Source organism: Patagioenas fasciata, chromosome 3 (genome assembly GCF_037038585.1).
Source record: "Patagioenas fasciata isolate bPatFas1 chromosome 3, bPatFas1.hap1, whole genome shotgun sequence".
Lineage (NCBI taxonomy): Eukaryota > Metazoa > Chordata > Aves > Columbiformes > Columbidae > Patagioenas > Patagioenas fasciata.
The window spans coordinates 25184323-25255244 of NC_092522.1; the positions used below are offsets into that span (position 1 = coordinate 25184323).

The 70922-nt window shown below is 46.1% G+C and overlaps 1 protein-coding gene across 2 annotated transcripts; it reads left to right on the forward strand.

Moving 5' to 3' along the window:
* Positions 1-4400: 4400 nt before the first annotated feature.
* Positions 4401-49089, forward strand: DUSP10 (dual specificity phosphatase 10). Of its 2 annotated transcripts, none has more exons than XM_065835625.2 (4): positions 4401-4494; positions 22823-23662; positions 43469-43846; positions 46797-49089. In XM_065835625.2, exons 2-4 carry the CDS (start codon positions 22867-22869, stop codon positions 47060-47062), a joined length of 1440 nt encoding a protein of 479 aa, XP_065691697.1. In that variant the 5' UTR covers positions 4401-4494; positions 22823-22866; the 3' UTR covers positions 47063-49089. The 2 variants fall into 2 exon arrangements, with proteins under 2 accessions (XP_065691697.1, XP_065691695.1); XM_065835623.2 differs by lacking the exon at positions 4401-4494 and adding an exon at positions 20907-21018.
* The last annotated feature ends 21833 nt before the right edge of the window (positions 49090-70922 follow it).

Consider the following 70922-nt stretch of genomic DNA (forward strand, 5'->3'; position numbering starts at 1 on the left):
CTGCCTCCTTCAGAGTTTATCCCTTTTACCTGCATCTTAATTAGTTGCTAAATGGGTAATAAGCAACTGCTGCTTAATCTTAGTGTTTCCCCAGCATCAGTCACATAAAACTGTCAGTATTATTTCATGCATGATAGAGTTCTGTTAAAGGAAATGGTGCTATTCAGGGACGCATATGATGCAGAATTTGGTCAGACTTAGAACTTCTTTAATAAAAGCTTTGTCTGTTGAGTGTTAGCTTCCTCTTTCTGCTTGAGTTACAGGGCCACAACCTCCTTTCATTTTTGCTTGCCTTCAGACATCCAAGCTCAGACCTGTAGGAAGCACCAGAGAAGAGAGGAAGGCTGGACTTGCTGCTAAGGCAAGTCTAAGGTCTAACTCAGGCCTGCCGAGACCCATTTCTGCTCTCATGGACTAGTGTTCCCCTTTTTTGTCCTTTTTTCTCCCCCTTGAAGGTGGGAATGGTTGTACTAGCCTATCTTATCAAAATATTAGATAGCTCAAGGAGTTGAGGCTTAGAAAGAGCTTGGAGAGTGGCAGACGAAGTACAAATTGTGGCAGCATCCTGTAGTCCTTGAGGAGGCTACATTTGCTTCATCACACAGCAAGGCCACTGGGAAGGTCCCAGCAATTTGGGTTCTTGCTCAGCCTTTCTCCCCAGGATTTGGAGGGAGACTCTTAGCCTGACCTCAGCAGTTTGTGAGCCCTTGGGTCTGTGGATGTGACTGCACATGGCTGTGAGGCAACAATTGTTGGGATATTTCAAGTTTTTTTCAGTTTCCAGTTCTGATGAGATACCAAGAGAAGAGCCTGTGGTACAGCTCCTCGTAGTGGACCGCAGAAATGTCACTGCTCTTCCAGTTTTGGCAAATGAGTCATGGCCATTGTTGTCCTAAGTGAAAATTGCTCTCCTTATATCCTGCTAGGAGCTGTGATGGAAAGCTTCCTGTGGATCTACTTCTGTAGCAACTTGGCCAAGGAGGAGTTGAGTCCCTCATGTGGGGCAACTTCAGGCTGGTGATGGGGACCTGCTTTTTGACATCATGCCGGGCCTCCCCTCCATGCATGAGATCACATCACTTTAACCCTTTGTGAGAGGGGGAGGCAGCTCTCCTTGCTGCTGAAGGCCAGCACATCAGTGCTGCGTGGTGCCAGCCACGTGTCTGCCCTCAAACACGCTCGTTGTGGCCGCCAGCATTGATTTAGTTGAAGGGAAGCCCTCAGTTTATCGGGCCAAACTCTTTTTTTTGTGCCAAGATCTGCTTGGCACAGGGGAGAGGGGCATTTGTCAGAGTCTGCAGCTGTCCCTGAGGTTTGCTACTAGTTTTTAAAACTGGTGCAGTCTGTGAATGGCCATGGCATTCACTTGGTGGCCACAGCTACCAGGTCACCCAGGAGGGACTTGGTCATCCCAGGCCTGCTGGGCTGCTCCTTCCAGCAAATCCCATGGAATGAGGGAATGATCCCACCAGCACTGTGCTGGTTAAGGCCTCCTCTCCATAGCAGAGCACTTAGTGTGGTCCCCATGGGCAGGATACATCCCCATGCCCGACTCAGGTGGCAGGTGGGTTGGGAGCATGGGAAGAGCTGGGTCTGATGCATGCCATGTTCCCGCCTGCTTCTTCTTCCATCTGATCTTCTCCCTGCCCCTGGTAGGACAAGCACATGCCAACTCAGGCATGTCTAATTCTTCCCTATCTTCCTCAGCCTGTGCTTCTTTCTTTAGCTGAGTAGCCAAAAATAACCTCGGTCTCCTCTCCTTTCCAAACGTTGCTCATGCAAGACTGGCCTCACAGTAGCCATGTGGGAGAGTAAAGCACAGTTTGGGTTTTGTCCACAGACAAAAGGAATTGAGCCACAACAAGCAGGGGGCTTCCAGAGGTGAAGTTCATCTGCAAGTACCAGGGATTTTCCAAGCAGGATGGTCCCAAGCGGACCATGCGTTGCCTGACCCGTGTATCACAAGGCATTGCAGGAAAAAGCGAGCATTTTGGATTCAGAGGTGTGTTGATTGCATAAAGCCACACGCGTAGTATGTGGGGAATGTTTTTTTCTTATTTCTCCTTTGTGATTTATTCCTTTATTGCCCTCTTGTTTGGTGTGCTTGCTCATGACTGCTGAGTGCTGGCATGAAGATGGTGAGTGAAGTGCTGGTGTAGAAATGCTGTGTGTGAAAACAAAGACCTTGATGTGGACAAATAGAAAGGTGTCAGATCCTCACCAGAAGGTAAATGGGTGCGGAGCCTTTGCCTGCAAATGCAGCCACCCCTGTTTATGCTGCTCCAAAGACCTGCCTTGGAGACGGTCAGCTGAGCTAGGGAGCTAACAAACTTGCTACGGAAAGCATAATGAGAGATGTGTCTGTGTGTCCCTCCCACCTCCCACTTGCTTTCTTGACTAACTGGACTCCTTCTCTAGCGTGGAGTACGTGTGATGGCCTGGAAGGTTGTTCCTCTCCAAAGGTGAACCTTCCCTGAGGTGACCGTTCAGGCCAGGGCAGCTCAGGCACGAGGTGTCCCATGACCGTGAGCCATCACAAGGTGTTGCGGGAGTGGCAGGAGTTTTGCTCCAGACGGGGCTCGGAATAGAAGGAGGACAATGTGGCAAGAGCCTGCCTGATGCAAGTGCCGCACATCTCTTGCACGTCTGGTGTGTGAGGTATGAGGAAGAACGAGAAAAATTCTTCTTTGTAGGCAGTTTTATTTGTATCTCCCAGATAAGGATTTACTGTGGCAGTGGTTGCAGGTAAAGCTCACTTCTTTGGGTGACTGGGAGCCCTTGTCACGCTTTCAGATTCACGTTAGCTGTAGCTGAAAGCTTAGGTGGGACAGAGGAACCACGTAGACCTTGCACTGGGTCTCGGCACAACAGGGACCTCCATGAGTCTGAAAAGTCTGTATTGGCCAGCTGCGTGTGGGAGGTGGAGGGAGATTTGGTGGAAAATGTGAGATGAGTGTTTGTCCATTTTGAGCTTCAAGCACTCAAGGAAACTTTGCAATTAAAAAAAGAAAAAAAGAACAAAAGCCTCAGCCATCCACCCCGTTAGTTTATGTGCATCCATGCGGTGTATCTGTGTACAAAGAGTGATTTTAGAAGGTTTTTCAGTCATTTTCCATCCTCCATCTCCCAGTAGGGCACTGCTTCTCCTGACATACCGGTAAATGGGAGAACAGTCATGCAGGCCACACTTCAGGGCCAACAAAAGTATCATTTGAAAGTCAGGATTGTAGCCAGGGTTTTGACATAGCACTCTTCCAGCATGACACTTAGTAAAATTTTCTTCTTGCCTTCCTCCTGCATGATGTTCAGTTCTTCCATTCAGTTGGAGAGTGGTGGCAGATCTGTGGGATCTTCAGTAGGGCCAGGATGTTTATTGCTTTGCCAAACCTGGAATACAGATTCTTGAACGCTGTGCACCACTAATGCACCATTGAATAATCCTTGTCATTATTCTCCAGGTCTTTTTTGGTCAGGATACGCATCTCCTGAGCATATATTAACAGCACACATAAGCTGAAGGCAATGGCTTTGTCGTCAGCTTCAGCAGGCGAGCCTGGATCAGCAGAAGGACTGAAGCAACAAAATGTTAAACATTTGGTCCATCAGAAATCCTTGAAGCATGCACTTCAAGCCTTTGATCAGTAGAGGTAGTTACTACTGGGTTTGGTAGTAATGGCAGAATATCTGTCCTTCTGTGGGATTAGTGAAGAGATTTCTCTATAGCTTCCACTACCCCTTGGTAATTAAGGGCATGAGTCCCAAGTGGCATAAAAAGGCAAAACTCTCTTCTTGTTATTTGAGCTGTTCTGTGACAGAGGACATTGGCCTCATTACCGTTGGCCTCGGTTACTCATTTTTTTCAGGTTTCCACTCAGAATTACTCATACCAGTTTTTCAAAATGGGATATGTGTGATGACTAAGCTGGCTTGGATGAGTCTAACATAGTTCATTATATCTTGAGTTGTTGTAATTTTTAGTGTACTGATTTATGAAAAGTATATATATTAGGGGAGAATGAGTATTTTACTATATATGGGTATCTCTTGTAATATCATGTAATCTTGTAATATCATGTCAACTTTCAGGCAGCCAGTGATGCTTACTATTTTGCGTGTGGCTATATAGAACTGGATTTAATGCTCCACGGGGCTATGCAAAATGACGCACCAAGGGAACTGGGAGGCAAAAAGGCTTTTAAATGTAAATATTTATTATTTTAACTGTAATATTTAGCTCCTGATATCTGTGCAGAAAGGAGCAGCCTGAGACATTTGGCAATGCTTGCCTATAGCTGTCCCAAGAAATGCTGTCCATTGTCTTCCTGCTGTATGGTAGGTGTGCAATACTGCATTACTGATGGGTTATTGTGCTCCTCTGACTCTGCAGGACCTGGAACACCAGTGCCTGGCTTTACACCCTCAGTGGTCACTGTTCTCTGGTATCAGTTCGACTCCTAGAGCCTGCAAGCCTGGAGAAATGTCCACTGGCACAGAGTAAGTGTATGAATCCTTTGTTTTTCTGCCAACAAAGAGGTGTTTTAAGAGGAAAACATAAATCAACTGACTGATTTAATCACATAGGTCTCAGCTGAAAAGTTGAGAGACCCATATGCTGCCTGAGAATGTATGTTTATGCAGACCGTGTGCTCAGATCCTTTCTCTAAGCAGCAGGCTCAAGGGGTTATGGAGCTGCGGTGCTGCACCACCAGGAACGTGTTTTCCAGCCCAAAGAATCTTGTTCTCTATATCTCTCAAGTCCCAGAGGAGACTGCAGCATCCATAGGGTATGGCCGTGTTTTATAGCACATCCACCTGACTGCTGTTAAACTGCGGCACCCTGAGACCCTTGGGTAGGTGCTATATCCTCCTTTGGTGGTGGCATTTCAGCAGAACCTCTCTTCTCCCACCCCGCGAGGGTTATGTGTGATTTTCTTGGAAAAGAAAATCCTTTCCCTATGGCCTGGCTGGCTGTGAGCTACATGCAGGCTGGAGGTGGTCACTCAAAGTATTCACTTACTTTTTTTATGCGCTGCGCCACCTTTCCGGTGCAGTTGCGACCTTGGTGTCAGTTTAGATTTCTAAATGATTAAAACTCCTGAATCACCTTTTGTTTCGCTTTTCCATAGCTTGATAATGACTGTTTTTTCTGTAAAGTGTTTCCTGTACTGCGAACGTGTGACCATGACTGATCCACTCCACTCACGACCGTTGTGAACATTTGCAAATTGCATAACGTTGTCCCTTGATAAAGATGAGTGAGCTCATTGTTCAAACCCGAACGTGACTCTTCTCCTGGGCATTTTTTTCATTAGCAACGGAATAAAATCTCAGAGGAGCAGGAAGGCTCCCATGATGGGAAAGATCAGGCCAAAAGATTAGCGAACAGCTCACTGAAACCACCTGAGATTATCACGGCTCTTTTCGCTCAGCTAACTAGCACGTGAATTGAGGAAGTTACATCACCAAATTTTTACGGTGCTCCTCACAGTGTGGGAGCATCCCAGAGAAATTAGGAGGCAGCAAATGTGTGAGGAGTAATAACGCTCTGTTTTACACAAGGCGTAATTAACACGTGGAAATTCCTTTCAGAGAGAGTGTCGAGGTCAAGAGTCAAGTGGGATTAAGAAAGTGAATGAAACGCTTAGAGGTCTAATGAGGCTGATCCTAACAACTCTGCTAGAAGAAATGGAAAGCACTAATGAGTCTCGACTTCAGGAGAATTTGCCAAGGCTTGGATATCGTGGCTGTTCCTAAGTTGTCCACTGAGGGGTTCATTCCGTCTTTTGCTGAATCTCTTTGCTCTCGGAGGGTCAATAATCACAGTAGGTGGGTCACTGGGATCACCTGCAATGCCAATTTGTTTGTTTAGCATGGAAGGAAATCACCAAAAGCATTTTGTGTGTGTAAATATACCTATGCACACTATGTACAATTGAAACTATTTAATATACATAGTTGTTAAGACCTCACTAAGTTTTATGGCTGAAAAGTCTGAAGTCATGACATTTTCAAGGAGAAAAGTTATGTTTTATCACCTTTTTGCTTGCAGGCTTCATTTTATATACTGACCTCAGCAAATGTAGCAATGAAGACAGCAATATCAAGGAAAAAAATCAAAACAAAGCCTCCCAGCTGCTTACCCATGCATGTTCCTGAATCCCACACTGAGCTAGGTTTGAGTTTTGCAAAACCTTTTCTTTGTAATGGGCTGAACAAGCAATCTGGTTAGAACAACCTCCTTTTCCCTTCCTTTCCTGTCTCCCTCCCCAACTGTGCACGGTGTGAGATCCTCACACCAGAGTTCACAGTTTAAACTAAAATTTCTGAGCGCTTCCTGATATACATATTTCTTTGGAATACCGTAGTGGAATGTACATATCCCAGGCCCCTGAGCGCTGGCTCGAGGTCCCTGCTGTTCCCCGGCAGGCCAGGCTGCAGGACATCGATCCAGCCAGGAGGACAGAATGCTTGGAAGCCCCCATCGCACTCCTGAGCCCAAGCTGACGTTTTATTTATGGAAAGTTTGGCAGAAGAACTTTAGTCGTGAATGAAATATCTGTAAGATCATACAACTGTCCTCCTAAGCTTTTATTTCTTCTCTTTTGAAAGGATGTATAATTCTATAATACAATGCAGTCTTTTAAGAAAGGCTGTGGATGAGAGATGACTTACATTTGCAGTGACGAATGGAACAGATGAAGAGTCCTGTTGTTTATCATCCGTCATGGCCGTTGCATACATCCTTTGCCTGGTGAAGCAATTCCTTATTTGTGTATTGAGCGTTAACTGTTTGTGTTTGCGCTCTGTATAGGACATTGCTCACTCCTGTGGCATTTACAATTAGTACTGATCACATGCGGCACAGTCAGACGTGGGTTGTATCTAAATCAAAAGCCAAAGGGGTGCTGATTTTGTTACAAACCTATAGGTGGGAACATCGCTATTTCCTTCACCAGGAATAGAGTTTGTCTCTGCCACAGGCACCCTATCTCAGCCTCTCCTGGGAATGAAGGTGAGATCCAAGAGTCAGGAGGGGGCCAGTCAGTGGACAGGACAAAAAATAGGATACCTGAGAACTGCAGGACCCCTCTTCTCTTCTTGTCCTGATGCCCTGGCCAGGGAGTGGTGGGAGGACGAGGGCAGAAGAGAGGCAGTGCTGAGGGTGTGCTTGGCATTGGAAATGTATTCCCTGGCAGGGAAGAAGCTTTGATGATTCGTTATCAGAGCCTCCATGGGTCTGAAACAATTTTGCTGCGCATTTCTCAGTTCCTGTTCTGCTCATCCTGCAGATAACCAGGCGACAGGCAAAGACTCTTTTGAGAAAAAAAAGGTTAGAAGTGAGGAACAGCATCCCAGCAGCAGCTGGCAGAGCTGCTGCAGATAAAGGCTTGTGGTGATTTCCATTACCCTCTTGTTTGAGCGCTTATGGTTCAGCCATTGAAATTAGTTTGGGGCTAAAAACTAACATTGAGTTGCCCGTCTCTTAACACTGAACACACACACACACACACACACACACACACACACACACACACACACACACACACACACACACAAGGTATGATTTTTATAGCGTAGGTTCACTGTTTTGGGCAAAATTTATAGTGAATGGATTTCCCCCCATCTGTTAGCAGCAGGCACAGACTTACACATGCAGTTTGCAGGTACGGGGCACAGAGCTAAAAGGGAAATTATCCAGGTGTGGACCCAGAGCATGTTCTCTGTCCTCAAAATGGGCAGGCTGCTGTATGGCTAGGGGTATAACACCCCCAGAACTTCTCCACGTGTGCCAGTGAGAACAGCACACAAGCTCACTGCAGTTTTCAGCTGTTCCCACTGCTGCTGGACATGCAGCCAGGCTGAGCTGTGACATGAGCTGGCCCCTGTTTGGCCATGATGCTTGAAATAATTTTTAGGGCTTGTTTGTTTGTTTGGTTTTGTTTTGTTTTAATAGTGCAAACCATAGGTTACAATCCTTCACATTTTCATTTCCAGAACCTCTTCAGTTGATGATCTGTGCCCTTAAAAGGGTAATGAAAGTCCAGTTCCCACCCCTCTCTGTCCTCCAGCAGCCCCTGGGCAGTGCTGCTCCTGCTAATAGTTGCTGAGTTGTGGTGTAAGGCTGCCTATGTGGCCAGGGAAGTACGTCTTCAGTAACAGAATGGGAAAAGTCCCTTTGGAGTGCTTATTTCTGAAGAGGCCGTTCTGCACTGTAGGAAGTAAAGAAACAGAGAAAATAAATCTTCCTGAAGATGTGTTGTGCCTGTAGAGACGCACAGGGATCTGGTAGCCACTGTTGTCAACGCGTACGTCTCCTGCAATGCCTCTGGAAATACCTACTGGAAAAAGCGTTCTTCCTTAGTGATTTTCTGTGGTGTTTCCTAAACACCATGCGTGCCTGACCACAGCTTTTCCCCAGCCAAGCAGTGAAGTAGAACAGGGTTGGGATGCAGAGGGGAACCAGGATATCTTACACCAGATGAAGGGTGTAATCCCCTCTTTGGGAAGGGGGAGAGCCAAAAGGGATCAGGGAGATGGTGAGAGAGGGTTTTCTCTCGCACAATGAGTGCAGGGATAGTAGCTGCCCCTTGCTGAACATTAATCCCATAATGGCCACAAGCCCAGCAGACCCATGTCTGTTGTCCCACCTGAAGACCATGATCTACTCACAGCTCCCACAGGGGCTGTGTGACCCTGACTTAATTAACACTCATCAAGAAAGAATCTTGCACTTCATTATATCATCACTTTTTTATTTCTTACACTCCTTCGATTAAAAGTGAGTAATTACTCACACTGTTGACCTTGGCATCTCCTCTTAGATCTCCAGTGATAAGTGGTGAACAGTGGGGTGACTCAGAGCACGGGAGTGATGCGGGGGCAGTGTTTAATTTAGGCAGCAATGGTCAGGTGCCTCATCCGGGTGGTTTGGGTGCCTCATCTGGATGGCATGGCTGCCTAGAAAGGAAGAGGACTGAAATCCTGAATGAAAGTCCCTTGACAGGACTCAGAGCAGACCCATGTGGTATCTGGAGTGACAGTGTTTGCTGTAGTACTGCTTCATTTGATGGGGAAAAAAAGCTGTTGTTTCTTGCTGGCCAGATGGGATTAGTCATATTTGAAAAGTACTTTAATCAGACTAATAGTAAATGCACTCGCTCAGCTAGGAAAAGTCCTTTTTGTTTTTGAGGAAATCTGCTTGATTTGTCTGATGCAGCACAAATGATTGGCACAGCTTGGAGGTATTTGCACAGTGCTCTGTCCTGATGTACAGGTGATTCTTTTACTCAATTTGCCATTGAGTCCTTTCTCTTCTGCTAGGTTACAGCTGCTTACAGTGGCTTCTGCACCTTCTTTAGGCTGAGTCACCACCTCATAAATAACAAAGTCCTGCAAGTTTACTGTATCTTTATTATTAGATCTGTGTAATTAATGGCCTTATTTTGAAGGAGAAGGAGGGGAAGCAGTGTTCTTTGAGCATGTTTATAAAAGCAAAATTTAGCAGGGCTCTAGGAAAAAAAAAGCAGAACTTGGAAACAATGGTGATAAACACATAGGTATTGTTACTGCCATCAGCCCATCTCAGTGTGTTGCTGCTGATGCAGGCTTCATATAAAGCTGAAATTCTGCCGCATGTCCTAGCATGCTCTCACTGGTTTGATCTTGGGGCTGAGAGACATATGCCCTGGATTCTTCCTTCTGCGTCTGCTCCTCACCCTTTTATGTCCTAAACAATCTGTTTTCTAGTTACCTGGGATGTGTAAGCCACTATTCCTCCTCACTGCTTGGACAGGATCTTACCACTCAGATGGTCACTTTGGAGGGTCACTTCTGGATGTGGCACCATCTTACTGGCTTGCAAAGTGCCCAGTCCTCATACAGGTGGCATGTCAATGTGCCGACAAGGTTCTGAGGGCGCACAAGGTCCCATTACTATGAGGTCACTCTAAATGTTCTCTGGGGTGAGGAAGGAGGCCCAGCTGGTGCAGTTGTTGCCATGTGGGTGGGTGGTATGAGCAGCACTGACTTGGCTGTGCAGGACTGGCACTACGACCGTTCTCATCTGTAGTGATTCTATCCAGCCAGAGCTAAAAGGATTACCCATGAATTACAGATACCACCTGCAAAAGGTAGAGTAATGGAGCAATACAGTGTTGCATGCCAATGACTTTTACAGTAGTGACAGCCAGTCCCACACCTCCTGAACACCACCGCATGTACCAGTTCATGTGCTGCTTTGAGAAAGCGAAGGGGGCTGTGATTAGCGCTTGCCCATCCAATTCCTGATATCTGCAGTTTGCTGCTGAATAGAGAAACAAGGGCTGAGCTGACCAAAACCACCAGCAGACCCTGAAGTGTAGCTACAGCTGTGCTCCTTGTGACACTACCACAGGCAGAGCAAAACTGTGTAACCCAAAGCAATGATGTGAACGTCTTACTAGGAGATGTCTTTCCCATGCATTGCACCTGCTGCAGGGCGAAGTGCCCCAGGGATCTGGAGCCAGGCCTGCTTCTTGCTGGTAGGGATTGTATAGCCAGCTCAGGAGTAGCCACATGGCTGCCTAATGAGAATGGGATACTTAAAAAGACTGAAGGAGCTCAGTAGATGTCAGGACAACTGCAGGAATTGGGCTGGAGTAAGAAAAAGGACAGGTCAGCTGCTGGCTGCACACCAAACTGCTTTCAGTGGGTAGCAGGGGGAAAAATGATGATTGATGCAATCAAGAAATTAATCTCTTGAGGAGGTACACAAGTAGATGGTAGGTGTGGTGATAATCCTCAGTGGGCTGGGGAACCAAGCCTGTAGTGTGTAATCTCGACTGCTGACATCTGCTGTGTGAGGTTTCACAATCCATCAGCTGCAGGATCATCAGTGTGGGAAAGGAGAAGTTGTAACACATGCCTGGGACATTAATATTAACCCCAAACAAACTTGGTTTTATTTTTTGTACTTTGCTATATAAGAGAAGGGCACTTTGATTAAGGGCAGCCAGCCTAATCCAAGCATGGGTAACCTACCTTCTAAGAAATAATTAGCATTTTGCACAAGATCTGTATTTACAGCCAAATACTGCTTGCTGTAGTCTCACAAGCGCGCAGGAGGGAGCCAGCTTCCCCTTCTCCCTCGATTACATCATGTTGTTTTCCTTCTACCAAGAGTGGTAGAAGTCCTTTAGGAGGTCCCTCAATCCCATGAGTCAACTGAGCAGGATTTGCTTTAAAGTTTTTCAGTTGCAAGCATCGATTATACTGATGAGCTGATTATACTATCTCACTTCCCTGTTACCTGGATGACCTGCACTGATTTATGTGACGAGACCAAAGTCTGCCTGCTCAAAGTTTGGTCACAAGCATGAAGCACAGAGGCAGGCTCCCTCGGTAAGAGCCAAATTGATCTGTAGTTCTCTTCTACCATCTTTAACCCTCAGTGTCCTTCTCTCATCTCCTGGTGGCTTTAGTATAGTTACCACACAAAGGAAGAGGGAGCACCTGAACCATGGCAAGAGAACATGCTGTTCCCATTGGAACAGTGTCCTTCTTGGAGGCTCATCAAGGGCAGCACATCACGCTAAACTAAAAGCATGGGTGACCTCCCAAGGAAAGAACATGGCACCAGCTGGTGTCCCACATCACCTCACCTGCAGGGATTAGAGGAGGCTTGGCCTTTTGTACCCACCCTGGGAAGCCCCGGTGGCCCTGGCATCGTGATCAAAATCAAGGGGGATTGCAGGTGTGTGTTGTAGGACTCATCGGGCAGCTGTGAGAGCAGAAGGAAGCAACTAGTGTTTCTCTGGTGGAAGGGTGGCTCTGTGGAGGGAGGAGATGCTTTTCATTAAACTGTCATCCTTTTCAAAGGGAAAATCTCTTCAAAGGAAGCTGCATAAAGCTGTATGGAGCTCACTGGCCTTTGGTACATTAGACTGACAAGGGAAGAACCCTCTGTAGTTAAACTGGCTTGTCATATCAGCGTGAGGAAGAAGGTGAGTGTAATTATTGCTCACCACCTCAGGGAAGTGGAGGAGGAGGGAGACAAGCTCGTCCTGTGACCCAGAGCACTTTGCTTGTTGACTAGCGAGATGAAAATTCGGAGTCCATTCATATGAATTCCACTTTCCCTGTCTTTGGTTGCACAGGGGTGACCCCTGGTCACTCCACCATGGTGGGAGGCAGGATTTGTGAAGCAGGTGGAGGATGCTGGGGAGCCCCTGCTGTACTTGCTCACCCCATGCTGGTGATAAAGCGAACTGTGGTTTGCTCTGTGGTTGTCGTAAGTAGAACACGGCCAACTGCCTATTTCAGTCAACATGACAGAAATGGAGTTGTCTCAGTAAGATCCCAGCTCTTTCTTCCTGTTAACTTCTCAGTTCCAATTTTAGGATTGCTGTAATCAAGCTGAGGAAGAGGCCGTTTATCCCATGGAGGGGAAGTAGCTTGAAGGCCAGTCAGGAGGAGAGGAGTTGCTTGAAAATGTACTTCAAAAAACTAGGTTTTGCTCTCCAGTCATTGGTGTGGACAACTAGAAGGTACATGGGTCAGAAGAGGACCTGTTCTCCTTCCCTTCTGGCAGCGGCAGGGAGGTGGTTGAGATTAACCATCTAGTCTGGCTGAGCAAAAGTTTCCAGGTTTGCAAGTCTAAACATCCATTAAACTGTTAAAACTGTAGCTTTGTGCAGAGCTTCCCCTGCCTGCTGCCAAGGAATATTGATGCTCTTTTCATTGGAGGCGAGATGCTGACAGCTCCATCTAATACAGACGGAAATGGGGTGGAAACTGGCACTGAATGCTAATCTGAAGGAGCAGCAACTTACAATACAAAGCCTCTGCCATAAAGAAATTAGTTAGTATGTTCTCTTAGGACAAACATTCAGAGTGGTTTTATGATAGTTCAATTAGTTTTCCCCGAAACACCTGTGAATGCCAAAGTGCAGCGCTGCTGACGACTGACTGATGCACTGTACCTTGCAGCTTGCCTGTGCGCATCCTCTATCCACCTTGTCCCCCACAGGGAGAGCCAAAGATCCTTGGCGAAGCAGGTGAGTGAGCCATGTGATTCACACACCTGAGAAAGGCTGATGCAGGCTCAGGCAGTCTTTGAGCAAAGGAGCAGAGCAGTGGTTGCCCCGCATGGGTGGTGCTTTGTGGGTGACGCTTTTCTGCTCTGTGCCCCTGGGCAGGGGTGTCCACCCTAGCAGCTGCTCACTGCTGCCACTGCTGTTTTCATAGAACCAGAGAATGATAGAAGAGTTTGGGTTGGAAGGGACCTTCAGATCTCATCTAGTCCAACCCCTCTGCCATAAGCAGGGACATCTTCAACCAGATCAGGTTGCTCAGAGCCCCATCCAGTCTGGCCTTGAATGTCTCCAGATATGGGGCATCTACCACTTCTCTGGGCAACCTGGGCCAGTGTTTCAGCACCCTCATCGTAAAACATTTCTTCCTCACATCCAGCCTGAATCTCCCCTCTTTTAGTTTAAAATCATTACACCTTTTCCTGTCGCAACAGACCCTGCTAAAAAGTCTGTCCCATCTTTCTCGTAGCCCCTTTTTAAGTACTGAAAGGCTGCAATAAGGTGTCCCCAGGGCCTTCTCCAGGCTGAGCAACCCCAACTCAGCCTGTCCTCGTAGGGGAGGACTTCCAGCTCTCTGATCATCTTGGTGACCTCCTCTGGCCCCTTTCTAACAGGTCCATGTCTTTCATGTACTGGGGTCTCCAGAGCTGGATGCAGGACTCCAGGTGGGGTCTCACCAGAGCAGAGCAGAGGGACAGAGTCACCTCCCTCTACCTACTGGCCACGCTCCTTTTGATGCAGCCCAAGGTATGATTTGCCTTCTGGGCTACAAGTGCACATTGCTGGCTCATGTCCAATGTGTCATGCACCAGTACTCCCAAGTCTTTCTCGGCAGGGCTGCTCTCAATCCCTTCATCCCCAACCCAGGTTCAGGACCTTGCACTTGGCCTTGTTGAACCTCAGGTGCTTTGCATGGGCCCACTTTTGGCAAAAGTGCTGGTGCAAATGCAAGAGCTGAGCTGGTGCGAGAAGAAGTGGAGGAAGTGGGATCTGTGCTGGTTCCTGTTTTGGTCGGATAAGCTCCCCATGCCACATACCTGCACACATGGATGGGCCAGCACAGAGCGGGCAGTGAGGCAGGAGCAGTGACAAGAGGTGATACATGCACAAAATGCTGGGTAAAATAGTTGCTTGTAGACCAGGAGTGTTAGTGCCAGTTATCTGGGCTGTGATTTTCCCCCTGCAGTACTTAGGTCGTTCATGGCAGTGAGTGGGGCTGATCAGAGCTCAGCTCTGCTCTGGACACATATCTGCTGTCTAGCAGGGTTTCATCCGGCTGTGCACCAGATAAGGCATCACATCCCTGACCTTCAGAGTCTGGCTGGTGTTTGCAGCCAAGCAGGATCGAAACTGCAGTCTGGGTGGAAGGTCCGATGTGAAAGCTTGTTCTGGAAGACAAGAACCTTCTCATGTAAGACACGAGCTGCCCTTCCTGAAGAGGTGTTGTACATGGGTCGCTGCTGAAGCAGCTACAGCAGCAGTTGAAACAAGCATCTCTGAAGATCTGTTCTGGTGTGCTTCCAAGTGTGCATAAGCCGTAAAGGTCATATTACCGTCCTGCTTCCCCTTTTGTTTATGGGGCTGGAGGGAAGAATATGCAAGACAAAGTATTCTCAGTCTTGCAGCTCAGGATAGTGGGGCTACACTGGCCCAAGAAAGGAAAAAACAGGAGGGTGAGCACACAAAAGGCAAGATCTGTCACTTCTGGCGGGCAGCTGTCCTCCCTGGCATGACTAGGAAAGGACTTGGTCATACCTGGCCTTGCAAAGGGGGAACCAGGGCTCAGGTTTGCCAGGAGCACACCTACAGCATCTCCCATCTGGGGGGCCTGGAAGGATCCTCAAAGGACCCTGTCTCACAGTGTCAGCTGCAGTGTGCCCTCACCTACCCCGTGCACGTCCCTCTGCAGTTCCCAGGCTGCCGGGACAGGACAATTGGATATTTGCCTCTGGGAAGGAGACCTTGTGCCAGTGCACCAAGAGGCAGAATTTGCTCTCACTGAATCGATAAAGTGTTTTGGGTGTGATGGAGAGCAGGATTTGGCCTGGCTGGCTGTCAATAGCACTACAGCTTTCCCAGCTCACAGTTATTGTCAGGGCAGCAATTATTCACGCGCTTATTTTCCAATACAGCTGATCTGAATAATTCACCTTCCCTGATCTATTTTTGGAGCCAGGAGGGACTAGCCTTTATGACCCCGCACTGCTGAACAGAGCTGTAGGAGTGACTCCAGCTGCACTTTCTCCAGCCTTCTTGTGTCCCAGCTCTGCTCCCTGTCACCAGTGTCTTCCCCTTTGGCTTTCCTAAGGAGAGGTGGAGTGAGGGACCTGACCCAGTCTCTAAGAAAATGAAGATTGTGTCTGGCCTGAAAACAGTTTGTAAGCAAACACCTTCAGAAAGCTGTTCCCTTCTTTTCACACTCTCTTACTCCATCCCTCCGTGGCCCTCATGTCCCCTCCTGTGTGGCGCAGATGTGCTGCCTGTCCCTTCCTGTTGACGTGCTCCTGGTGTTGCTGTGTGCTGGTGTTGTTGGGGCACCAGGAGCACACCTGAAGACTTCTTGTGACCTGACTCTGTTCTGCTCCCTATGTGGGGAGGTCATTAACTGCATGCTCACCCAAACAGCCACTGCTTAAACAGGGAAATAGGATAATGACAAAAGGACTGTAAAAAATACATAGATATGTGTCTGTCTTGCTGAAGTTCCTGACCAGGATGGTTGGAGGAGCTTAAATACATCTTTATGCTTAACTACTGGATCTCATTTTCTGTATAAACTTAATTTGTGCACAATTTTAAGCCCACCCCATTCGTTAGAAGATGAACTCTTTGTCTAACAAGGGGTCACATTTCCTCTCATACTAGAGGATCGGTTAAGAGAGAAGTTTGTATTTTACATTTTGCTGTGGAAGGTGCCTTGAAAACAATCTTTTAAAAAATAAGAAAGAAAAAAGGGGTATCCTTTTCTTGCAAAAGGCTAACAGAAACTAAATCAGGTGTTTTCTCAACTTTGTCTATGTAGTGAACTGACATTCCTAATGAGTAGAAATGAAGGCATGATGTGATACATTAAAACCTATCAAGAATCAAAGAGTGCTTAAACAAAAATAGGCAAACTTAACTAGTGAACACATGGAAGTTCAGTCTGGCCCTGGGGAGATCTGTGTTTAGCCAGTTCATGTGATACCTGCTGAAGTACAAGATACTGGTTTGCAATTCAAACACACTGTGCTACTTCTCACCTTTGCTTTCACCAGGTTTCCCTGTTTTCTGCTACACAGTGTAAGTTTTTGTGTAGCTTTGGGAAGGTCGCTCAGCCATTTCTGCTGGTAAATTGGGAGCTGGACACGGCTGTGTTGGCAAAGATAATTATTTTGTCTTTCAATCCCAAGCAAGAGAAGAGTTTCCTGATTGTAGAGCAGAAGATAAGAATGGTCATAGAAGAAACCTTTCAATAACAAGGGACTCTTTAGTTTGAGAGCACTTAAGGGATGTCTGTGTTATTGGTGAGAATTTTGGTGGCTTCCTTTTCTCATCTGTTCGATATTCAGCATGTGTTTTTAGCAATCTTTACCCTTTTTGTGAGGTTGAACGGGTTTGATTGGATTTTATGCAGTTAGTATACTGTGAGAGTTTGTGAGGATTTGCTTCAATTCTGAGATGATTTCTCTTTGTCTGCTTGTGGTTTTCTACAAATCTATGAATGAGTGCACTATGATGGCAAAAGGATTTGAGGAAAATGAATGTCAAAATCCTGTGTGCTGCTACTGCTGGAAGTGGGAATTTAACTAAGATCTGCCAGCTTTCATAGTAAGAATTCTTGTGTGTTTTTCAGAAAATAGAACTTTAGTTGTTAGGGGATAGATAAGTCATGTCTCTTATGGGTGTTGAATTACAGAAAACAAAAGTATGTAGAAAGCTTTTAATTGAATATGCTTAGGGAAAAAAAAATCACAGTGGGTTGTGGTTTCTGAGAGCAGGAGAAAGGCCAATCTTATGTCATAGGCTAATAAAATATACTAAGGATGAAGTAGGTAAAAGTTCTGTAGGAAATCCTCTGAAACCGGAGATGAATAGCAACTTACAGTCAACATTCTTAGAAAAATAGAAAGTTAAGTCAAATATGAGACAAAATTACATTTGGCCTGCCTTTGTATTTTAAAGAAACTTGTCAAAGGCTGTGTATCCTTCAGAAGGGAGCATTGCTTACCACGAGTAAGCTCTGCATGGCTCTTCTGCAAGGTGAGCTCCTCCATAAAGAAGTAACGAAAATTTTCCTCAGCACACATTGTTAGCACTGAGAAATTGGGTCAGAAAGTAAAAGAAGCTAAATCAGTGATTGGAAGTGTTTTTTAGGAAGTATTTGCTTTAGGACACATCAAGCTCCTCTGGTCGGAAGGGACATTTTGGGCAGTGAATTGAGCACCAGCCCACAGAGAGCTCCTTCCCTGAGCCCAAGGCTGCAGAAGGGCTCTGCCAGCGGCAGCAATGGCTCTTGCAACATCCTTGTGCTTGAACAGTGAGCAGGCAAGTGATGCAGCAGATTTCAAACTTGCCAGCAAGATTCAGCTGTTTCTTCTTCAGCGTTCGGGTCAGCAGGCTGAGGGTAAGTGGGGTGCAAGTACCTGAGTGTGCTTGAGAATTGTGGGGCTGTTTCTGAGTTGCGTGGCCACACCTGGCCTGGCTGGAGTGGTTCTGTGTGCCAGAGTGGGTGGCAAAGCCAATGTGGGAAGTGTTGGAGAAGAATCTGGGCCAGGCTGTCAAGAATCCTGCGAGCACAAGCATGACAAGCAGTTGGGTGAAGGGGAACGGCCCGTAGGAGCTTGCCATGCGTCTGCTTTCCAATGTTGTCTGCAGAGAAAAGAATGACCCCAGGGGCAGCACGAGTCAGCGTGATAGCAATTTGGGAGAGCTGCTCTTGATGGGATGACAGGGTCCTCATCCTGTAGATCTTCAACTCAAAAAAGCCACAAATAAGAAAAAAAAAAGGAAAAATTAGGAAACACACACCCAGCGAGACTGCTGTCATCAGCAAGTACCACAGATCCTGGTGAAATGCCAAAGCAGGAGTATCCCCTGAGCTAGATTATAGGACCTCCCCCAACTCAGAACTCACCCCCGCTCCAGAGCTGTATGCTGACCTGGAGCCTGATCTAGAACCATAAGGCAAGCTGGAACTCAATCTAGAACACACCCCAGACCATTAAATTGATCTAGAACCTAAAAAAAAAATTTAGAACTCAATCTAGAACCAGCTGGTAGTCTAGAACCGGACCCCACCGCTCCACCCTTCCCCCAACCAAACAGCTCCAGAATTCGTAGTTGTGCTATAAACCACTGCACCAACACCTCCCAACCTCTACAACCACCAAACCCCAAGTTTTGGAACAGACACAGACCGTTTTGGGTGGTGAATCAAGCACAAGCCCATGGAGAGCTCCTGCCTTAAGCCCAAGTGTGGCCTGAAAGGGTGGTTTTGAGGGAAGCCCAGGCTAACCCTCTTCTCCGCGGTGAGCCCGGTGCCAGCCGCAGCAAAACATGGGCAAAGAGGAACAGCATAAAACAATTACCATGTTATTTCATGTCTCCGAGGAGCCCAACCATGTTTGTGGAGAGACTCTGAGACTGGTGCATTTCTCCATTGATCTTTTAGCTGTCGTGTTGGGGTGGGCAACTGTTAATGCAGCAATTCCACGCGGGTTATTAGAAGCCCGACTTACATTTTATAAGCCTTCAGAAGGTGATACCTCTAGGCTGCAGTTTTTGCCAGTGTGAAGATGAAGTCACTACATGACTGACTTGCTCCAAGTCTTTGCCCACGTTTTCTCTCAGTGGGAACAGATTTCTGGAGGTGAAGCATCCCCTCGGCTCCCCTTTCCTCTCCGGCATGTGTGCCCTACTGTGGCATCACGAGATGGTTGGTGCTGGATGAGTCACTGTCCTGTGAGGAACATTTAAGGGATTTGTTTAAGGGATGGTGGTGAGGAGGACAATTCGACTTGCTGTTTAATTTAGAACTATTCATAAAAAAAACCCCAAGTGTTTAGTGTTTCTGAAATCTTGTTATGTGTTTTCATGAGATTTTTTTTTTTTACTCTGAATTGCTGAATGCTGATGCTGCTGCATCTTACACTGTTTTTTGGTAATAGTCCAGGTTGTATTGGTAGTCACAGCTTGAAAATCCCAGTTGAAAAATGAATTCTGCATGTACGCCCCACAACCAAAGTCTTTGGGGGCTATTTAGGTTCAGTGTTAATCCTATTGACAACATCTAATCTGCTCTGACTTCACCCTTCCTCCTCTAGCTCAAAGAGTTTGTGTTCCCGTTTGTAGGTGAAACTCTCTGGCACTCCCTCTGTTAGGGAGGACCTGGTGGGATGCATTGTTCTGGCCATGCCACTTTCCCTGTCTCTGGCTTGGTGGACTGATGCGTGATGAATTGATGTATGTGTTGAGTTGTGGTTGCTGAATGAGGAAATGCTAAAATGAATGTCACAGCGGGGAAAGAAGGGGTGCAAAAAGTTTGTGCTGCTGCCAGGTACCCTTCTAGCATTCGATGAGTAAATCCATAAATCCAAAAATCAATTTTCACCCTTTGCCTTGCAGTGCGCCTATAGCAAGGGTGAGAGCTCGTTATTTCAACTGTGTCCAGGTCTGACATAGAGAATGAAAGGGATTTATACTTGTCCTCGTAACTGGTCCCAAGAATCTTCTCCTCAAGCCAGTATTTTGCTTTCCTTTTTACACTGGGAGAGTCCAGTCTAATCCGAATGCTTGTGGTCTTTGCTGGACCAGGGTGGACTGGCAGCATGCCAAGAGATGGATTTAATCTGAATTTGCATTAACACAGAGCAACTGGATCCATCATTAACATGGAGGCCAGGTGGGCAGAGACCTCCAAGCCTGGCCACCTCCGAGCTGCACCTCCTGTCCTCCCTGTGCTTTATAGCTGCCATGCAGGGAATTGATGGTTTTTCTCTTCAAAGTACCTTGTGCGGGTTTGTTTTTGTTAGAGGAGGGTTGATTGGAAAAGCACCTGAGCAGCAGCATCCTTGATTTGATGCCATCATTGAGCTACTTGTTGGGGCTGGGGAGGATGTGCAGGACCACCTTGCTGCCCCCAAACTCCAGGAGCATTGGTCTCCCTGCTCTACTTCAAAGATGGGTTGGTCATCACACTGGCACTTTCCTATAGATTGTGTAAATAGCTCTGCTTGTGGAAATGATGCATCTGGGCCATAGGCACCTGCAATCGCTCCCGGTCAGCTCACTGTCTTCGGCAGGCAGTTTGGGGGACAGTGGTGCTGGGGAGGTGATGTGCCCCCGCTCTGAGGTGCAGCCCCCTGATGCGGTGGTGTGGCAGGTCAGGGGTTACTGATGTGCTTGTGGCTTTCCCTGATGAAGGGACCGATTCGGGACGTTCAGCTATTTCGTTGCTGTTTTTTTGCAGGCAGTTTCGCGCAGCGGCTGCGCGGCCGGGCAGCCCCACAAGCCGGATCACCGCCCGGGGCGCTCCGGGCCGCTCCAGCAGCGCCGGCACCGGGGCCGCCTGCGCGCAGCCCGTCCTGCGGGGGGCGCTGCCGCGGGGGGCGCGCGGCCCGGCCGCCTCCGCCTGTCACCGCGGCGCAGCTGCTGCCCCCGGGGCGCGCGCCGGCGCCGCTCCCTCCCGATTGGCTGCCGATGACATCACCGCCCCGGAGCCCCGCGGGCCGGCCACGCCTCCTTCCCCGCCCCGCCGCCCGGCGTCGCGCGGCCATTGGCCAGCGGGGCCGCCCGTCGCCGCCCGCCCCGCCCCCGCCGAGCCGTACATTTACGTGGTAGCAAAAGAGAAAGTAACGAGGATGGTGCGGGCGGCACGCGGGGTGCGGGGTGGGCGGCTGCGGGGCAGCGGGCGCGAGACGCAGCGGCGGCCGCGCGGGGCCGCGACGCACCGGGCCGGAGCGCGCCGGTGAGTGAGTGAGTGAGTGAGTGAGTGAGTGCGGGCGGGGCGGGGAGCGAAGTGAAGCGGCGCCTTGCGGGGGCCGGGGGCTGCGGGAGCCCGGGCACGGTTGCCGCCGCAGGGGGTACCGGCTCGGCCCGGAGCATCGGCTCGGCCCGGCCCGCCGCGAGGGTGGCGGCGGCGGCGGCCCCGGGTGCCTGCGCTCGGGGGTAAAACTTCAGTTTTCCCACTTCTCTGCTGCTTTTCTGTTTTTCCCGTCCCTGGCTGGGGGAGCTGCGTTATTCGTCTCGTTTACTTAATTTTTTTAAAATTGCATCAGGCGACGGCGCTCAGGGCTTGTTTATCCTTATTTTTCCTAAACAGCCGAAAAGAGCGAAGGGAGGTTCGGAAAGACAAGAGGGGGCTGGAAAACCTCCCGGGTGAGCTGCCGCCGGCGCCGCTCCGCCCGGCCCCCGGCGCTCCGCCGCCACCGGGCGGGTGGGTGGTGGCACCTTCCCTCGCTCCGGAGGTGCCCGCGGATCTGCCCCGCTGGCTGTTGTGTATGGGGAGAAAGCATCTTGCGGGCCGCCCCGGGAGGAGGTCTGAGTACTCGGATGGGGCATCTCCGTGCCTGTTGTCGGCGGGCCCGGTGCAAAGCTGAATGGGGAGGAGAATGGGCGTTGCAAGCGCTCGTTCGGTTTTGGGGGTTTGATGGAGTTGGTGAAGTTACTGTTAGGATGTGTTTTCCAGCGAAAGCCTCAGCGGCTCCGAAAGTTGCTGTAGAAGAGGAGGTGCTGTCTGGGCTTTCTGAGGTTCTTCTGCTTTTGTTGTTTTCCTTTTCTCCCGAGTGGAAAGAGGGATTTTTCCAATCCTGTGTGCTGTCTCCTAGCAAATGGCAAGTTGGACAGGCAGTGACCTTGGCCAGGGTGGAGGGGGCCCGTCTTTCTAGAAGGTGTGAAATGCGCTGGACAGGAGACAACTACTGCTCTGGGACTGCTGGAGAGCAGCAGCCTTCCTGGGCCTGGAGCTGGGGGCTTAACAGGGGCTGGATTAACCTCTCCAGCGGGGGGGATGGCAGCGCAAGAGCAAACGTAATTTTTGTAAAGATCTACAGAACATAATTTTCCTGGTTTCTGTTTAGCTTTGTGGTGGTGTTGTGTTTTTGTTTATGTTTTTGGTTGAATTTTTTTTGGTGTGTGTGTGTGTTATTTGTTGTTTGGGGTTTGTTTGTTTGGGTTTGTTTTGTCTTTTTTGTTGTTGTTGTTGAGTTGTGGGATTTGTTTTAGTTTTGTTTTGTTTTAGCTTTAAGTGTTTAACTGTGTAACTGTTTTGGAGAACTTATTCATAAGCTAGTTTTATTCCAGCTTGCTGGAAAAGTTGCATGTCACCACTGACACATTCAGCTCCTGCATGTTCCTCCCAGTAGCAGAGTCAACCCAGTACTTGCTCCCCATGCCGTGAGCAACGGGAACAAGAGAACGTGCCTCTCTGTCATTATCAGTTGCGTGCCTGGGGTTTCGGAATAGCTCAGCACCATCTGCATGTAGACAAATGCCTTCTCCTGGGTAGCGCTGCACGGTCCAGGCTGGTCGCGTGTATTCCGTCTGCCATGTGCACAAATGCAGATTGCTGAAGTATTTGCTGCAGGACTCAAAATGGTTTTTTAGCAACTACTGTGAGCTGACAACTGTCAGGAGGAGTTGTTAGTTTCTTACCTGTGGGTAATGCGTGTTGGCAAAGTAAGTTGCTGTGTCTGTAGGCTTGTGTGATTTCATGATCTGTTTTCATCACCTATTTCTTCTTCCTGTTCCCCCTCCCTTTTTCTCTTTTGCAGGGTGATCTTGAGTTCTTCTTAACTTGCTAGTGCTCAGCCTCCTCATGCCTCCATCTCCTTTAGACGACAGGGTAGTAGTGGCACTTTCGAGGCCGGTGAGACCTCAGGATCTTAACCTTTGTTTAGACTCTAGCTATCTTGAATCTGCCTCTTCTGCTGGTGAGAGCCACTCCAGTCTGCTTGGCGCAGCTGTCGTGTCCCTAAAGACTGCTAATCTCACGTATATGCCCTCATCCAACGGCTCTGCACGCTCCCTGAGTTGTGGATGCAGCAGTGCCAGTTGCTGCACTGTGGCAACGTACGACAAGGACACTCAGGCCCAAACTCAAGCGAGCACCAGCAGCACCAGAGCCTCCACCGCCTGCCCTGCCAGCCAAATGGTCAACAGCAATGAGAATGCCGGCAGCTTGAGCCCGCTGGGCGGAGTGGGGAGCCCAGTCTCAGGCACCACCAAGCAACTCGCCAGCATCAAAATAATTTACCCCAATGATCTAGCGAAGAAAATGACCAAATGCAGCAAGAGCCACCAACAGAACCAAGGGCCTGTCATCATTGACTGCAGGCCATTCATGGAGTATAATAAGAGCCACATTCAAGGGGCTGTCCACATTAACTGTTCCGACAAAATTAGCCGGAGAAGGCTCCAGCAGGGCAAGATCACTGTCTTGGACTTGATCTCCTGCCGGGAAGGCAAGGACTCCTTCAAGAGGATCTTTTCCAAAGAAATAATAGTTTATGATGAAAATACCAATGAGCCAAGCAGAGTAATGCCTTCCCAGCCACTTCACATAGTGCTGGAGTCACTCAAGAGAGAAGGCAAGGAACCCCTAGTCCTAAAAGGTAATCTTCCTCTTTGCCTGTGTGTAACCTCATGGTCTGCTTTGCAGTCTGTGGATTCTGCTGTCAGCTTTGCTGATGGTTGAATTTTCAAAGCATTTGTTTGTTTCTAGGCAGGCCTGTGTGCCTCGAGTTATTGATGGCAAAGCAAGTGTTTTCCACGAACGTGGTGGGGAGATGCTTGTTTTTCTCTGACTGTTGTCCTTGAGTAGCGGAGAGGGTGGGAACTGGAAGAAGGAGGAAATGCACTTCCTGGTGTCTGTCTGTGCAGACAAAGAATTTCCCCCAGTGCCTTCTCTGAGTATTTATAGTCCAAGGGGCAGAGGTCCAGGAGGGTATACTTCACTTTTAGCTCATCAGACTGACCTTTACTTAGCAGCCTTATTTTAGTCTGTATAAAACTGAACTTGGAGGTGCTGGAGATGGGCAGTGGGAAAGTAGAAGGGAGGAGGAAGGATGAGAGAGGCCACTTGGTCTGAGGCATTGCATCATGGACCAGTCAGCAAAACCTGAGGAGCAGTCAAGCCTTGTTTAGGTGTTCTGAGATCAGAATAATGGAGAGAGGGAGATAATTTGTCTGAAAAGTGATCTGAAAGTGTTACGTTTACATGCATGCATACTTACATATGTATATGGTTTTCCTGTAAAGGCTTCTGTTTTAGTGTGGTGGTTGATCTATCCCTCAGTGCTCTGGGGGAAATGAGCTCCACCAATTGAGGCAGCATCCAAGCACTCTTCCCTTTCTTCACTTGATTCTGCAGCCCGTTTGTAACAGTGTTGCCCTCTAGATTGAATCTCTTTTCCCTTGGGTGTTTATGCCATTGGCAGACACCGTCTGTGGCACGGGGAAACTACAGAAAGATTTGTTGCTTGTCTCATACTGTATGTATTTAATTCACTTTATTTTTCTGTACAGCTTACTACTTCTAACCTGTACATGGCAGATGGATGGATTGGGTCAATAGTTTGTCCCCTTTCTTTTATGTAGTCTCAGAGCTTTACAGGAGCTAAGGGTCCTGTGAGATGCTCCTCTGGGTTTATCTTGTGGAAGCTTAAAATTGCACGGAACTTTCTTCTTGCTCTCAGCAAGTGTATGGTCATGCTGGGTTTACTTTGGCACTTGCTTCAGGCTCCCAGTGTGCTCTTATTGATTCTCTCAGGTTGTGGTGGTACCCTTCATGTGTTAAAAACAAAAACCAACCAAACAAAAAAAACCCCATGAGATTCTTCGGAAGATGAGGTTACAACCGAAGTTCTGTGTTTCTTGCTGTAGTCATTCTGTCGTACAGCCCTTACGACTGGATATGTGGCTGTAGTCTGCAAGACTTCCTGTCCTTAGAGAAGTGGGATACTGAAGGTGTCTTCCCTCTGTGTTTCTCTGAACACATTGAAGTGCCTGTGGACCTCAGACTGGCAGTTTTTCAGTGCCTGAAGCAAGAGGCCCTGGCCGAGGTGGAGCCACAGAGCTGTAGTTGGGCAGCACAGAGATGTTGGGTCCTGTGGACAGCCCCTTCTCCCACCCTCCAGCGCCGGTTGCCACCCCTGGCTGCTGTGCTGGGTTTAACTGAGCGCTTGTGGGGTTCCTTGGACCATTTTTAGCTTTCAACCACTGAGGAGCTGTTAGCATCTTCCTCAAAGATGCTTAGCAGAAATCACGTTCCTCAGACCGTTCTACCAACAGATCCAGAAGGGTGCTAGAAAACAGAGGAGGCACAAATCCTTTTGCTTTTTGGATGTAGTGATCAGCTGGGCCAGAGCAGACTTCACCTGGGGCATGTGTAAGCAGGAGCTTCCCATCACCCTAACTCCCCTCCATTGAAGTGGAGCTCGAACAGGGGTCGAATGGCATCGAGCATGGAATAAAGCAGCATTTTAGGAAGGCTCTGGTTAAGTTTCCGAGCCAGAGGAGCGGTGCTGGTGCTTGTTATTTAGTTTCACTTGTCAGATAGCGTTTTTTCCATCATGCTTCAGCAGCCCAGGAGCTGGTGCACACACACCCCTGGGTTCAGGCACTGAAATGAAACCGGGGGGTAGCTGGAGAGCTCTGTTAGCCTCCACTTGTTATTTCGGGCCATTTCTCTCGCTCACTGCAATCTGGCCCTAAGTTATTGCCGGCCCATCTGATCCCCTGTGTTGTGTTTGCAAACACTGGTTGCTAGCCTGGCCGTCCAAGTTTATGTCCCCCTGATCCGGTGCCACCTTCTCCATGTTTGGTGCTGCCTGTCAGCCCGCGGCCCCGTTGCTGTTTTCGTGGCAGGGTGTCGTGTTGTGGGGCGAATCCGATCGGCAAAGCCAAGGGTTGAGTTACGGCTTTGGCTTACAGCGCACTGGGGCAGTGACGTGGCCCCATGTGCATTTAGGTTTTAGGTACTTGAGTCTTTTCAAGCAGCAGAGAAACTTTGTGTGGTTTCCAAAGGCCAGACTGTGATCTATAGATAAATCTATGTATGGGACACCTTATTAGGCTCAAGTTAAAACGAGATGGCCTGATTTATTTTTAATGTAGCAGACTAATATATAAACTAGCACTGTGACAAGGCAGTGTTGGGGGTTTTGTATGCTGTGGTACAGGGAGATTTTAAGACCTCTGTTCTTCCCTTCCTGTGACTATTTGCTGCTTCCTTTAATATATTTTTTTGGTCATAAATACAACATTTGCATAATTTTGATTTAAGCTCCTTAGAAGAAACTGTTTGCTTATTTCTTTGTTCACAAGGCACGACACCACTTGAGGCAGGCATGACTCCCCTATTTTTACAAAATGAAGAGAGGGGGGGAAAAAATAATCATGTACCTCACAGCACTGCCACACAGCCTCTAGCAGCCTAATCTGTCAGGGCTGAAGCTGCTGCTCAGCCTGCTTGTATACATAATAGGAAGATGTCATGTTTCCTCCCTGCACCCACAAACCTCTGTGCTAGACCATGGTGTTGCATGCTTACTGAAACCTAAAGGCCTTCCTTTTTGTGGATGCTGCTTGGTTGTTGTTGGTTTTGCTTAGTTTTGGGAGGAGAGGAGGAAGAACCAGTGATGTGAGTCCGGTGTCCCTTCTGCTTGAGGTGAGTGCAAAGCTGTTGCGTGGCGGTGCAGCCCTGGGTGGCTCAGCAGCTCTGCTCCTCCTCGGCTGGCTTGTGCCCCTTTTTTTTCCCCTGCAAACCTATCTCTGCCTTCCCAGAGCGCCTCAGCTCACAGCAAGAGTGGCCTGGAGCCTTGGGGATTTGTGTGCTTGCGTTTGCTGCTGGGACCTAAAAATAGGAAGTGGGAAATTGATTTGCATTCAGATTAAAAGTATTATTTTTACCCAGAATGCAATGTTTAGGTGTGGAGTTGAGCATTTCTTTTCCAAGTCAAACTGAATCTACAAATGTAACAAAAATGAGAAATGGAAGCTTCTGCGTCAAGAAACTTTGACAGCTTTTAAGGCACGAAGAGTTGCCTTTGTCTGCCTTGCTGGTGCGTAGTGGTGTTGTCTTCATCCTGCCCATCCACCTCTGCCTTTGAGCCCCAGCAGCAGGAGCCTTGTGAACCCCCCTAAATCTCATGTTTAGTTTTTAAAGGCTCCTGTTTTTGACTACAGGGAAACACCAAATACAAAATCAGAGGTGCAAAATGTAATTTGGCAAATAATCTTTTTTTCCTATCTGTAAAGCAATAGCTGGACTGCTACAAGGGGGGATGGGGAGGAACAGGCTGGTGGCGATAACAACTGGTTGCTTCTCTGTTCTTGTTCCTGGTCTGAGAAGCTTATTTATGTTCTGGCTTTCAGTCTTCTCATTGCTCATATAACAGGGAAATAAACGAAGTGGCTTGCTCTTGTTATAGCAGGGAGTATAAGACCTGCCAGCAAACCACTTCATGCTTTCTGCCATGGTCTAAGAATAGCTTCAGATCTCTTACCACACCGAAGTCACATATCAGCAAAGTTGAAACAACTACAGAGGGACCGAGATGCCTATAAAAGGAGTAAGTGCCTGATTTATGTTGTCCCATGTTTGTGCAAAATGCTATGATCTGCTGCCTTTGGAATACTTGACCTGGTCATAATCTGTCGCTAAGAAATTATTTTTTATTATTAATTATATAACTTAACTGTGTAGGTGTTATTTTAAGTACCAATGGGATTACACTGCACAAGTGTGTTTGGGAGTGAAACTTGACGCAATAGTCAACAAAACACGTGCCTGGCACTTATTTCCACGAGAGATCTCCACTGAATAATGATTAGGTCATGGTTGTAATAGGGAAATGTGTATTTTTAAGTGTTAAGTAATGCATGTGAAACCTCCAGTGTGTTTAAAACTGTGTTCCTTCTGTGCTGCAGAGGAAATCTGGCCCCATTAGTCACTGGGGAAGAAACTTCTGGCTCTGTTAGGGCTGAGATTTCACCTTCAGTTTCCAGGTTCTTATTGCTGGAGTTGAAAAAGCATGTGTTTCTCTACTGGAATAGATAATCTTATTGGCTGTAACACATGAAAATTGATTGTATGTGTCTATTCCCTTTGCATATAGATAAATTAGGGTAATAGTGTGGTTGGAGACCACAGTCTTTTCTATAGTCCGGGGTGATATTTCTGCGGAGGAGTGCACCTGTAAACTTTGCCTGTTCAACAGGAATGGGATGTGTAGCATCTCCTCCCAGACAGTGGCACCTGGGAGACCAAAGTGCTGCCTTGTCACAGTGCCTGTCATATTTTAACTGTCATTTCCAAGCAATGACACTCCCTTGGAAAGAGAAGAACAGGAAAGATTATATATTTTTATATATATATAAAATATATATGTGGGTTTTTTTTGCTGTGTTGCTTTTTTTTTTTTTTAGCTCTGCAGCTTCTTAGACCTTTGAAAACCAAACTATGAGTCAAGAAGCGAAGTGTTACGTATCTCTGCTTGTAAAGAAAAATCTGGCCCATGCTCTGTGTAAACTGGGGGGACAGCCCCTGCAATGTTCCTGGTAGGCAGGCGTTGGGTTATAATTAGCCCAATGCCTTGTGTGCCGCCCTTGCCCTGTCAAAGGTGAGACACTCCACTAGTAAAATCTTTATGGGGTTGCTTGTTGGTGTGTCTTCTGACTTTTTATTCTTAAGGTGAGCACAGCCTTCTTGGGAGACTTGGCATGGAGGAATAGGTGTATTTGAGGTCTAAGTTGTGTCTGGATGTTAACTGATATAAGTAGGCTTTTTTGTTTTGGTTTTTTTTTTTAGGACCTGTACATGGGTTGTTTTCTTCCAAAGCAGCAGCCAATGTTTTTACTGCGCTTGAGAGCACAAACGTTTTTAGTGAGATTGCCTTGGCTTTACAATGCCTTTTGAAGTGTGGGATCAGCCATTGTCTTTAGACTATGACTCTTTCTTTACTCTGTAAAAAAGCCACATTATAATTTTTAAAATAAATTTATGCAGGCAACTCTGAAGTGAAGAAATGCGATAAATAGGAGCAGCATGCACACAGTCTTAGCATTTTTCTGTTTTGTGTGTTTACCAGCCAACCAGGAGAGAACTATTTCTCAAATATTCGGCATGGTCTTGCGGGACTATAGAAGTCAGGCTGTTTAAAGAAATAGATTGTGGTAATCTATGAAGATGATGTAATGCATTGTCCCTTTACGAGTAAGATAAGATTGTGTGTGGTGCCTTGGCCTTGTTGGGAAGTCTCTGGTGAGCCTCTGAGAGCGCTGGCTACAGAAATCAGAACCTGAATTATCATGAGCAGTTGTTTGCCTGGAGCTTTGTTTCTAGATACTCACCTGAATCTGTCCTCAGTGTTTTTTAAAACACCTCTGTACTGTAAAAATTAAAATTCTTTTTGAGGTTCTTGTTACCACAAAGGTGTTTGGTGACTTGAGGCTTGGAGAAGAGCGATGGGTATCATGGATATCACCTTTCCCCTCCTCCCCTAAAAGTCAGAGCTGGCAAAGAGCCCTGTCGAGAGGAGGCTGGATAAAGGTCTTGAGCATTGCACTTGCTTCTGCTTCAGCTGGCAGGTCTTCCAGGTGGCTGCCTCCCACCTGCTCTTGATGCAATGAGTGGTGGTGGTGATGCTGGTAAAGCTCACGTGTGCACCAGTGCTTTTTGGTTTGGCCACCAGTCTTGACTGTGCCTCTAGATACACCCTGTGTGGAGGCAGAACAGGGGGGGCTGCTGTGAGCAGGAGGGGTTTAGCAGAGTTACTTCTGCAGCTAGTAAGTCCTGGGGTACTCGTGGTTTCTGTGTAGGGTGGGCGATCAGTGCTTCAGGAGTGAAGCTGCAGGGTTGGTTTTGTTTTTTTAAATGCCTTGTGACTTTTTAGTACAGGAAACTCTTTGCTTCAATTAATATCTACGATTAAGACAACTTCACATCTGGCAGTGTCTCAGCCCACTGGAGGTTGGTTTTGGTGTGTCTCCCCCTGCTCTGAAAGATGTTGCTTCCCCAGGGGCGTGTGTCTCTTCAGAAGGTGGTCTCTGACTTGGTTCTGGACCTGTGCAGCAGCTTTTTAGGGCTTGAAGAAGAGATGGGAGAAGTGTATCTTACATGTGGTACAGAGAAGGGGTAATCTGACTGGAAGGATAATTCTGTGCCTAGATAGCAGGGCAGTCTCAGGGCCAGGGGAGCTTTGGCCAAGGCCCTTCAATAGTTGTTCTCCCTTTGTGACTGAGCACACACAACAGACTTTTTGTGAGGCCTTGGACAAGTCATTTTAATCTGTCTGTGTTTTCTTTTCCTATCCTCTGCGCTGTTTGTAACGCTGAGCTCGTCTCTCTTCTTGTGATCAGTGCTAAGTGTGGCTCATCCAGGTTCATCCACTGTCACAGCAGTGCCTGGAATGCCACAGCTGCCTGTTGCAGAAAGTTGGAGAGAGGCTTGCAAGCACCCTCTTCCCCTCCTCCCCCAACAGCACTTCTTTGCTGAAGTGTTGAACTGCAGGCTCTGATTTTCCCACAGGGTGTTTTTGTTCTCTTAAAAATTTAAAATTCATTTTCATGTTTTTCTCTGCTTGGGTGAGCAGGTTACCTTTTTTCTAAAGGAAAGCTCCACTCCCAGTGAAGAAACCAAGATCCAAAAGGGGCAAAAGCTTATGATCTCCTGGCACTTGTTTTTAGTGGTGTCCCTAAGAGCATGTCCCAGGGGAGTGCATGCAGAGAGACCTGAACCAGCAAGGCTGTGGGGAGCAACTGGGATCTTGTAGGTTGTGATAGCACAAGGGATAATGGCTTTAAACTGAAGGATGATAGATCTAGATTAGATATAAGGTAGAAATTGTTCCCCAGGAGGGTGGTGAGGTGCCGGCACAGGCTGCCCAGAGAAGCTGTGGATGCCCCATCCCTGGAAGTGTTCAAGGCCAGGTTGGATGAGGCTTTGACCAACCTGGTCTGGTGGAAGGTGTCCCTCCTGTGGCAGGGGGGTTGGAACTAGATGATCTTTAAGGTCTCTTCCAACGCAAACCATTCCTTGATTCTATGATTCTAAGTCTGGTTGCCACCTAGTCCCTCTTGGCCTGAAGGAATGAGCCTCCGATTGCTGCTGCTTGGGGCAACATGAGACTTGTTGAGCTCAGCTACACCCACAGCTCCCTTGGCTGAGGTCCAGCCAGCTCATGTGTCCCTGAACTGGGCTGTCCTCACCGAAGGGGTCTGGGGTGACTATAAATCTGTCATCACCTTCTGCTGGGGGGACATGAGTGTGCTTGGTGGGTGGGCAGGCATGGCAGCCACTGTTTCTGCTAGGGTTAGGTGCTGCTTTGAATGTATGCATCACTCTGTTTCTAAGGTGATGGCTTTGAAGGAGGAAATTTGGAAAAAAAAAAAAAAATTAAAAAAGTGATGTGAATGTGTTGATTCCACCTCTTTTACTATGCTTTAGCAAGCCTTCAGTGAGCCTGAGTTAATTCCCACTTAATTTGCTGCAACAGAGAAGAACCGCTTTTAATTAAAGGTAATAAAAAGTCGACGAAATGTTACTCCGTGTCCACACATGAATTATCACATACATATATATATTTTTAATTTTTTTTTTTTTTTTTACAGTGGCTTAGAGATTTGGAAAAAAGATGACTTCTAAACTTCTGCCATATTGGGTGAATTGATTGTCTCTAGTTTATTGTACCAAAGTGTGACATTAAGCTTTATGAAAACAGTTGACCAATAATGTTTTAAAGCAAAAGCTATTATTGGAGCAGTTGACCTGTACTGTAGTGGTGATGGGCTCTAATTCTTCTTGGTCTCTGCTAAAATAATGAGAGTGTGTTCAGTTGATGGAAACTAGGAATAAGCCTTTTGCCACTGCTTAGAATTTGCAGGCATATTTTAGGTACTAAACCCGCTTAATGATTGATTAATGTGAGGTTAATCTTGGGTTTGTAGGTGTTTGTGTTAGTTCTGTAAGGCAACATGACAGCTCTGAGGGGTTATGCTTCCTGGGAAACATTAGGGTTAACTCACCTGTGGAGACAAAGAGACCCAGGTTGGTTTTGAGCTGGCTGAAGAGATTCCTTGTTTGATTGCTATTTAGGTCTGGATTCTGCAAATCTGTCTCCCTCTCTCTGTCTTTTTTGGTGGTCTTCTCTTGAATATATGGCTACAAACTGGGTCAACTTTCTGTTGCTTTTTGGGGGTTTTAGGGTCTAGTCTTGTTTCTTTTACCATTAGGATTGTGATTTAAGACGTTTCTGACAGTGTGGGGGGCTGGCTTGCACCGTGCTACTTCCAGTAGTTTGCTGCTTTTATTTTTGGACAGTGTGGCACTGGGATGTGTCAAGAGAGCAACCTTTACTTTCTCTGGGTTTTCTTCTTGTGCTTTGAAATTGCCTTGCTGGAAGGTGTCAAATCAGAGCCAGATATTATTTGTAGCCAAAAGCAAGAAGCTCTTCACTTTAGAAAGAGTTTAGATGCAGCAGGGATGGATGACACTCCCAAACGCTGGTGTGGTATATCAGCACCCTGTTTTCCTTTCCTATCGATGCAAATGTTACTGGTGTTTCTGATGTGGAGGAGCAGTGGTTTGGGTTGTAAAAAAAGCCTGTACTTAGCCTCGGGAGAAACAAAGCAGCCCACTCTGTTGTTAGAAAGAACTCGTCCTGAAGAGATTGCCCTTAAAAGGGTAGAGTGAATAAATGGATGGCTGAAACATGAAAATGTCAGTGTTCTCTAAAACACATGAATTAAAACAGAAATGTGCGCTCCTACGTATCCAGGATGACAGGTGTCTGACGCGGTGCCAGGGCTCTTCTGCCTCTTCAGACAAGTTGAGCCAAAGCCCTCTGTGCTGTGCTGGTGTCCTGGCTGTCCCCAGGCCAAGTGGGCCAGGTGCTCGAGGGATGGACTTGGTTATAGGCAGTGAGAGAACTGGTAACAGGCTAAGAAACAAACCAAACCTGGTGTTTTGGGCAAATCTGATCTGCTCTACCTCTGTCTGTGAAAACAGACTTGTAGTTCTTTGTCAAAATAAAACCTTTTGTGGTATCTTTATTGCATTAAAATAGTTCATGTTCCCTCCCCTCCTTACTTCCCCTGCCTCCTTTGTACATAGCTTTAGCATTTCTTGATGACCTTTTTGTTAATATGATTTCCAGTGGGAGCATTTCACAGTAGAAGTATGTATTCCTTCAGGGTTTACGCTGACATTTCCAGTGATTATTTAATTGGACTTCATGTTAGCCTGCATCCCCACGGGAACGCATACTTTTGCTATGAGAAGTTGTAATGTGTCTAATTTTGAGTTTCTGCTATAAATGTTTGCCCTCCAGGGAGGGTAAGTCCAGTCCTCATCTGTCGCTGCAGAATCATCACCGTAGTGTGTTTGGGATGTGTGGTTTCTTGTCTTGTTCCTAATCGCATTATTGTATAGCTTAATCTTTATGCCAATCCAAAGCAGGCCTTCTCTTCTTTCACCTTCCTGACCGTTCTCCAAGGATAACTCAGCTCTCTGAATGATACTGTCATGTGGTTTATTTTCCTGTGAATACTTTTTTTTTCTCCTTTCAAATGTGTAGATTCTGCATTTCCTCAACATAGGGGGATTTCCAGTTGCAAGCTGGAACCACTGTCTTGATATCAGAGACATGGTCTGAAAGTATTCACAGTGGCTTCTTGACAGGCTGCTAAGTAGTCCAGAAGTTAGTGACATCTCTTGGAAAAGCTGGTGAGTAAGGTATGGAATGGATATGTGGGACTTGTATGTGTGGCCTGGGCCCAAAGCTTAGGGTCTGAGTTAGAACTAAGTGTAAGACAAAAATCCCAAACTGAAATCCCAAGAGGGGTTATGTAGCAGCAGGTTGAAATATTGTGCTGGTTTGACTGAAAATGAGTTAATGTTTTTCATGCGGTTAGAAACCTTTCTTTTTCATAGGTAGCACAGTCATTATTTGGTCTTAGTTTGAGAACAAGAAAACACCCCGGGACAGAATTAATGTTTTTAATTGCTCTGGTTTGAGAACCAAGGACATTCTGAGTGCTCTGCCCACAGCTGTGAGGCATGGAGGAAGGGGGGGCATGGATGGGGCAGAGCTTGACTGACATCCAGACTGATCAATCGGAGTATTCCGTACCCTTCTTTGCTCCTTTTTGTTGGAGCTGGGGGAGTTCTGTTTGGGACTTTCATTAGTTCAGCCTTTTGCCATCCTGCCATTTGCAGAGGCCTCTGGGCCTTTCTGCCTTTTTCTTTTTTTTTTTTTTTCTTTTTTTTCCCTCTCTTTGGAATCAGCTGTTGGGATCAGGTGCTGCTTTCCTGGAAGTGGCTGCTTGGTGTGGACAGAGTTTGTGAGGAATTGCATTGATTATCTTTTATTTTATATTCTATTTCTATTTTTTATATATATATATATATATATATATTTACTAGCAGTGTATTATTCTTTTTTTATTTTATTAAACAATGTTTATCTCAATCCAAGTTTCTCCCTTCTATTTAGATTCTCTCCTGTATTTTGGGGTGTGGGGAGGAGGCTGAGTGGCTGTTATGGTTATATTGCTAGTTTGGGTTAAACCATGACAAATATATTTATGTGTGTATATATATACACACACATATGTTTATATAGGTTTTTTTAATTGGAACTAATTTTGGATGATCTGGGGTTCTTCAACCTGGAGAAGAGCAGGCTCCAGGGAGACCTTATTGTACTTAAAAGGGGCCTATGAGAAAGATGGGGACAGACTTTTTAGCATGGCCTACTGTAATAGGACAAGGGGTAATGGTTTTAAACTAAAAGAGGGGAGATTCAGGCTAGACATAAGGAAGAAATGTTTTACAATGAGGATTATGAAACACTGGCCCAGGTCGCCCGGAGAGGTGGCAGATGCCCCATCCTTGGAAACATTCCAGGCCGGGCTGGATGGGGCTCTGAGCAACCTGATCTGGTTGAAGATGTCCCTGCTCATTGCAGGGGGGTTGGACTAATGAACTGTGAAGGTCCCTTCCAACCCAAACTGTTCTGTGATTTGGTTGTGCTCAGAAGAGGAAAAGTGAAGGGGTGCAAGAGCTGATGGTGGAAAGAAGCAAGCTGTGTGTTGAGCTGTGGAAGGCATTGGGGGTGAGAACGTGGCTGAGAGCAAGTGGTGGTGAGGCAGGAGGAGCTGAGTGGAGCTGGGCAGAAGCAGCATCTCTGGCAGGGAAAGGGGTTTTCTGTGACCTCTCTCCTGGGACATGTCCCTAGGGCAGCTGGCTGCTTTATACCTGGTGTCGAAGTGCGTAAGTTGATGAGCCAGGGACTGCAAAGGGCAGTGGGAGAGGATGTGCTGTGACAAGTGGCATGAGCCGTAGCGAGATGAAATTGGAAATAACATGCAAACACGCGTGCATGTGCCGCAGTGTGGACAGGAAACCTTTCCTCTTTATCTGGCGTCATACTCTTGACTTCTAAAGGGACCTCAAAGAGGTTGTGTCAAGGATGTGCTTGTAACTCCTCAAGGCCGGAATTTGTGTACAAACTGACCTCTTAGGATAGTTCCCACATGGAAAAAACCTGACCTTGCAAGTTCTCTGGAATGCGGGGTTTTGCCTTTTTTTGATGTGCCGTTGGCAGCTCGATTAGAGGGAGAGACGCGATTAGATTGAGTGTATCGAGGTGGAAGCTGTGCATTGTGAACTATGTTTACTTCCACTATTTGTTGTTTGTTTTAAGCTTAACCTTTTGCAGCAAGGCTGCTGCTGAATGCTGTGTGGGTGACAGGGAAAGAAACCCTGCAATGAATCTTCTGAACCTCCTGCAGACAGGTGAGAAATACGCTTGCAGGACCAGAAAGTCAGATCTGTTCTACTTGCTAGTAGCAATAGAAGTGAAAGGCCTTCAGTTGAGCCTTCGATTTTTTAGAAAACAGGAGGCCAATGTAGGTTCTTGATGTAAATGTGGATACTTCTGTTGTAAAAGCATGGGATTTCTCTTTTTATTTTCCCCCCTTTAACAGCAGGAATGGTAATGCGTAAAGCAGTCCTGGTGTCACTGTGGTCTCCTTGTACTGCAGAATGATGGGCTCCCCTCTGTTGTGGGCTTAACCTCACATAAATCTCCCTCCAGTGTTTGAAAAACAAACAAAGAATAAAAAAAAAAGCCACAACTTCCTTGAAATTGAAGAAACAGCTACTAATGTCACCTGGGTGAGTGTGGTCTGGTAGGTCCCCACCCCTTCTGACAGAAGGGAGTTGCCTTTCTCATCTCAGCTTCCCGCTGTGTGCACCAAATACAATATTTTCAACCATGCTGAGCTTTCTACAGCAGTGAGGCCAAGCCCTGAGTGCTGCTCAGCAGCAGCTGTGGTGAGGAGGACATCTGTCTCAGAGTAGGAACACCTCTACAAGGACCTGCTTGGATTAGTCCTGTTGTTCTAGAAGAGATGAGGGAAGCACAGTTCTTTGCCACAGTGAGTGGAGCCCTGTGTGGACAAGGAAAGTGGCTGTCCTGTGGTGTTTAGGAAATCTGGGCATCCCTTCTTTCAGTACCTCAGGATGAAAAGAGAAAGATCCCCAGTGTGGACCATGAGCCCTCTTTGCTATGGCTAAAATGGTGCCAGCAACAGCTGTGGGAAAGTGTGGTGGCCAGATCTTCCACTGCAAGGTGATTTTGGCTCTCATGCTCTATGGGTGCACCCCCAGTGTCTTCCATGCCCTCCCTGCTAGTGCCTTTGGTACCCAGTAAACCTGCCCCTGCTTGAGGCTGAGTACTGCATAAGAAATATGGAGAGTTAAGGGCTTTCCTTTTTCTTTTATTTATTCTATAGCATCTGGTGGTGTTGGAGATAAGGTAGTGGGCTTTAAATTTGGCTATGGCCTATATACAAGATCCTTTGTGCACAGCCATAAACTTCTGTAGATATGGCTGTGTTTGGTGGTGGTATCAAAAGATGGTCTGGGTGGTTGTCCACATCCTGAGCATGGATCTGGCTTATACAGGCTGAATTCTGCTTCAGCCTGTACAGCTCCTTTTTTTCCTTGGTGGAAGCAAGCAAGCTGTGATGAATTTGTTGCTAAAAGTGAACCTGTGTCGGATGGGGAGTGGTACCTCTGTGCTCACTGGTTCTTCTTCCGTGGAAAAGCAGCCCTCCCTTAGACCTGTGACCTGGGGACAAGACCCTGTCTCCAAATAAGCTTACCTGGCTTCAGCCCTCTGTAAAGCTGTCATGTGAAGGTCAGCACAAGAAAAGTGATGCTGCCTGCCCATAGGGATGGTAACCTGAGCCAAAGGGGAAGATGTGACATTAATGAAAGAAGATAAGCACGGTGCTCAAAGGTAAGTGCATCTCACTCGAGCATGGTGCTACAATCCGCAGCATGACCTGCTGTGGAGCAGGAGCTGCCCAAACGCTGGCAATAAAGCAGGGGTGGCTCAGCACCAACATGCCACCCTGCAGCAGGACCTCTGGGCACCACTGGTGGCACAGCACAGAGGTGGCCCTGGCACCCCAAACTCTCCTGCATGGGTGGGAAAAGGGTGCAACACCAGGTGGGTGAAGCATCTGGCAGTACCTGGCCTCTGTTTTTACGTGCCAGAGTCACATTTGCTTAACCTTGAGGCATCCTGCACTTTGAATCAACTTGACACAAAGTCATCTGTTCATTAATAACACAGGAGCAGTTTAATTGTTGTCTTAGTGGAAAAATACATGAGACTGTCATCAGCTGTTGCTTCTGGCAGTGCTTTTTTGCGGTAATGTAAATAAATGAGGTCACAGGTTTAAAGGAACAGGCTGTACTTGCACAAATTTGAAGCGTCATCTTAAACAGATATACACCGATTTTCTGAATGTCTCCATCCTGTGCCCCAAATTATAGTTGTAACATTTTGACCTTAAACACACTCAAACGCTGTCACAGGAGCTTGGATTTGCTTGTGTTTGCTGTGTTGGTACTGACAGGATCCATGCCAAGTGAGTGTTTTAAAACTTGGCTTTCTTCCTGAGTGAGTGAACTTTTTGGTGACCAGAACCCCAGTATTGCTGAATTTTCTGCTGTTCCCCCACAAAAGCCCAGCAATTCGAGAGTAGGGGAAGTTATAGACTGAACATCCCTTCTGCTGATACTTCACAGTATCTTGGGATTTCTGTTCTTTTTGCGCATGTGTGCATGTGGGTTTTGTTTTTTTTTTTTTTTGAGATGGCTTTGTGGTATTGTAATCGAGGATGAGCAGATCCAGAAATCCGCCTGGACAGCTTTGAAAGCTGCATAAAAGGTCTGTTTGTCTCCCAGGACCACGTGTTCTGTCTAAATGTGGATCCCGCATCTGCAGTCTGTCATGTATAAAAATATGTTCCTGTTTGTAATTGTAGCGGGAACACCCAGTACCTGCCCCGCTCAGAACAAAGTATGGCCTTGCCGATGAGGTAATGCAAAGGTATTGCTTTATGGTGAGGGTATTTCATGGTAACTGCCTCTCTGTATACCTTCTTGCTATAGGGGGAACAAGGTCACTTAATCCCTTTACAGTGGGGCAAGAGCCTGTTTCCAGATAAGAAACATATTGCAAATTACCAAAACATGTTGTAAACCCACATCCTGGTTTGTTTATAGTCACGCATCCATAGAACAGCAGCGACAGTTGAAAGAGGTGCCAAAGAAGACACAGAGAAAGAGGGCAGGTGTTACTGTGCTACTGGTGCTTTAATTCTCAATCTTCTCTTAGGAAAAAAAAAAAATCACAAAAATAAAATGTGTGGATAAGGTTTGTTTTTCTTGCTTTCTTTGAAGATTAGTGTTTCTATTGCAAGGTCGCGGTCCCTTGTAAAAGCTGGTTGCCTAGTTTCTGCCGTACCTTTTGTGCCTGTTTGCATTGTGTTCGCCCTCTTCCGATGGTAAATGACAGACGCCCTGTTTGGCATGGCTTTTATGCAAGCACCATGCTGCTGTCTTTTTTTATTTGTTCGGAGCTGCTCTGGCTCTTGTCCAGCTGCTCACCTGGCCTCTTGGTGCTGGTGCAAGCCCCAGGCTCCTGGGTGGCTTCAGAGCTGAGAAATTTGTTTGCAGCTGCTGCCTGGGTGCTGCTCAGCGGGAGATTTTGAGGAGCATTAAGTGAGATGTTGATGGGCAGATGGCTGTGAAGAACTTGAACAAATAAGCGTGAATAGCTGAAGCACATACAGCGCTGACTTGAGACTTACTCAAAGTTTTGAGGTCTTGTACAATCTGAAGTCTGTTGCTCACTAACTGTTCTGGCAGGGCAGGATGTTAGAAGATGTCACACAGTGATAACTGCAAACGTATCTGGCTCTTGCATCAGTGGTGAGCAAAAGCCCTCGATCTTCTGTTGTGTTCCACTAGATTGTAGGCAAGACCATCTGCTGTGAAGGGTCGTGCTTCATTGATTCATCTCTCTATGGAAGAAATACCTTGGGTTCCCCACTGCACTGGGCATCTTTGCATGTCCATCTTCATTGGGATTTGGGTATGTTCAGCTGCCTGAAAGCCTGCCCGGCAGCTGTTTGGAGCAGAGCATGCACAAAAGCACTTGGTATGTTCTCAGCATCCATGCGTGGGCTGCATCAAACTGGCTGGGGCGGTTCAGGCTTTTTGCTGTGCTTTGGTTATTAAAACTCTGTGGTGTGTTTAAAGCTAGAAGAGGCAGGTTACAAGCATGACATTCTGTAGAAGTGAATGTTGGTGGCTTATCTAGCTGCTGGCATTTTGGTTTGTCACTGAAGGTGACAACACAACTGAGTCAAGGCTTTGTGGCCATAATTCAGACCACACTGCTGTGCATGCTACTGGTCTTTCCTGGTAGATACATTATGTTATTGCCTCTCTGTTTAGGCTGCCTTTATAAGCTTATAGCTTACTTTTATGCTTTTAGACTTCTACCAGGTTGTGCTTCTCCACACCCCTGTTACTGCCTTCTGTAGTGCTTCCTTCATGTCCCAGCTTTGGGAAGGCCTGAGCAGCTTCAACCACCAAGCAGCTTCTGTTACAACCACGAGTGGAGTCTCTGCATCCATGCTTTGAGCTTCCTCGTGATCTGGAGTTGCTGTCAGTAGCAGTGGTATGTCTTGGTCATTGCTGAGTTTAATGAATCAACTCTTTAGACTAGGGTTGCAGTAGCTATGTGTTGGCCCCCTCTCTGCTTACACCATGTTCTCTCCCACCTCCTCCCTCCCACTGCACAAAACTTTAAATGCTGGTATGGCAGCTGCTTGACAAAGGAATACAGATGCACTTGAGTACCTTGTATGTTGTATTTACCTTCATGTGGAAAACCCATCCCTCTTAGACTCTTTCTAACTAGTCATAATGAATTTTGCTTGGACTTTTTTTGGGAAGTAGTCTCAAACTTTAGAAAAACCTGAGCATTATGCATGCATGAGCTCCACTGAAATTACACTAGTGCCTCATAAATCAGCTAGGAGGAAGAATTGCGTGTGGTAAGCATGGTGGGAGTAGATTAAGGGAACAGCCCTCATGAGGTGTCTGGATCATGTTTTGGGACCTGTGTAACTTGTATGTCTGTGCAGATCTAAAATAAGCTTCTGCTGCTGGCTTCAGAGCTCAGCTTCCCTGCGTGACTGCATCTTGCTGCTTCCTTTCTGGGTACCAGTGTTCTCATCCAGTCCTCTCTTGCTCACATCTCTGAGCCTGTCAGGTTAGTAATCCTCTTCACAGTAATGTGTTGTTTCAGGGACGTTTGCTCTGAGAGCCGCTTGGGTATGGTACTTTCAATGTTGCTTGAACTGACTTTTTAACTCCCTACGCACATAAGGGAAGAGAACAAGGAGAAAGGGGTATGTGGACTGACATTACAAAAGATGACCTCTTCACTGGCAAATGTCAGGAAAGAAATTGTGGGTGAGGCTATTGTATGTTTGGGTACTGCACTTGTTTTGGCATCTTCCACATGGCATATTTGCAGTTGCCTTCCCATCCTTTGACCTGATACTCCTGCTGGAGTGGTGGGGATTGCCCTATACGCTTTGATCTCTTCTGGGTAACAAAGAAGCTCTGCACAGTGTAAGGTTTATTATCCTTCCTGTTCTCATCTGCTGGACAAAGCTCACACTGAGGAAGTGTTGGCAACAGGAGTAATGGTGTCTTCTGGCCAACAGAGCAGGCAGAGGCCCCAGAAGGAGGACATAGGTGGTGAGGAAAGAGCTTGCTGTAGACTCTCCTGCTCTGCTGTCTCTTACAAGTCAACTGGTGAAGCAGGATGGTGTCTCCACACCATCAGCATATCTGTACCTGAGGGATGAAGCTACCTCTGCCTATGGCCACTTACTCCCAGAGGGCTGCAGGAGATGTGGAAAGTGAGTGTTGGCTCTGGAGTCAGTAGAGCAACTGATTTTTTTTTTCAGGGGTTTTCTTTGGAATCTGAGTGTGCTCTGTTTATTGCTTAATGTTTAAGCTGAATGGATTGCTTGCCTATACAGAAGGATGGGGATGTGGGCTAGGGCTTAGTCTTTAGCTCAGACTCTAAGCAGGGCTGTTGGTTTGGATGAGACTTCAGACATTTTAGCTAGGGACCATAGTCTTGTTTGTTTTCTTGAGCAGACCGAGATGACTTCTCAGACCCTCTCAAGGCCAGGTGCTGCAGTTGGCAGTCAAGCTCAGATTTTTTTTTTGTCATTTTTCTTCCTTCTATCTGCTCCCCTGTTGTAACAACTTATTGAGAGGCAGATCTGTTTGCTCTGTGTCCTGTAGGCAGTGAGGCAGTGGGAATACTCTGTTTTGTGGGCAATTCAAGGGTTTCTGGGAAAACTAGTCACTAGCAGCATGTGAAGGACAGAAGTCTGGACATTCAAAAGGGCATTTGCATTAGAGGCGCTCATATGGTTGTAATTTACTCTGTTTGTCGTGCTCATCGAGTGCTGCGTAGGGCACAGAGATGGCCCTGGGTGGGTCCCACCCTATGGACAGGCACATGGACATTTGGAGCTGCAGTACTCAACACATAGGCATCGAAGTCTGTTGCTGTGTCTGATCCAGAGCCCGTGTGACAGCTTGTTTTGCTCTCTTCTAAAATCTTCCTGTGCTAGATCATGGTGAAAGAACGTGTAGAAGACAACCTTTTTTTTTTTTTTTTCTATTTTTAAAAATAACATTACTGGGATGGTGACATTCAGCATTAATTTTGGCTAGTGTAGCTCTTTCTAGTAACTTCAGCATAGCTCTCCCCCTTCCTGGGATATTTTTTTTTTTTTGGCTTGCATTTAACAAAGTGCAATTGAGTCTGAACACTTGGCCCATCTCAATGCATTGCATCCAAGCATCCCAGTACAACACAAACGTGCGCTTTTTTGCGGGCAAGGCAGGGGGGAATATGTGGCTGTGTTTCTCCTCTTTCCGCCTTTTTCTTTTGGAGGAGCCACCTGTTAGCATTACATCAGCGGCTCCCAGGAACGCGGCCTCTGACCAAAGGCCTTACACAAAGTAGTTCTTCTTGTATTGTTTGCGCTCAAAGAGCTGATGTCATGCCAGCTGATGTCATTGTGTGCTTTGTGTAATTGCTATGGAAACTGGGCAGGTGGGGAGCCTGGGGCTGATGTAATTGCCGAATGAGGTGTAGAAAGATGGTCTGCTTTTCTTGCTCCAGTTCTGTGGAGCCACCCTCCTGAGGGAAGGGAAGGAAAAAAAAAGGGGGTGTAAATGCTGCTTGAAAAAGTCAGTGAAATGTGCAATAGTGCCAGGGGAGGCACAAGCCAAGAAAAATTGCTTTTCTCTCCCCCTTGGATCCATTTCCCAATCCATATTAATGTCCTAAAAATAACTCTTGCTAGATATTTTCAGGCAACCTGGGGCAGAAAAAGAACTGTCTGCCACATGTTATATGAACACCTTGGTTGCTGTTAGATTACAAGGAGCGGTTTTCTTCTGGCTGCACAAATGCATATGTACTGGTGCCCAGAGCAATGCCCCTGCTCGGGGGAGCTGGGTGGGGGGATGCCCTGGGGGGCTGCCCCTGGTGTGCAGATCTGCTGTGAACAGGTAAAGCTGAAAGACGGTCCCAGCTGGCTCACTGCTCTGTTCGGGTGTGCTGTGAGCCTGTTTGCTCGTAGTTTTGGCAATGTTTTCCTTCTTGAAAAAATGCCTTTTGTATATTTTTTTCCTCCTCTCTGCCTTCTCCCATGGGCTTGTAGGTGAGGCAGCCCCTGCACGCTGATGTTGCTCAGAGACATGTTTGTGAGCCTGTTTCTTGGCATTGTCAGCCTCATGGAAGGGAGGTCAATGTGTGCCATTGATTCATGCCACCCTTGCTGTTGGTGGCCATGCCCAGCATCAGTCACTTTGATAGCTGTGGTGGTGGGGACAATAGAACCAGCTCCAGTCCTGGTGGCGCCAGCATGTGCTGTGAAGAAAGGTGGGTCCAAAGCATCATTGACCTTGGGGCCTCTAACCAAAATATCTGCTTGGTCTCTCTTCCCAGGAGGACTCAGCGGTTTCAAGCAGAACCACGAAAACCTCTGTGATAACTCCCTCCAGCTGCAAGAATGCCCAGAGGGGGGAGGAGGGGGTGGCGCGTCTGCTGTGCCCCCCACGCTACCTCAGTCCATCCCCACCACGCCGGACATTGAGAATGCTGAGCTCACCCCCATCCTGCCCTTCCTCTTCCTCGGAAACGAGCATGATGCTCAGGACTTGGAGAAAATGCAGAGGTTGAACATCGGCTACGTAATCAATGTGACCACCCACCTGCCCCTGTACCACTACGAGAAAGGCCTATTCAACTACAAGCGGCTCCCGGCCACTGACAGCAACAAGCAGAATCTCAGGCAGTATTTTGAAGAGGCTTTTGAGTTCATTGGTAATTACCCTTGACTGGAAATACTCCTGTATTTTTTTACCTGTTGTAAGAATCTGGAGTGAATTTTATGCTTTACTAACTACCCTGAAGGCCATGTAAGGCCTTATTTACTTTTGTTCAGGTTGTCAGAAATGCTGAGCATCTCGTGTTTCTACTTATTCTCATCTCTAGTGCATCCAGTTAAGTAGCCTGGCGGTACGATTTTATCCATTGATAGTGGTGCTAGCCTCTAGGCCTTGAAATTCAGGAAACACCACAAAACTGAGAGTGGTGTCACCCCTTCTTACTGATTCTTTTGCATTCCTAGTCTCTACAGTGGCTTCCAGCCAACTTTTCATAGGAACTATTTTTAATCATGGCTGAGTCTTTCCTAACTTAATTTCATGAGAAAATTGACAAACTTCCACACTTCACTTGTTCTACTCTTAGATTTATAACTTCAGGCTGTATGTGTGGATAAGTAGATAGTGATGAAAACTTGTATTAATAAGCCTCAAAACCCTGTAGGCTGTGTGAGAGTTGACCACAGACATGCAGCTCCATCTGGTGTTGGGGAGGCTGCAGAAGAAACAGCCCAGCAACATTGCCCACATTGCTTTGAAACTCTACAATCCACACATCACAACCCTCAACCACATTTTAGGGTATATTCAGCTCTGTTTGGTCATCTAGTCGAGCCAGATGGCCTCTTTTGGCAGGACTGGTCAGTGAGGGCATCAACACAGGATACTGAAAGCTTTTTGAGGGCATTCTCTTGCCTCTTTCTGGGCACAGCTCCCTGCCATGCCTTTTGTAGCGTGAGTATGTGTCCTGAGAGGTTTTCTGAAATATGCTGGAGGGGGGCACAAATGATGTATAATTCTTTTTCTCATGTTGAGGCTGGGCTTGTCTAATTTCCAATAGTGGTGGATGAGACAATGGAAGGTTCTGTGCTGCATCACAGCCTGGGTGGACTTGGTGAAGTGGGCGTAGAGCTGTCTTTCTCCCTACCCTCAAATGGTGTTTGTGGCCTTTGAGCCACGGTGTGGGTACATGGCTCCTCTGAACCCTAAGCCTGCTTGGGCTGGCTCTGTGGGGTTGCTCCTGGGCTTGGGAAGGACTGGGCACCAGTCATGGCCCTGGGGCCCAGGGCAGGAGGTCCAAACTCAGTGTATTCTTCCAAACATGTCTGTGCTGTCTGTCTGGGCAGGTTCTTCCTGTTCAGAAGGAGACAGCTCTTCAACCTTGTCCTTCTGTGTGTGGGTTGACAGGAGCCATGTGACTTCCATGAAGGTGTATAGGCAAATCACTGCTTATGCTGCAGTTTGGATGGAGTGCAGCATTAAAGCTTGAGTGAGTCTTGCTGCTTAGAGCTTCTGCCAGGGGCCCTTGGGCTTGTCCTCTACAGTGCAGATGACCAAAGGATCTCTACTTAAAACCAATTTTTCCTTAGTGTTCCTAGCCCAACCCCAGCTCTACCAGTAGTGCTGTCAGCTCTGCAGACTGCTGATGAATGGGAAGGTGAATGCCCCTCTTTGAGGCCAAGGGAGAGGGAACCTCACTTTGATTTTTTGGGAGGAAAAGATGCATCAAGAAATCCAGTAAAACTTTGAGTTCATCAAGATGGGGAGATGCAGTAGGCTAAGATTACCTAAAGAAGCATCAGAGCTCTGAGGTCCTGTGGGACTGGGAGGGAGGTTTGTGCACCCAGCATCCCTATGATCTGCAGGATTAGAGCTCTCCAAACCACTGAAAGAGAGCATTTGGCTGATGACCTTACCAAGGGCAGAGAAAGCAGCCTTGCTCTGAAAAAGGTTTAGAAAGTGTTTCAAAGCCCATTTTACTTTCCTTTTTAGTAATTACAGCTTGAGGGTCTGTCTTTGTTTTTAATAAACAAATATTTCTCCATTGAGAGTTTCTTTTCCACAGCAAATTTAGCCAGCTGGGGAAGTAACTATTCAAAGCTTTCCCTTCCTCAGGGTAAACTTTAAATTGCATTTGAGATTTGGAAATGTTTGAATAGCAGATCATTGGCCTATGTTTCTTTAAATATGTCTGAAAAAAAAAAAAAGCATGACCAAACCCAGGTTTAGGTAAGACTAGAGCCATAGGAAGTGTAATCATCAACATTTCTCCAGGAACATGTGTCAAAATCAGTTAAGAGAGTTTCAGCTTTTCGAAATACTAACTGGCAAAAACGTCTAGAGGGAAGTTGGCTTCACTTCTGCTTTCACAATACAGGTTGAACATGTGGGGCAGGATGAACCATACTCTTGGTGGGGTTGGATTCATGCCAAAATCCACAAACTAAATTCCTCTTATGGATTAAAACAAAATAAATAGATTCAAATGTCACCCCTTGAAAGTTTTATCTCCTGTTTTGAAAGCAAGTTGTGGAAGATGAGTATGGTATGGTAGTGACTCTCTTCACTCTTGAGTCCTATTAACACATAATTCCAAGGGCTCTGTCCTCCCTAAATCCTGACCAGGTTGCATCCCTCTAAGTGATGTATCTTGGTGGAGAACCTGTGTGTGCGTGTGATTGTGTGTGTTGTCATTTCCCTCCCTCCTCACCTCGTCCTTTCCCCACCACTCCTAGCACGAAGCCCTGGAGGGGCAGCGCTCAGCAGAATGCGATGCTGTGCTCGATTCGCCAAGAGATGGCAAATCCCTTTTTCACACCACTGAAGGTGACCAAGTCAAAGCACACAGAGCTTGATATGCAGCAAGTGAGGAGTCAGAATTTAAGTCTTCTTTGCTGGCACTGAACTCTTGCTAAGGTATAAACTGGATCCAGCTCCTGCTTTTGTAGATGCACCACAGCAAAGTGCCATGTTGAAGCTCATTTCAAGAGTAGCTTTGTAATCAAGTAAAAGGACTCCTCACATTAAGTTATACTTAAGTGCACTGAGCTTTTTCTGTTTTACAAACTGGCAAAAATCTTACTTTCTTCTGTCTGTCTCATTTCCAGAGGAAGCTCATCAGTGTGGAAAAGGTCTCCTCATCCACTGCCAGGCTGGTGTCTCCCGATCTGCCACCATAGTTATCGCGTACTTAATGAAGCACACGCGCATGACCATGACGGATGCCTATAAATTTGTAAAAGGCAAACGACCAATTATTTCCCCTAACCTTAACTTTATGGGGCAGTTACTGGAGTTCGAAGAAGATCTAAACAATGGTGTCACGCCACGAATCCTCACACCAAAGCTGATCGGCGTGGAGACTGTCGTGTGACAGCGAAGCTGCAACAAGGTGGTCATTGAAGGAGTTAACCTATTCTTCACCTGATTAGGGGCAGTGACGGGTGGGTTGTGGGTTTTTCTTTTTAGCTTTCAAGGGGGGTTTTGTGGCAAACTTTGTGAATAAAAACCTTTTTTTGTAAGGAAAGGTTTTTAAAAGAGATCCAAGAACTTTGCTGCGTTTGGGATGCTGTTGTGATTTCCTTCCCAGACGCCGGCAGAGCAGGGAGGCATCAGAGCGAAAGAAGTACTTTTTAAAATCAGAAGAAGAAATTATATTGGGCTTTTTTTTTCTTTTTATTTTTCCCTACTTTCCAGCTACTTGTAGAGTTTATGGCTAAGTAGTCTGTGCAGGTTCATAGACTGAAGAAACCCAATTTGAAGATGAAACACAAGCAGCCAAAACAAAGCAGGAAGACACCTCTGTGAAACATAAGGGCCTTCGTTCTGCAAAGACTTTGCAAAAGATAACCTAGCTAAAGGCTCACCAATGCAAAGGAAATTGGAGCAGCTTAAAAAGGCTGCAAGGCACTTTTCACACTCCTGACTCAACTTAGACAAGGGAAAAAAAAATAAAGTTTATTTGGCGTGTTTCATCTTCCAGTTCTATTTTTCTATTTTGGGGTGTAAGGTTTTAACAGTAAAGGACTTTGATCATTCTATGCCATATGCCTTCACTGGCTTCTTGTGCAATAATAATTTGGGGTTTGTTTTGAGTGTTCAAACGAATTAGAGTTGGCTGCCCACTAATAATAAAATAATAGATTTTTCAAGTCTAATAGTGCAATGGCAGCCGGCTTGGTTCAGAAAGGAGAAATGAGAGCGATTATTTTGTTCCTTTATATGATTTTCGATCCTGGTTACAGTGCCATAAACCTTGTTACATATGTATATCAGAATGTACAAAAATTGAGAACGAGCAAAGTTTATTTAAAAATATTTTTCGCACAAAATATTGGTGTGTTTCAGTTGTCTATGTAAAAAAAAAAATTAATTTGATTATAAAACAACAAATCTTTGGAAAATGTGTGTCCTTTTATTTCTTTAGCAGTGTTCCATTTTCTTTCTATGGGATGGGTTTTAATTCTGTTGTTTTGTTTTGGGCTTTTTGTTGCAGTGTACATCTCCCTTTGACAAAACTGATCTCTCTTGTTTGGCATCTCCTCTTCAGTGTTTTGTTCCTGTCCTCTGCTGGTGGAACATGTTTTTCTTTATTTTCTACTGTACTTTCGCATCCTTCAATTTCTGTAACCGGATTTTTCTCTCCTGGAAGTACATTGGGTTTGAAGCCGTTCAGCTGAATTAGCACGGTTGGTGAGGGCTTTTTGAAACAGACGTGTTATTTCTACAGCTCAATAGCCATTTGGAAAAATAAGAAATAAACATTCTCCACTGATTCCTTTTCATCTTCCTGCATTTATCTTATGTTCTTTGTTATAAAATTATCCGGTTTCTAGAAATATGTTGGTCTTTTCTGTGCTTTTCCCTGGTCGCTCTATAGCCTGCTCCTTTAGTAACTCCGTGATCCCTGGGAATCCTCCTCCTGGGATTTTCCCCTCTCTTGCCCATCTTTCCTTCATCCCCCTCCTTTCCCAGCTGTGTTGGTGTTAAGTGTGGTGTGTATTGTAGGGCTGATGATTCTGCCTGACAGTGTCCCTTAGGTGGCTGACTTTTGCTTTATTTGTATTTATTATTATTTTTTTTTAATAATACGGTATAACCTGATCTCTTCTGAACTGTTACCAACTCTAAAGTTTATTTGTATGAGCCTAAAATGAGATTGAAAACTAATGTCATTTGCCGTGATTCTGTTGTGCAAACTGATACATGCCAGGAAGTGTGGTAGCAGCGAAGGTCTTTCTTAGATGGACTGAACCAAGTTTAAAACAGGACCTGTCAGAAAACTTAATGTATAATCACATTAGACATGTATATTTTTGTGGACATTTTACTTAAAATGTTGTTGCTATACAGATATTTTCTTGAAACTTATCCCTTTATTAAATTATTTTTCTACTGGAATTGATTTTTTTTTTTTCTTCAATCAATATTGGTCGTTTTGCTGAGATGCCCCTGGCAGCGAGCATTGCCCAAGCAGCACAACCTCTCAGACTGTGGCCACTCCTGGAGCCAGGGAGAAAGGGGCTGGAGAGAGAAGTCACCGTTTGCTGGCTGGAGCCTTCGTGCTCCAGGAGGAAGGAGGTTTGTCAGCAGAGATGGTCTCCTTTCCCTTGCGTTTGGACTCAATCTCTTCCAGCTGTTATCCATGGACCGCAGGTGCAGGTCGTTTGACAGCAGGGAGGAGGTTAGAAAACCTCTTTGTTTCTTGCTAGAGAAGCAGTAGCAGGGCTGGTTGGTCCTTGCAGGCTATGTTTGTGGCTGTAAGTACTGCATAACAGTGCTGATTCTCCACAGTGAAAATGGGTTATTTAGCAAGGGGACACAGCTCCTGTAAGAGCGAGGGGAAGGAGGACCAACAACAGGTCCTCCCTGTTTCTACTCTTTTCTTGGTTCCTGTGCTGAATGGCCTGATGTGAATGTCTCAAATGGGAGGAAGAATCCACCACGCTGAAGTGACAGCATCCTCTCTGCTTCAGCCTCTGCACTGCCTTGAATCAGGATCAAGTTTGTAGCCACGTAAGTTCTTGTGCTTGGGTCTTATTTAAGACCAGCCTGTGCAGCCCTGAGATGCTGTCAGCAGAGGATCCAGTGGGTTTGCCTTGGTGAGGCTGAGCAGTGCTGTTGAGTGTGCAAATGTAGAGTTTGGAGGGTTCACTCCCTGCTGCAGAAACCCATCAGCCTTTCTGTGCTCATCATGGTGAGCAGCAGTGCTTGAATTTGGTCTTCAGTGTCAAGAACTTGGAAATGATGGGGCAGAGCAATGTGAGGTGCTGTGAGCAGAGTTTGCTGTGGGTAGTGGAGATGGGCTGGATCAAACTCCTGCTTCGTGCCAACCAGTTCCCTTGGAGGGGATGGGACTGGGCTGGGGGAGAGGAGCTTGGGAGGGTGATGTCCTGCTGAAGGCAGCGCTGGGAAATGGCAGCCTGGGAATCACTTCACTGGGGGACAGACTGCGGAGGAACACTGATCATTATTTATATTTTTTCAGGCAGAATTTATTGAAGGATAGTGAATGATCACTGGACGTCTTTATGTCTGAGAGCAGGAAAGGTTCAGTTGATGTTTGTTATGAGTGTTACACCACCTGGGAGCTCTGCGTGTGAGCACATGTGTTGTACATTTCTCCTTTTCTGGTATCCAATACGATGCACTGCAGATATGTGTCTGTGTATCACTAGAAAGCCTCTGTCTGAGCATCATGTGCTCCTAGCCAGGAAAAAAAAAACCAAAACACCAACAAACAAACCTCTCATTTAGGGTGAAGTGAAGCTAAAGGGGTGGGGGCCACAGTTGCAAAGGAGTTGAAGCAGACAGAAGTGTTGCTTTTCCACAGAAACCTCCAGAAAGGTGATTTCTGATTTTTGAGGTCAGAATTGAGGCTTGATAACCAATCCTCTGTTCTTACCGCTGTCTGCACCACACGTCTAGCCTCTCCAAGGTGGGGCATAGTTAAAACAAAACAGAAATTGGGAAAGTCATTCAACAGCCTTTGCACATACGAGTGTCAGCAGGGACAGAACCTGCTTTTCCCTGCTCGACATTGGCATTGCATGCTTGTGTGAGATGTGTGCTACAATAGGTGTGCTGCTGGGAAATTGGTTACCTCATAACTTAATTTCCATTTCTCCCCTTCAGGAGCTTGGGGTAGACCCCTGAGTGCTTGTTTGTGAGACCATTGCCCTCGAGACCAGGGTCTCATGAGATCCAACTTGCAAAGCAAGGCAGGGTGCTCAGAGCGAGTGCTGCTTCTGGTTGTGAATTTACTTTCTACAAATGGGGAACTCTACCGAGTGGTGAACTGTCAGCATGTGAGGGTGTCAAGACCTGCTGTGCTTCTGTGAAAGCTAAAACTGTTCGTTTATGTTGCAAGCTATCTCACTTTTAAGGTTGGACTTTCAGAGCCAAGAGTTTGTTTAACTTACTGTGCAAAGTATAATATCTCATATGCTTTGTTCTTCTGGGTCACACTGGGGACCAGACTGAATCCCCCTTTTTGTCTTGGCAGTCGATTTTCTGAGGCTTCCCATGATTTTACCTCTTCACAAATGTTCTAACATCCTTTGAGGAAAGATGAATCAAAGGTCCCTCTCCTGCCTGCTTGACAGATCCAGGCTAAGAGTGTTTCAAGATAAAGCAATCGTGTAGGAAGTGCATTGTTGCCTTATGGTCACAAGATCTGCCAAGGGCTGGTTGTAGAGAGGTGTGTTCGAAAGCACAAGGAGGAGCTGATGAGACCGAGACAGGAGCCACAAAGGGTGTGGGAAAGTGCTGAGTAGACTGGGAGTGTTTTGGCCTCGGGTCCTGCTTGGCTATGGTGAAGGTGGCTCCTGGTGTGTGCACTACCAGCAGCAGGTTCCCTCTGGGAGCTGAAGGTGCTGATTCAGTAGGGAGGACAAAAATAAAGCCTGCTATCTCTTGACTGAGTTAAGGAGGTGATCAAAGAGAGATAACAAATGGTTGATGGCTGATTCATTAGCAGGTATCTGCTTTCCTGTGGCATGTTTGCCTGCTGCTCCTGGAGGTACCACGGAGGAGGTTACAGATGAGCAGGTTTGGAATGGTTTGAGCACAGCCTGACATCAGTAGCCAATAATTAGATCCGTGTTTTTTTCCCCCTAAACATGCTGCTTCTGGCAGCAAAGGGAGGTGGCTGACGCCGTGCCCTGTTCCCAGGAGCAATCTGGGGTACTGCCATCCCTGGCATCCTCCCGCCGCTGGGTGCAATATCAATCTCTCTGCTCAACTGGGTGCTGCTTTTGCTGAGGGGTTTCTTTCTTCTGCTATCTCCACTCCTTCTTTGGCCTCTTGTCCCAGTGGAGCATGAGATAGAGGAGCAGACTCCTTTCTTAGAATCATAGAACCATTTTGGTTGGAAGAAACCCTTAAGAACATCGAGTTCAACTATATCTAACTCTGGCACCAAAACGTGTCCCTAAGAAGGACACTGCTCCTTTCTTGTCTTGCTTTAGCTGTCTTCCGCATCTTTTCCAACCCTGTTATTCCTCAGACTAGAGGAAAGCAACTTAAAGCCAGTCATTTTCAAGGTGTTCTGCAGCAGAATGAACAGGAACCCTCTTTTCAGGAACCCTGGTGAGCTCCTGATTTGATCTGCGTATCATCCAGGCAGCATCTCTCCTATAGAGACAAGAGCCTGAGAGCTTCTCCTGCAGCAATTCATGCTTGCAACTGCCTCGTTACTAAAGACGAGGGATGCTGTTGGTGAGAGAAAATTATGTATTACAACCACCTGCTGAATCTCATGTGGGTCTCTAGCTGGCCCTGCCCATGGTGGGGATGACTGTCAGGTGTGCAATGAGCTGTAACTGGACTCAGTGTGCAGCCAGAAATCTCATAGTAACAGTCTGACTTAAATTCTCCACTGTGAGATGTGCATCTGTTTGGCGTGTTCGTGGGCTGTGATGTTTGTCAGATCGAGCACAGAGCCTGTGAGCTCCTGCCTCAAGGCTGGGTTCATCTCAGTGATGAGGAAAAAATAACCTAGAGCTTTATTCCTGGGGATAAGAGCTGCTCTATTTGGGAGAGTTCAGTGCAGTATAGAAACACTTAAGAAATACCTAACATAAATCGAGGAGTAAAGTTAAAACATAACAAACTATTTCTGCTAGAGAAAAGCACTAAACCAGAGGTTAAATGTCATTTCACTCATGCCTTGTCTTCACACTTCTGTACCTTAGCTTCTTTGGTTGTCTATATATAAGAGGTGACATTGGAGAGCATGGATTTATCACGAAGATTTATTTGTTATGGAGAGATGAAGGAGCTGTCTGTCACTTGGGGGTTTTGTATCAAGTTGCGCTTCTGGCAGGTGCCAGTGGAGCGTTTAAAGAAGATCACATTGTAGAGCAGAGTAGTAAGTTGCTATAAGGATGGACAGAGGTTTGCCTGTGGTGCAGGGACTCTGAACAGAGAGCCACTGAATTAGTAAGGTCTCTCTCTGATCCAGGACACATGCAGATAGAAAATGTCTATCCAGAGGTGCAGGCAGCAGCTTCCATGAGGGCAAGTTCTGGCCCTTTGTTAAAGTCCATGGGGGCAATGGAAGAGGATGCTGGTGTGAAAAGCTGTGAGATATTGGCAGCTGTGCTGAGGAGCTTGCCTGGAGCCATTTGTGTTTTATGAGGTCTGACAGTCCTGAATGAAGCTTTGCCCTGCGAGCATCCATCTGAAAGCTCTTTTCAAGGCATCCAGTTTCGATGCAGCACTGTGCATCTGCCTCACATTGCTTTGCTCTGCCTTGGAATACTCCAACACCCAAGACAAAACTTGTGCAGTTGCTGATAGTATTAACAGTCTGCAGGGATTCATTTCCAGTGGGAGCAAACAGGTGCCAAGGAGCACACTCACGGTTTGTGCTCCTTCCCCAAACCCTCATGGGTTTTCAGCTGCACTTCTCGAGTGGTGAGGGCCGTGGTGGCCACCAGGTCATGGTGTGCAGTCCAGCTGTGCTTCAGCTGTTGATCCTGCTGGAGTGTGACCTATGGAGAAACCCCTCTGGGCTTGGATCTTCTGGGTTTGGGTCTGTGACACTTCAGTGTGCTGGGCAGGATGTTGCTGCCAGGTGACTCGGCTGAGCTCCTGCCCATGCAGTACCAGTGATAAATCTCAGAAAGCTGGAAAGGAGAGCCCAGTTCCTACTTCAAATTTTTGGTGCATATTGAGGATTTGGCACACAGTCATGAATATGTAACCTTTGTCAGGGAATCGATGCAGGTTGAATGTTTATAACTCTATAGAATCTGTTTGAGACAGTATATTTGCTATAAGACAGGATTGGGTTTCTTGGGGACTCCTCTCTGCACTGAAGTATCACCCATGCTTGTAAATAATACCGTGGAAGCAGGAGGCCAGACCTCATCCTGTAGATGGCTGTTGTCCCTCCCGTTTTGCAGCTGGGGCAGATGTCCATGGTCAGAGCTGAGTGAGGAATGGAGCCCAGGAGCTAGAACGCCTCATGTTTTACTGGTGTCACAAAACCATTTCTTAGAACTTCAGGTGGCTGCTGATAAATGTGGAGATAAGCTACAGCTTCAGATGCTGAGACCCTTCTCCTTGGAGCTGGACCAGATTAGGTCCTCACTGTTTCCAGCTGTCCTATGTACACTGAAAATGCCAGAGCGATTTTAGCTTCAACAAAGTGACACTGAAGTCTTACTGGTGCCATTCACTAAACCCCGTTCTACTGCTGTATGGGCATTAGCAAATGGTCCTTTGCAGCTTAACTGGAAGCAAAGAGCAATGCATACGTATGGCAGTTTACTGTCCTGTATTAAACAAAGCCATGATTACATAGCGACACAGAAGGGGCTGGTAAGCCATTTGAGTACTCAGCAGAGAAACAGCACCAAAATAGTTGTAGTGTTGTTTCTAATTGCAACGGATGAGCAGCCTGGCTCATTAATCCTCCCCATCAGCAGCACGTAGCCTGTCTGCACCAGAATAGCCCTGATCTCAGCAAACCTGCATCCAGCCCTGGCCTTCTCTTTTCGACGTATTTGGAAGAGAAAAGCTTCCAGCACAGCCCTGAGTGGACTTCCACTTGGCCGGGCTGCCGAGCAGAGATGACCCAGGGCATAAGGGGCTTTGTGGCATTTTGGGAGACTACAGGGGTGTGCACAGATGTTTGTGCAACCCCAACTTTAGGCTGAGCGAGAGTGCTGCTTTGGCAGGTCTGGCGGTGTAGGTGGCCATGCCGGTGAGTGCTGAACCATTGCACCAGTGTCACCAGACAGGGGCTGGTACGGCTGCTGCCTGTGCTGGTGACCATCATCTGCGCAGCATAAGCGCGTGTGTGGCCAGAACCGTGCTAACTGGCCCCGCCAGCCCTGGACACAGCTGGCACGGCTTTACACCGCTACAGCCTCGGCTTTAAAGCCAAAGGGTGCAATTCAGGGGGAGCTGTTGGGCCAAGGGCCTATGATAGCGTGCTTCTCCCTGGTCTTTGTCCCCTTTCTCCTTGGACACCTGCACAAAGATTTCTCAGAGGCTATAACAAGCACTGTTAACGAGCCAAGTCCATGTTTTCTTTTTCTTGCTGTCCTTAGTGACTTCAGTCTAAGAAGTGTTTGCAGAAATTTTCTCTCAAGAGACTGTGTGAGTTACTCTTAAAAACTGAACCTGAGTCTTTAATAGCACTCAGTACTGTTGCAATCATCCTGAAATCCTCATAGCAGGAGCCTGGGGCCAGGTACTACACGGATGAGAAGGCCAGTGCTGGGGTCAGACAGTAATTTGGGAAACATTCCTGCTTAGGGCAGAGGCTGCACAATGCATCATGAGATGCAGAGAGCTGCTTGCCTGGTGTTACAGGATGGAGGAAAGTCATGCAAAGACAGGGCCCGTAGTGGCAGGGCAAGCACAGGTGTGATGATACCACTGTGTTGGCTGCTGTATGGGGACTTAGTCTTCTGTACCCATGTGGTGTGCAGGTCACTAAGTATTGTGCAGGCAGGAGATTTGTTTTGGGGACGGGCTAATGCCTGTTGAAAGCTAGGAGTGTTTTCCTTATCTGTTTTCTTCATTTTAATTGTGCATATCCTGTTAGCTGTGAAAACTGAACAGTTAGACAGCAGCATTTAGCAAAGCCTGTTGTAATAGGACAAGGGTTAATGGTTTCAAGCTAAAAGAGGGGAGATTCAAATTATACATGAGGAAGAAATTTTTTACAATGAGGGTGGTGAAACACTGGCCCAGGTTGCCCAGAGAGGTGGTAGATGCCCCATCCCTGGAGACATTCCAGGCCAGGCTGGACAGGGCTCTGAGCAACCTGATCTGGTTGAAGATGTCCCTGCTCATTGCAGGGCGGTTCACAGAATCATAGAATGTCTTGAGCTGGAAGGGACCCATAAGGATTGAGTCCAACTCCTGTTGCTGCATACAACAACCCCACAGTTCACACCATGTGTCTGAGGGCGTTGTCCAATTGCTTCTTGAACACTGTCAGGCTTGGGGCCGTGACACCTCCCCGGGGAGCCTGTTCCAGTGCTCCACCACCCTCTGGGTGAAGAACCGTCTCCTGATGTCCAATCTGAACCTCCCCTGGCACATCTTCCTGCTATTCCCTCAGGTTCTGTCATTGGTTGCTAAAGCGAAGAGTTTGGTGCCTGCCCCTCCTCATCCCCTTGTGAGAAAGCTGTAGACAGTGATGAGGTCTCCTCTTAGTCTTCTTCAGGCTGAACAAACCAAACTCCTCATACGACTTCCCCTCCAAACCCTTCACCAACTTCATAGCCCTCTTCTGGACACTCTGCAGTAGCTTTATATGCTTTTTATCCTGTGGCACCCAGACCTGCACACAGAGCTCCAGGTGAGGCCGCACCAGTGCAGAGCAGAGCGGGACGATCACCTCCCTCACCCAGGTGGCAATGCTTGGGTTTAACTAGATGACTTCTGAAGGTTCCTTCCAACCAAACTATTCTATTATTCTGTGATGTTACAGCACACCCCAATGTGCTGGGAATGTCTTGGCTGAATGCTGGCAGCCAGCTGCACCAGCTTGATTGGTACCAGCCTGGTTCAAGATGAGCTTCTGCAGAGCTGAGCCCTTTCCCACTCGCCATCTTGCAAAGAGCTGCTTCTTACAAGCTGTTCAATCCAGGGTCTGCTGGACCTAATGTCCATCCCAGCTGAATTCCTGGGATGACTGGGCTGGATATGGCTAGATAAACCACTGGGGAATTCAGTAAATAAACTCCCGCTACCTTTGCCTTGCTTTTGCTAAGATGACCACACATTGTACATGATGAAGCAGAGGAACCATGACTTAGTGCAATCTGTCAGAGTAAGGGTCATGTGTGGAGAAACTGGGCAAAAGGATTTCTCGGTCATCCTAAGATCCCAAGGAAATATACTAGAGAATTTTTCCTTCTTTAATCTCTCCCATGTTTCTATCTGCCAGACACCTTCAGTAGCACTCCAGGCACATGGTCTACATGTACATCATAATGACATTTTGCCTATTAAAATTCTAATTTCTACTTCCTTTTTACCCTTAAGATGAAAAAATGTCAGGCTTTTAATGGTTAGAGGTTGGAAAAGGCATGACCCCATTGCTGCACAGTAACATGTGTGGGAGGCGCTAGGAAGCGGAGAATAGCACACGCAGGGAAAACTGGGCACAGAAGTGAGAATCCCTCCTCACCTGAGTCTAAGGACAATGCTGGATCTCTGCTGAGTGCTGGGGAATTACGAACACTTAATGTTGGCACTCAGAATCTAGACCTCTTGAGATGACCTGCTGACCAGGGAAAGAAATGGGTCCTGGGAGCTGGGATGGAGCAAAACAAAATTTTGCTTCATGTATTTCTTTCTAATATCATTGTCTTGGTTCAGAGACATAGAAGCAGTGACCTGGGTAGAAAGGGAGTTCCTACAAGGCCAAAAGTCCACCTTAGTGCCCACTCTGGGCAGCAGGGAGAGCTGGGTTGAGGTAGGATGCCTGCAGAAGGCAATGGAGACATTGTGTGCGTATACAAGGGTCCGAGATCCTCCTGAAGCCTTCAGCTTCCCAGGAGGACTTGGAGCTAGCTGCATCCTGGTGACTGAGAGCCAGTTGGGTCCAATGGGTGTCCTAAAGCTGGAAGGGAAGTCTCGACACCCAGCCTATTGGGAGCTTTGACTGCTTGAGAACCATCTTGGCTTCTCTGCAAGCCTTTCACTATGAAGGTTAAATTCCATTGCCTCACAGAGGAGACTTGGGCACTTTGTCATCACCCTGCTGACTCTTGGCATGGTTTCCTTGCACTTATCGTGAGAAGGCTCAGGTTTCAATTCCTCATAACTTTGCTGAACTTGAGCTATTTGGGGCTAAAATTTTCCATGCTGGGTGGGTGTTAAGGCTAAGCATCCCTTTGTGCTCATCTGAAGCTGATTTACTCTATTTCCATTGTGGTTTTAGGTAATCCTCTTTTAACTTGAACTGATGAGAATTTTTGGAATAAGGCATTTTGATTTTATTCATTAGGAAAATGAAAATAATTTAATTTTAATTAGGAAAATTATTGGTTTCATTAACATCAAAGTATTGCATGGAGTGCATAATTCTAATAATTTTTGGTTTTTTTTTAGAAAATAATTAAATAATTAAACCCTTTTGATAAGGTTTGAGTGTGTCACTTTGTCATTTTTGGTGATGAAACCATTCAATTGCTCACCTAGAAAGGACTTCATCTTCTGAATGCATATCTAAAATGAAATAAAGTTGCTGTTATAAAGAAGTACTTTGACTTTTGTCAAAACTTTTTGGTCATCTTTAAATGGCTTTCTGCAGACAGTTTTTTAAACGATGGTGTTTTTTCCAATAAGGAATATCAGTATTTCCCAGTGGATAATAATTCCAAATAGTCAGTGTGAGCAGAGAGAGGATCTTTGCCTGACTGCTGTCTTTGTTTTACAGACTTCGAAGCAGCCCCTCAGGGGCTGGTGCGGGGTCTGCATCATGAGTGTGACCCAGATCTGTCAACAATGTCAGAGTGGTGTGCTGACATCCTGAAATATGGCTGCTGCTCTTCCACATGGGTCCAGGAGTTCACTTGTGGTTGGAGCCAGGTAGGAGAAGGGTCCAACCTGACCTTGGTGGGAGAGAGAAAACAGAAAGAGTCTCCTGCGTCTTGTTTGTATTTTCTTCAGGCAGTTTGTTCCGTGGCATTGACTCCTAGTCATGCTACTGCTAATCCAGACTCTATGGGGCTGTGGTTGAGAAAGGAAAATGTCCATGTCAATGGCTGACAGCACTTGCAAACTGCTGTGTCTTGTCCAGAGGGTAGATGTAGACAATGTATTTGTTTTACCAAGATTACGTGGTTGCAAAGTGGGGGGCAAATAGACATGTATCACTGAACTGGGTCGTAATGCAAAGGTGAAATTTTCTTTGTAGAAAATAACATGTTCTTACATTCATGAGAGATCTTAATATTGACTTACAGAGGCTCCCCAGAGTTTCAAGCTTCCTTGAACCACTACTTCAGTCTCTTCAGCCTGCCAGACTTAGAGAAGTGAAACGTTCCTTCTAGTTGACAGTTTCTAATATGCTCTGTGCTGGTATTTCTTCTTCTCCTTCCTAATGTTTGTTTGCCTGATTCCCTCTGGAGCACTCAGACTAGAAGCGTTCAGCTATGTTTACTGGGAAAACCTTTACCTTTTACCCTGAAAGCAGCAGGAGAAGGCCTTACAAGAGGTTCTAAGTTCGTAGTCTTGGGAAGTGCGGCTCCTCCTTTGCCGTCATCTGTGGGCGTGTGTTTGAGCTGGGTGTTCAGTGTTGGATCTCCACATGATGGTCCAGCCCAGGTGAAACCCCTGGAAACAGTCAGTTTCTTTTTCCTCGCAGAAAGCGTGGATGGCAGAAGTTAGGTTGGAGCTCCTCAAAGAGGAACTGTGGCCTAAGGAGCAGATGCTGGTGCACTTCTCTGGATTCACCCTGAAAACACTTGAAGAGCACTTGACACTGCATGTGGTAACGAGATAGGAATGCTTATTAATGAGAGCAGGAACATTAATATGTTTGTGAAACAATATTTTGCAACTGAAGTCAATACAGTACTTTGAATTGCCAAAGAGCAACTCAAGAAGTAGGGAGTACCAAAGTTCGTACGCTTGGAAGCCAAGGGCTTCACGTTGCCCCTGACTGAGTTGTTCAGCTCCGCTTTCTTGTTGCTTGGCTGTACCTACAGCCTTGTGCATTAAGTCCTGCATGTTCTGAGCTGGACGGAAAGCCTATTTTTCCTATTGCAAGGATGCTAGTGAGAAATCAAGGTGTGCCTGAATACCAGGCCAGAGACAAAGGGAACACATGGCTTTCATAATTCAGAGCATGTAAATCATCTTTGTGGAAAACGTTCCTGTCTTCTTTTGAGCTATATGACCTCAATACCTTCATGCATAATTATCTTGGGTCATTTGGAGACGCAGCAAAAGGGTTTGGGTCTTCACTATGGAGGATTATTGTTAAATTAATGGAGGCTTGATGTTTAGTATAACCGATAAAATAACGAAAAGAAGAATGCAACATGTTGAAGTTGGTTTCTCTTTGATAACAGGGAACAAGCAGTAAAAGGTGGTACAAAGACCTGCAATACAGTATGAAAAATTATCTGAAAATATGCTGAAAAGAACAAAATGGTTCATATTATGATGAAACCAGTGCTTTGGACAAGGTGCTATCTAAGGTGAAGTTAGAAGTGAGCCAAGTATGCCAAAAAGAGGTTTTAATATCTTGATAACTCAGGTAGTATATTCTTTAGCTGAAAACTTACCTCTTTTTTCTTTAAAAAACATCTGCATGTTGTTTCCAGGACAGCTACTAGAGGCATTTATTTGATTTCATACAAATAATTCCACTGATGAGGTCAAAGGTATCACTTAAAATAATTTTTTTTCCAGCAACATTGAAGTGTAAATTTCAGAACGGCATGTCTTGTTTGCTACTCGCACAGTTTTGGTTCTGTGTGGATGAAACCGGGGTGAAACCCTCTCAAATGGCTGATATTGAAAGCCCTGGGAATGCTGCCTGGAGCTGAAGCTCTCAGGGAGTTGAAGTCGATGACCACTGAGTTAGAGCCGTGGGCTTCAGTGCTCCTTCCACACACCAGGTTTTGATTGTGCTGTGTAAATGGAGGCTTAGAAATAATTTGTAAAGAAAAATATATATATTTTTTCCTACAACCCTCTGCTTCTTATTATGTTTTGAACACTAGGTTACCCAGTTCCAGAAAGAATGCAGTATTTCTCAGAAAAGATGGTCCTTTTTTTTCTTCCTTATCAGCCCCACTCTAACCCAGAAAATAAATCAGGGAAAGTTCAAATTCCAATCTAGTTATCAAAACCACAATGTTGGAGTGATTACAAAACGAGTCTGCCTCTCTGTACCCATGCTTTCAAAATTACTCACTAATTTAGGCCGTTTTAGCCAAAAAGCTGTGTACCTATCTTAAAGTAGCTACTTATAAATCCAGATCTTCAAGCTTTGTCATGTTTAGCACGAGCTTTTTATCACTTGCTTACTCAGTCCCTGACTCTGTGGATGGTGGTGACCATTGGTCATGCTTACAATTTGACCCACCTCAACCTATCAACAGAATGTTTTTTCCACTAATGGTAGTTCACGCTGTTTATTTTGCTCTTGCTCAGCTTTGCTTCTCATCCTCTTCTCCTTAACTGACCCTGAGGTTGAATGCCGCAGAAATAACCCTCCACAAACAGTGAGCTAGCCTGCTTTCTGTCATCCTAACTACATACAAGCTGGCTGATTGACTAATTTTATTTCAAGCTTACTCAGTAATCCTTTAAAGGATTTCTTTTCAAATGCAAATATGAGGATAATTATTTAATGTAATTATTTTCTTAATGTACTTTACTTTTTTTTACCTTAATTATGTTGATGTTTTTATATCCTCACTGCACTGCAATCCTGATAGCAACACTGGGTTTTGAAATTTTAATGGATAACTTCTAAGCTGGAAAGAAGTAAACCTTATTCCTCTTTTTCTAAGCTACTCTGACCTGTCAAATTCAGTTTCCGAAGTACAGTTCTCCTGTTATCTCCTTCTTTCCTAATGGACAGCATGGTCTCTAAGTTTCTACTTGAGAAATTAATTTGGATTTGAGTTTGCTAACTCTGTGGCTTCTAGTGATCAGATGGCTTGGCAGAAGGGTGATGGAGTAAGTCCATCTGCATTGTCAGGTCACTCATCAAATCCGGTCCAGCCAGATTGTTTCCAAAAGCTGAGAGATATATGTGGAATATGTGGAATGCATCAGTTAGTTGTGATTTCAGCATCAGTAAAGCCTAATTGTAGGTTGCAACCTGCACTCCTCCATTAAAAACTGCTTTTTTTACTATGTAGGCAATTTAATGAGTGGTGGATCAGATCAGTCTGCATGGTTTTCATTCAAAGACATTGTTGTTCTTGGTCTACGTGCATGGGCAGGGAAACTGGGCTACTTTTCCTTTTATTTGTTCTAAAGCAATGTAGTGCTACTGCCAGCCTGGATGAAGTTCTTTGGCAATAGCACTCTCATCCTCAGTGATCACTTGCAGCCTATGAATGTTACTTAAAAATAACAAACAAATCTGCTACCAGAATCTATAGAAGCCTTTTCATAAATCCTGAAACAAACTCGGACTGTAATAATTGCCTCCAGGCAGGGCTGAATAGTGTTTCTGGGTGGTATAAAATTTGGCCTAAAAAAGGGTTGAATTAAATATCTTGAGTGGATCCAATTTAAAATATTTTAAAAAGAAGTAGCTTTCTGGATAATAAGCAGAATTGCCATCCTTTGTCTACATCTGTCCCTGGTTGACCATGAAGGAGGGGACTTGGTTAAGAGGACATAGGTTAGGACTGGGCTTGCACAAGAAATATCATTTTCTAACTGATTGGGAAGGGTGGAAAAAGACAGTTTGGAATGAGAATTTTCGTCAGAGGAAATGTTGGGTTGATGCAATTGTTACACAGTGCTTACAAAGGGACTTGGAAATGATCTTGAGTCCAGGACATCTGCACCTTGCCTGAAAATGTCTGTGTCAAAAACTGTGATAACTGTTCTATTCATCCTAAGTTAACGCTGAACTTTCCCAAGGGTTCCTGGCATTCCCAATGCTTTTCCTCAGAAAGGGAGGTGCTCAGGGAGGGTGAGACACCATTTCATGCACCTATGAAGTGCCAGCGCTGAGTTACTAAAGTCTGTGTTGCCATGTCCTCAGCCTTCTGTCCCTGTGGCAAGTTTGCAGACGCTTCTGACTTGAACCTTGGTGACACAAGGATGGTGAGATGCAGCTCCTGGGCTGCGTCTGCTCTCAGGGGGATGTGTTCCCCAAACCTACAGGCTGGGAGCCCAAGGGTATACGGGAATCCAGCCTTTTGTTATAAATGCGGAATGAACTTGGAGTAAAGCTGGAATTAAAAGGGAATGAAAATTCATAAAATGCTGGATATCACATAAAACTAAATAACCAGCAACTGATGTGCTGTTTTAAAGTGCAGTCTCATCATAAAATCATTTATCTAATTAGATGTAATATGATCAAAATATCACAGTTAAAAATCATAAAATTACAATAATTGCAGGAGAGTGTGAATTATAGCATGGCTAAAACTCATGAAACTTGGTGTCGGTTTTCATGCATGTGTTGCTAGAAGTGGCTAAAGCAGCAGCTGTGGTGAAACACAGCTGTCTTAGAGCTACCTGACAGAAAGGTGTGGGCTACTGACAAGTGTCTGTTCTTTCGATACTTCAATTTTATTCCAGTGAAAAGTGCTGTTTATAGCAAACACTGATCTAGTTCCCTCAGGAAGGTCTCATTCTCTTCCAAAACACAAGCTTTTGGTGTGGCTAGGCAGAGCTGTGAGCATCCATCTTGTTCCTGCAAGTTCTCATGATCCTGAATCCACATTTTTTTTTCCCCAGCTTTGTGGGGACCAGACAGGTAAACACGCAGGCTGAAGTTCCCTTAAGCTTATACTGTGTTTTCCTGGAGGGTTACATCAGTGCCACCACCACGTGAGGAGTCTTCATCTTCCTCTTCCCTTTTCCTTGGAGGGAGGACATCTGGCTGCCCATGGCAGCAGAGCAGTGCTGCCACCAGCTGAAATGCTGTGGTTGCCTCTGGTTTGATGGCACGAGTACGCTGATGTCTGGATCACATGAAAGCGCTGCTCTGAACAGGACCTGTCAGGACTGATGCTACAGGCTGTTTCCCACCACTGAGCAGGGTGAGACAGATGCTGGTGAGAGGGAGCTCCATGTCCTGGAGATCACTAAAGCAAAATTTGGGTGGTTGGCTGCTCTTTGCTGAAGAGGCAGGGAGACTTTCCTACCAAACACAAAGTGATGGGGCAGTAAGGTCAGGACATTTTCTTTCCACAAGTTGCTTGGTAGCAAAATTTCCGAGGGCAAGAACACTTAGAAATTTCTTTGTAAATATTTCTGTTTTGACTTGTTTAGTGGATGTGTGTTTTCAGTTCTTTCTTGCTATCTGTAGTCCTAAAGTCTTGTAGGGCCTACTTAAGGAAAAAAAAATAGATTTGTGGGTAATGGGACTTTTTCATAACATGATGGTGTATTTGTGGAGCAATAACTTTGAATGGAGTGGATGTTACCATTTGGACTTGACAAAGACGTGCCTGTGTATGAGAAAAGCAGTGTTCCCATGGAAAGAAGACCACAAGGATCAGGAGTTGTTAAGAAGAACCCCAAAGCCAGCAACCAACAGATGAGGTCATTAAGACTGAGGGTAATGTGGTTCCTGGGAGAGGTTTGGAAACAAATTAGTTTTCCTTTTCTGCTTATGCAGACACTCTTTTGGGTACTGCCAATGGGGGATTAAAGCACATCCATTGCTTCATGAAGTGGCAGCTTGCCAAGTCCCTGCGTATGACTCAGTTGATCTGACCTGTTGGGGTATGTGGGACTCAATGTACATGGAGTCCTACTCATCAAGGGCCTCTACGCTTTGTGCATTCAGGCTCCTTTACCTCCTCTAAGACACTCATTATTTGCTCTTATTTAAAAATACACTCTGGCGGTGGGTAAGGAGGCACCTGTGAGAAAGCAGTAACTGAATTACTTGATGCCTCAGAAGTGCTTGTGGGTAGAGGGAGGGATGGAAAAGCTGAGGAAATAATGACTGTGCTGTCTTTCCAAGAGCAGAGGATGCCCAAGGATACAAGGAAAGACTGACTTGACATTAAGACACTATGTGCTGATCTGTAACATATTTAAGCTTCAACCATACAGGAGAAGAGGGATGATGCCCCTGCAAAAAACAGCCACTGATGTAATTTCATTTCATTGTGACCATTAAAATGTAGCATGCCGAAAAAGACTGCCTCTACATCTGTCTGTGCATTAGGCATCCAGTTATACATAGTAAATATCAAAGAGCAAAAGCAATAAATATCTCCAAGGGTCCATATGTGGCTTCATGTGTATTACTAAATTTTCTGCTGTTGTCTTGTAGGAAATTAATGAAATCTGAGTAGTGAGAAGTCAGTGTTATGTTTTAGCTGGCAAGCAGCAGTGTGGTGATTTTCCTCTCCTTCCCCCACCCTGTGCAAATTATGAGGTGTGTGGATTAGTGACATAAGAATGAGTAAGGTTCTTCTGTGTTTACTTCCATAAAATTTAGGTTGAGTACCTTTAGTGAGGGGATATAGTTTTTCCTGGCATAAAATCACAGCCTATTATGGCAGTGATTCTCTAGCCTTTCCAGTAGGCAAAGCCCCCTTTTCCACTTAACCGTCGAATGCGGTCTCGGCCCCATCTGCCCCTAGCCCTGTTAATGAGTCTCAGGAGAAGAATGTGTGTATTTTATGTATGATTAGTAAATTCCGTGGAGATGCAGTCCTAATATTGCTTCAGGCAGCTCTTATGAATGTGCTGCCACAAATAAATACAGATGCCTCTTTTTTTATACATATATATATTTTTTTGAATGGAAAAACTGTTCATCTGTGAGGTGTGAACAGGACCTATCGCCACCATCACCACCACTCAGCGAGAAAAGGACACAGCCCTGCTCCCTAGGGTTTGTTAGTTCACTAACTGCATCTTGACAGCCTCTAAAATACTTCAAGATTTTGACCTCCTTAGAAAAGACGTAGTCAGCCTCACTGGGTTATCCTAGATTCTGTCTGCATAAAGGATCCTCATGTGTTTCATGCTGGTGAGGCTGCCGTCCAGCTCTCCAAGCCATTCGAGACCTCCTCTAGGGCAAGGCACACCTCAAAAACCTAACACAGAGGAAAGCCATTGCTTGTGGTCCTCTAGAAAAGAGAAATACTTAAGGAGAGAATCTGGATTTAAAGATCAAATATAACAGCATCCTGTAGTAACCCAGACTGCTGGAGATGGGGGGCTGTAACTGTAGCTGAGCCATGTGGTACATGTCCTGTGACGCAGAAAAATGCACTGTTGTTCCTGGATCTGCATGCAAAATACTAAAAAGGCATGTGATGTGTAGTGGACAGCCTGGCAGTGCATCAGGTCCTGTGACAGAACCTGTGCTCTCACAGGGAAGTGGGGAAAAATAACAGGAGGGCTCAGGGTACTGCCTCCATCCCACAGCAAGGGAGGTGATAAAAAGGATGCAACACTGGCCACCAAGTAAGGAAAAGACAGTAAAGTATTAATTAACTGAGGAACTGGTTAAAACAAACCCCTGGAGCATGGCAGGCTGTGGTGGAGCAGCTGCCTGCATCCACCGTTGTCCCAGGGTTGGGTTTGGAGGAGGAAGGACACAAGTTGTATGGCTGCATGGGGGAAGCACAGGTGAGAGCGAGTGCTTGAGACTAACTGAACCTGCCACAGGATGTCACAGCGATGTGCATGGGTGCATTCGAGGGAACATTTCTCTGGCAGCTTCAGATTTGACTCATGGAGTCGTCTCTGAATGCCAAGCTCAGGTAGTTCAGCACGTGGCATTTCCCACTCCGCTTGGAGAGGAGATGAAGCGTGTGTATATGTGTGTCCCCTTGGCTTTCTGGCATTGTCTGCTTGTTTGCAAACAGACTGCGCTGCGGTTTTGTATGTGTATTAATACTTGGCAGCTTACAGAACTAGGCTTGTTGCTGATGCACAAGCAGCCGTGGGCTCCAGCTTTCCTAGCTGTGTCTGCTCTGCTAACGGAAATAGAAAACAATTCTTAAGTCCTTCTGACTTTGAATACTGCACTGCAAGCCAATCTTTTATAGTAAAAATAGCTTTTCCTTACATAGTCTCTTTTGGAGTGTCTCTGTATCTCCGCTTTCTCTTCCTCTTCTGTGGTTAAATAAAGTCTGATTAATTAATCAGGCTTTTCTCTGCATAAATGATGAGCGTTCCTGGCAAGCAATCTGATACTGCTATCTTCACGTTGCCCATTGGAACTTAGGGAAAGCAGACTACTTGCAAATGACTAATGGTGGTGCAAGATAGTGCTGCAGGTTTTGAGCAGGAGAAATGATGTGTGAAATATTAGATAGGTGCTTTATTTGAACTAACTCTTTTTTTTTTTTTTTAACTGAATAGTTATGTAGTTGCTTGACTTAATACAAATTGATCAGACTTTCCTCCTTTTTCCACCTGTGCACCCTTACCGTGACCTGGTAAGGGTCAGCACATGGTGTTATACCTGACTGCAGCAATCTGAACAATTTCAGCTATGAAGCTGGATTTTTACTTTTATCTGTTTATTAATTTTCCTCACCTTGCAGCCCCTGGTCAATCCCTGAGGTGGGTTGCCTTGGCTGACCAGCCCAATGGCAGGCTTTTGATGCCCAAGGGGTAGAGCATCATGCAGACAAGACCACAGAGGAACCACTAGTTGCTTGGGGAACTGGAAGTGGAAATGGATGACCCCACTGTTTGGCTACTGACCACTCTGACTTCGAATTAAACTCTGGGTAGAAATTGGAGCTGTGGCTGCCCCTCAGTACCACCAGCTGGGATGGGGTGGGGGGAGCACCTCCTCTTGGGAGAATGTGCCATGAGAAGTGGACACCACCCATTCAGCCAGAAGCAACGCGGTGTTACGTCATGGAAGGTGCTGTTTGGTCATGGAGCCCACCCCTGGGAGGGGAAAAGAGCCAGGTGATACACGAATTATAGCTCCTGTGAACCTTTGCCCAGGTAAAGGTAAGGCCGATATGAAAACTTCACCGAGGACCTGAGCCTGGTTTTGAATCGTGCAGAGGTCACATGAAGCTGTTAGCAGGACTTTGCACCATTTTTGTTGTTATTTATTTCTTTTGGGGGAACTTGGTTTGCGTTTTAACCTCCATATCGGCTGGGATTTGTGTCAGAAGCTTTTGGAGCTCATTCCTTCTGAAAACTCTGCCTGGGAAGATAAAGAGGAAGGATCGTTTGGATATCTCAGTAATAAACTAGATCCTCTATCAGTGTGACTTATTAGATAAACCCCAGGCTGGTGCTGAGAAGCGTGTGCTATATTCTCATCTCTGTGCTGACGTATTAGGCGGCCTTGCTAATCATTCCATCCTTGCTAATCATTCCATTCTTTCTTGCTTGTAAATTGAGGCTGATGATGCTTGCCTCCCTTTGTAGCACACTTTAAAACCCACAGAAGGAGGTTGCTGTGGATGATCAAAAAAAAGTCTGATTGCACTGTTTGATACATCAAAAATGTGTTTTACTACATGAGTTCTACTACTGGAAAGCTTGAATTTACATTTACAATGGTATGAGTCTGACTGAAAGCTCACTGACGTCAATGCAAGGCCTTATGTCCATTTCAAAGGACATTAAATTAAGCTTTATATAAAGACACAAGCTGCTTCTTTTTTTTTCCTGACTGCTGTATTTAGCATTTTCCCAAAATGGCACTTAATTCATTTGAACTATCAGAGGACATACAACAGATATAAAATATGGCAGTGCCTGTTTTGGTTTTGTAGCAAGAAAAGGGGAAGGAACCCCATGAAAACCGAGGGAAGAGTTCTGCTTGTGGTTGTCTTTTGTGATACTGGGCCTCAAAGTATATTAGAAAATAATATAGCACTTTCTCATCTCTGAAACACAGCAGAAGCACCACTATAAAATGGGGGCTGGAATCCCAAGCTTCTCACAAGATTATTCCTCTTCAGACCACAGAAACGTCTGCAGATTCTTCTGTGGCAAATCACTCCCAGTGACTGAAGAGCGGGCATTCAATATGCTGAGAAGGGACAGCACACTTGGGTATGTAAAACACATACATATATGCACTTTATTAAGAAAAAAGAAACACAAACAAAAACAAAACAAAAAACCCAACATGATGTATGATCTTGAATTACTAGGGCAAGAAGAGATCAGTGGTCACTTACACACTGTCCCTTCCCATTTGTTTGCACTGTCCAAGGAGTCTTTTCTGCAGCAGGCTGGGTGTGTACGAGAAGCCTCTGCCTGTGATGTTCAGGCTGTACATGCATGACCTACAGTAGCACTGAGTCACTTACATATCACTGAACCTATACCTCTTCAAAAGGCTGCCTTTAAAGGCACTGCTCTTCCTTTAACACATGGAAATAAAGCAATTAATATCTTGTTTTCTGGATTGTTTTTCCTGCCAGCCAAACTGTGATTTTTTTTGGTTTTTTTTTTAATATCTCCAATCATCCCTTTACAGGCAAGTAATAATCCTGACAAATTTTTTTTTCTCTGATTACAATTATACAATAATAGCTTTAGTCTCTTATTTGCTGCAGCAACTTAAAGGCAAATGCTCAGCTGAGTTATTTCAGCAGAAGATCAGACCCAAAGATCTGCAAACTGTAGCTGGGACATGGGGCTGCCATAGACAAAGAGGAATTTCTAAGTGTATCCTCATTTCAATTCACTTTTCTCAGGGTCAGTCCACCTGCAACGGATTCATGATGAGCCCTTTTCCTCCTGCAAAGCAGATTATTCACCCATTCCTTAGAATAACGACAGTTATGGGCAGTAGCAATTATGGATAAGGTTTGATAACCATCTACAGCATTTCCTTAAGCTCCAAAGTCAAAATGCTCTTTTCATCATCATGCTGAAGCAAATGATAGATTAGAGACAATAGTCGAAGACATTTGCCAGCCTAAGTTCCTTCAGAAGTCAAACTGTAGTCTTATGGGCTGTCCCAGAGCTGTTTATCTTATGTTTGTCCTTCAGAAAATGGCATGATCTTTCTTTCCATCTCTCTGCCAGACCTCTCACCTATGTCTTTTCGCTAGTCTGGTGTTTAAATAGGACAAGCCTTTCTATGAAAATTTATCTTCCTGTGGTCTTTATCATGACCTGCTTTGTTGCTGATGTTGTAAAGAGACTGCTGTTTCCAAGATATTTCTGTCTGAATATTTCATGCTTGACCTCTTGAATCTGTAGTCGCTGAGGCATTCAATGATAAAATGGTTCTGCGATACCTTCTCTCTGAAAGTCCTTGAGTTGTACACAATATTGTGTAAATGTGTAGGAACAGACTAGGGGTGTTTTGTACTTGGATAACTCCTGTGCATCGGAAAACCTAAGGCATTTTGATACACGCTTTTCATTTTGCCTCACAGCACCTTCCAGTTGTCTTTCAGAGATGACTAAAAGGAGACTCAAAGTGTTAATGGTTTATTTGGAAAAATGCTAGGAGTGAATGATACAGGTGGCAGGAGGCTTCTGAAGTTCCCCCCCATCTCGTTTATCCCAGCTCAAGTTTAGGCTGCCCTAGTTCCCCCAAGAAGCAGCAGTTCTTCCTCTGCTGTTCACCTTGGGGGGGCTGAGTTCAGCTCGCTGGAGAGTGAAGTGTTTGGCTCATCAGAGCTGAGGAGGTGGCAGAGCAGCAATCCTGGCAACCCTGGGCTTGCCCTTAGCTCTCAGAAATGCCCTGAGTGTGTTTAAAGTCTCAGGAAAGCTTTGGGGATCTCCTTCAGGTACCCAAGACAAGAAAATACCAAAACTTAGAGGTTTATTGAGGGAGTGGAACCTGAGTTGGGCAGACTGGCGGAATAAAGCCAGTTTGGGTTTTGGCACACTGGATGCTCTCTAGAGGAAAGGAGATGTCCCAGCACAAACTGCAGCCTGGCTAGGGGACAGGAAAAAGGAAGTTTCATTGCCAGCATTTCCCTCATGTTACCATTTCTGCTGGATTGCAGGTTAAGTGTGACGAGGCTACAACAAACAAGTTAACGTACAGCCTGGCTGCCAGGTGCACAGCTGTTCCTGTGCTCCCCAGTCACCGAAAGATTTTTGTCCTTAAAAATCACTTTGCTGGGAAAATC

What these genes read in the sequence shown, in the direction of transcription:
- DUSP10 (XM_065835625.2), top strand. Translation starts at nt 22,867, where the DNA reads ATGCCTCCATCTCCTTTAGACGACAGGGTAGTAGTGGCACTTTCGAGG. An exon ending in GGAACCCCTAGTCCTAAAAG is followed by an intron (nt 23,663 to 43,468) that starts GTAATCTTCCTC and finishes CTCTCTTCCCAG; the next exon opens with GAGGACTCAGCGGTTTCAAG. An exon ending in AGAGGCTTTTGAGTTCATTG is followed by an intron (nt 43,847 to 46,796) that starts GTAATTACCCTT and finishes TCTCATTTCCAG; the next exon opens with AGGAAGCTCATCAGTGTGGA.